Source organism: Lactuca saligna, chromosome 7 (genome assembly GCF_052625555.1).
Source record: "Lactuca saligna cultivar CGN05327 chromosome 7, ASM5262555v1, whole genome shotgun sequence".
Lineage (NCBI taxonomy): Eukaryota > Viridiplantae > Streptophyta > Magnoliopsida > Asterales > Asteraceae > Lactuca > Lactuca saligna.
The window spans coordinates 167,570,953-167,643,041 of record NC_136423.1 but is presented as its reverse complement, the minus strand read 5'-3'; the positions used below and the strand labels follow the sequence as shown (position 1 = coordinate 167,643,041).

Sequence of the window (72,089 nt, the reverse complement as noted above, 5' to 3'; positions counted from 1 at the left end):
GGAAAATGGTGGTCGCGGTTGCGCAATGAGGGTACAAGTCTATGGAGGGAGTCTATTATGGGTATCCATAATCTCAAGAATAAAGCTGCTGACTGTATCTCAAAAAAGTCCATTCCGGGTGTTTGGAACAATATAGCAGGTGTAAAAAGCGAGTTCTTAAAAGTTGGAATCAATTTTGATGAAGTAATAAAAAAACAGGTGGGTAATGGTGACTGCACGTTGTTTTGGTTAGATAAATGGCTGGACAACGAAAATTTAAAGTCAATGTTCCCAGAATTGTACAAGCTAGAGAAAACTAAAAAGTGCAAAATAAGGGACAGGATAAACACCGGGGGAATAACATGAGAATGGAAATCGAGTCCATCCTCTAGTTCTCAAGCATGTGAATTTGCTGAATTGGCTCTCAAAGTGGAATCATTCCTACCAAACTCCCAACCAGACAGGTGGGTATGTAGCATCTCGGGGGATGGGGTTTACCATGTCAATGTGGTAAGGGAACTGATAGATACGGTGGGCTCGAGTAATGAAGGAGGGAATATCGATTGGATTCCAGAGGTCCCAACTAAGGTACGGTGTTTCATTTGGAGGGCGGTCTTAAATGGTATCCCAACTGCGTGTGCTCTCCAAAAGAGAGGAATCAACTTCAACTCAGTTATGTGCAGCTATTGTGATCTGGAAAGAGAAGATACTGATCATGCTTTGATCAAGTGCCCGATGGCAGCAAAGGTGTGGGAGGAGATGTTAAGGTGGTTTGGCATTCCTCATCCTTAATTTGGGAATATAAGTGACGTGGTGAGGTTCTGCTCTACATGGGGAAGATGCTTAAAGAAGAGGAGGAACCTAATTAGCATTTGCTATGGTACTGCATGGCTAATCTGGAGAGCAAGGTGCAATTTTGTCTTTAATAAGATTCGGGTATCACCCAACCAACTGGCAGGGAACATTCAATCCATGGTGTTTTCATGGATTAAACATAGGAGAGTTAATTGTTCTTATAAATGGATTGACTGGTGCTCTAGTCCTTCCTATTGTATGTAAATATTTCTTATCTGCAGTTTGTACTTTTGGCCTATAGTTTCTTGCTATTTTGGCCTCTTTTCTAATATATTATTTGCCGGTTCCAAAAAAAAAAAAAATAATCAATTCTGACTTTTTTTGTTGATAGGGTTAAATTTTAAGGATTTTTCTAAAATTTTTTAATAAGTATAAAATTAATTTGAAAAAACCTCATATTTATTTATTAAAAAACGCAAATGAAAGATACCACACACCCATTTCCCTAAAAAAACAAATTTTTATGTATTAAAAAACATAATGATAATATATATATATATATATATATATATATATATATATATATATCATTTTTGGGTTTGTTTTTGTGATTTCATTTCAATGAATATCAAAACTATATAAGATTTTTAGCATGTGTTTTTATAACCATTATAGCTCTTATAACGTTTGTGTAACTATTTAACCATGTTGACATATAAGTTATATGGTTTAAATCAACTTGAATTTAATTTGGTCACTTCTACAAAAATAAAAACTCATTCCATTGCTATTCTTTACAACTAAGTCACATCTTTTTTACACCTAAGACTTGGATATTTAGCATGTGGCTTAGAAACACGTTCCATATGACAAATCAACAAAGTTTTCTTATATTATGTATGATAACTACAATTGTAAAGATGTCCTTTATATCATATATAATTTAAGAGGACTTTGTTGATTTTATCGTATGGTGCACATTTCTAGGCCACATGCTATCTTTATTGTTAAATTTCTAGGTATTAGGTGTACAAAAAGTGACTTAAATGTAAAGAATAACAATGAAGAGAGTTTCCACTTTTTTAAAAGTGACCAAATTAAATTTAGAGTAAATTACACGAATGGTCCCTATGGTTTGGGGTAATTTGCATGTTTGGTCCCTAACTTATTTTTTTAACTCGGAAGGTCCCTATGGTTTGTTTTTGTTACGCGTTTGATCCCTACTGTTTATTTTTGTTACGCGTTTGGTCCCTATCTTATCTAAAAAGACTATTATTTAAAGAGGAAAAAATAATGGGGTAGGTGAGGTAATGTGAGGGGGTGGGATTAAGGGAGTGTTTATTTAAATGAATTAAAAAAATCAAGGGTATAATAGTCTTTTTAGGTAAGATAGGGACCAAACGCGTAACAAAAACAAATAGTAGGGACCTTCCGAGTTAAAAAAATAAGTTAGGGACCAAACATGCAAATTACCCCAAACCATAGGGACCATTCGTGTAATTTACTCTTAAATTTAAGTTGTTCTACAATAGTTATAAAAATATACGATAAATACAATTAATCGAACATTTGTTGATTTTTTGTAAAAAACACATTTCTAGGCTATATAGTATGTATAATGGAGCTCTATTTGGGAATAACAACCTTTAGTAAGCCTTTATCTTATGAAGTGTCGTTCGATTGTGAGAGACTTTTTGGTAGGCTTCAGTTTTATGGTAAAAGTTTTACACTTAAAACCTGGAAATTCAACAATGAAGTAGTATGTGGCTTAGAAATGTGTTTTTTGCAACAAATCTACAAAATCCTCTTAAGTTTTATAGGATATAATGGCATCTTTATGATTTTAAATATGATATTTGCTAAAGAGAATCACAAAAAAAACCCTAATATGATATATAAATTATCATCATTGTGTTTTTTAATAAATAAATATGATTTTTCTTCAAATTAATTTAGTATATATAAAAAGAAAAATAATGAGAAAAGTCCTTAAACTTTAATCTTATTAATGAAAAAGCTAGAGATGTCAACAAAGGCAAACGAAGTTCATGTTCGAACTACCTTATTTGGGCTAAACAAAGTTCATGTTTGGGCTGAAAAAAATTATTTTTGGGAATTTTGGTATGTAAAAATCATTCTATTGCTTTTAATATTTATATAATTAATATAGGTAAATGTATATAATTTATTATACGGGACCCCCATGAGAGTTTCGGGACGGGACTGTCAACCCCCACCCCCACCCCCAAAAATAAAACGGGGGTTTACCATGCCTCGCCCCCGCTCCCATCCCCGATGTTTTTCAACAAACACCTTTATACGGGACGGGGCCCCCATGGAATCGGGGTCCAATGAAACTCTTTGACATCCCTAGAAAAAGTCATACCCGATTGTCTATTTACAATTTGGCTCGGAAAAAACCGGCATTAACTGGGTAGAAGTCTTATTTTGCAAGTGTTTACTGATTTTTTAGGCTTAATTGCAAAAAAAGGAAGACTTTTGCGTTAATAGAGTTAAACTTTAGTGATTTTTTTTCCATATTTCCCTATGAAGACAATATAGCTTTTATGACATGTATCCAAATTTAAAATTTCATATGTACTTACCTCAAGAAGTTAGATCGTCTAACTTATATTTCTTCATCTTGTCTTCGTTCTTTGATTTCTTTCACTCCCCTTCAATTCCGATAGAATTGATACAATACATATATTTAGAACTTCATAAGTTCATTCTAATATTTAGTTCTCTTGTTTCAATATATTTTTCTAATCCTTGTCCTTTTATTTCATAAAAGTTTTACACCTAAGACCTGTGATATTGCTATATTTACACATATATTGGTGCATTATTTAACTACATTTTAGCTACATTTTGATTAATTATAAAGATATTTGGTGCTTATAAAGTATATATTCTATTTTGTAGTAAAAAAGGACATTATCAAGGAAAATGACCACAATTGGACAAAGTTGGAAACTTGGAGGTTGGAGCATGCATTAAGAGGGAAAGAAGAGAAGAAAGTGTGCATAAAGAGAACTGCACGTTGTGGCCACATACATGTCACGACGTGGCGAAATGTCTTGCATAAGAACCTTCCCGATGATCTGCACGAAGATTTGGGGCATACATATTAAAACTGTCTTTCACGTCGTGGCGAGCATTGTGCCACAACGTTGGGACTAATTTTTTGGAAACTATAAATACCGATTTTTAGGTCAAATCTAGAGAGATTTTAAGAGAGCTGCTAATTCCTGCGACTTAAAGACTAAAAACCTCGGAGAAACCCTTGGAAGGCCAAATTTTGATTGAAGAATAAGAATTAGAGAGATTAGAGTGAAGATTGTGACATCCCCAATTACACGGCCAGAAAAGACCGATTTGTTCATGCTTTATTTTTAAAATCAGAGTAATCGTTTAAAGAAAACTGTTGCGGAATTTGTTCCCCAAAACAAAAATACGATAACCATTTATCAAAACATTTCTCAAAGAGAATGTATTTTCATTAAATAATAAAACCTCGGGATGTCATGTTCGATACAGACCAAAAGTATAAACAATATAAAATAAACCTTACAACAGTTATTTATAACTACTAATCTATAATCCAAAATCTCTCGTCAAGTCCACCAACTTATACTTTTGTGTCATTATCTGTAATGCAAAGAGAACTGAGTGGGTCAGGCTTGAGAGCCTGGTGAGCATATAAGGTTTTCAACCCACAATAATTAATTTAATTTCATCAACCAATAATAACTCAATTACCCATTCCCGTTATTCTCACATTACGTCCCTAAGACAACTAACACAAGGGACCTAGTCTAAGAATATTTCATCGGGGCGACAACACATGCTTCGGGGGTTCCTCAGCAATATAAGTCAAATAAGGCAACCATGAGGGGGATGGAATACAATGAATGAACACCCAAGTTCATTAACACCTACATGTTATGAGCCTGTTAGCGTTCCACTGGACTGTCTAGAAAAGTCCGTGGTCGTCATCTAATTTCCGCTAGATGACTGGATTACAATGACATTGAGGCCTCTCATCTGTTTATCACACAACTATCTACCCATTCTCTACCTGACATATTAGTAGATAAAAATATATATTTTTTATACATAGTTTAAAACCTGTATAACATTCTCATTCAATACATATTCCAAAACAACAGATGAGACACATACACATAACACATATTTCATAGAGAATAAATCGTATCTATGAGATAGAAGAACGTGAATATACATCCACACATATAACACAAAATATACATATAACACGTATTTCGTATAAAATACTTCATAGTTATGCGTTAGAAGAAACTAACCACACACTCACTTGATCAGAAGATGATCGGACAACACTACGACTTGTAGAAGTAGTATTCTTCGGTAGATCTGGAAGATTTTCACAAAAATCGGCTTCTCGCAGGCAGAGCTTCGGCTCGGGAATCGCATTTATCGGGATCTTCGGGGCCTCGGGACTTGCTTCGAGGCTCGGGAATGATACCGGGGCTTCGGGATATTTCTTGCACGAAAAACGATGTAAAAACGCGAGAAAAGGGGAAGAAATGAGCAAAGAAGTCGGTTGCCCTCGACACCCTTTTATAGGGGCTGGAAGCCCATTTACGCTGGGCGTAAATCTACATTACGCTGGGCGTAATGGGGATAAGAACGCTGACTCCCCCCCTTGGATAATATCGGATATTTTTAATTAAATTTAAATACCGAAATTATTAAATAAACTTCAAAAATTCATATCTTCTTCATATGAACTCCGTTTTTGACGTTCTTTATATCCCTGTGTAGGTGAGACTACGCTCTACAACTTTCGTTTAGATTTCGTTGGCTAATTTTGACTTTATTTTTTATTATTTATTTTTTTAGTAGGCCGGGACAGGAAAACTTCGTTATAAATTCATAACTTCTTCATCCGACGTCCGTTTTTGCCTATCTTTTTATCGTTTTACTACTATTAATGAGACCTTCGATTCTCATTTAGATTGTTTCGGCTAAAAACCGCTCGATCTCAAATCGAGTATTCGAGCTGCATACTGCTAAGTCGAAACTTCGAAAAATCATAACTTCCTCATACGAAGTCAGATTTGGACGTTCTTTTTATGTACACTCACGGTTTAATGTATTCTACAACTTTCATTTAGATTGCTAAGGCTAAATATCACTCTAACGTAAATTCACTTTTTACGTCGCGCTGTGTCGTGCCGGTTTTGTCGCGAAACTTCGACAGGTCATAACTTCTTCGTTATAACTCGGATTTCGGCGTTCTTTATATGTACGGAATCCTTGTAACATATACTACAACGGCGTTCTTTATATGTACGGAATCCTTGTAACATATACTACAACTTAGTTAAGATTATTCATTCTAAATAATCTTCTATTAAAAAGTAATTTTTGATGCTTATCGTCTCTAAATTGACTAGCCCTGATCTATTTATTTACAAACATGGATCTCACTGGATCCTCTCCTCAACTTCTGATGCATATTATCTCTATTATTCTTAGCTTTGAGTTTGCTATGACGGATCTTGGAGATTTATTATTTTCTGGGTATATGTGATACTTGTAATGTTGATGGTCTTTTCATATCCCAACAAAATATGCTAATGAAATTCCTGATCGTGCATCTACGCTAAATTGCAAGTCGATATCCATTCCTGTTAATCTATGTGCCAAGTTTGACGCCTCTGATCCTCCTGTTTTGTATTATATCATAGTCTTACGGGTACTTTACAATACATAACCTTTACGAGACTCGACATCACTTATGTTGTTCTACAAGTTTGTCTTTATATGTATGATCCTCGATAGCCTCACTTCGCCGCTCTCAAGAGGATTCTTCGATATGTTCGGGGTATTACTGCCATGGTCTTCAACTTTACAGTTCTCCTAATCGAGATATCATTGCCTATTCTGACGTTGATTAGGCTGGTTGTTAGTGCTTGCCATTCCACATTTGGATATTGCGCCTTTTTAGGACACAACCTGTTATCTTGGTCCTCTAAACGTCATAACACTATTTCTCATTCTAGTGTCGAAGCAGAATACCGGTGAGTTGCTAATGTGGTTGTTCAGACTTATTGGATACAAAATTTTCTTCTCGAGCTACACTATTCTGCTCATCGATCTACCCTTGTGTATTGTGATAATGTCGGTGCGGTTTTTATGTCTTCAAATTTGATTCAACATCAACGCACGAAGCATACTGAGATTGATCTTCATTTTGTTCAAGACAAGGTTGCCACTGTCATGTTCGTGTTCTACATGTTCCCTCATCATCTCAATATGTTGACATCTTCACGAAGAGTCTTCACTCGCCTTTATTTCTGGATTTTCGGTCCAGTTTAAATGTCTGTCGTTTTACTCTCGTTCCAACTATGTTGGTTGTTAGTAGATCTTTTATGTATTTGTATATTCAGTTAGTATAGCTCATATGTTTTGTTTACAAAGGTTATCAGCCCATCTCATGTAATTTTTGTATATATGTTGATTAATGAAAGTCAAGTAATTCACGGGAAAATATTTCAATAACATATACCCCTTAGCCTTAGATTACATGAACAAACCAAACTCAAGTGATGCGACCTCTTGGGTCCGAACTTCTTATATGCGTCCTTGCTCGCAAGTTTCCCCATCGCAATGGACAAGTCACTAATAGCCTTCGAGATGTTACAAATTTGCCTCGAGTTCTCCTTGTTTTTTTCTTTTGTGTCCTATTTGACTTACGCTTTAAGAAATTGTTTAATTAACATGGAAGCTTTTTTTTTATATAATCCTTGGTTTATAATGAAATTATTATATGAACTCAAAATGTGATAAACTCTTGAATTACATTTGAATAAGTATAGAACACCAACGAATAAACGGGTCTAAAAACAAAGTTTTTTTTTTTTTGGTAAAAAATCATTTATACTTCAAAACGTAATAGTGTTTTTACAAGACCAATTATTGATTCCTACAATAAAGAATTACAATTAAAAGAATAATAACTACGAAAAATGACATTTGGATGAATGACTAAAACACAAAAAGCAACAAAAGATAAAAAAATCAAACTTCAATAAATAAATAAATAAAGGAAATCTTCTACAGCTTCAAACTGAGATCAACATGTTCACCTTCTTCACCATTGTTGTTTCCATGGTTCTTTGCTGCTGGAAAGAAACTATAAAATGGCTGCTCGTTTGACCTTTCACTTCCGGATACATCTTTTGTTTGACCCTAAGCAAAAAGTCAAACCATAAAGTCAACTCCAAAGTCAAACAAAATGGAAAACTGTTCAAAAAGAACTCACTTGATGCTGTGGTAAAGTTGATGATTGAATTTGAGGAGGAGCCAATGTGAGAAAATCTTTGGCAACTAAATTCGAACTCTTCTTCTCTCTGTGAAAGCATTCAAAAACATTAAAAAACAATGATAAGAGATTGAGGAGATGAAATTTGAATCAAAATGAAACGTTTTTTTGTTACCTGAATTCATTGCTGTAAGAAGAAGAGAAGGGGAATTTGAAGTTGAAAGAAGGAATTGGCATATTTTCCTTTGAAAAAGGGTATGGTCTCTTCATGCCGATCATCTGTTCATACCAAATGAACAACAAAAAAAAAATGTGTATCATGCTCATGAATAATTATGACCAATGTTCACTCTGCGTGTATTGATTTTGAGGATTGAAAATGGCGAATTCAGGATAACATGAACCTTCTCTTCATGTGGCTTCAATGGTGGGTAGTAGTTGTTGCTATAGTTGCTTTGGTTTGAAGGGAGCTCGATCTGAAAATTCATGACAGATGATGATAATGATGATGATGTTGTCGTTCTTAATAACTTGTAATGTTAATTGACAATATATAATACCATTAATGAAGAACATGGTTGCTGAAAAAGGTGTGATCTTTGTAAATCACTCCGATTTGTTGACATGCTCGGATTCAGATTCGGATTCTCCAGTACAAATCGGTAATCGCCACCAATCCATAATCTACCACCATTAATGATCGAATGCATTGGCTTAGAAACTAAAACAGGATTCGTCGCATCGGTAATTTGGATCAAACGGTGGTGGTGATTAGGCGGCAATGGAGGTGGTAAAGGAATCGACATCGACGGCGGCGGCGTGAAATTGTTTGAATTAGGAGCCAAAATAGCGATATCATTCTTCTGATGTTCTTCTGATATGATCTTCTCAAGCTGAGCAACTCCCATTCCTCTCTGTGGTACTTTCTTATTCTTCAGCTTTTTCGACAATCTACCATTGCTACACATCGAAGTATGTTCTTCATGAGCCATTGAACACAGCCATGTAAATCACATTGAATTTTACGTATTTATATGGAGACAGAAGTTAAATTGGAGAAGAGATTCAGTTCAACAGATACGATCGAAGGTCCACGTAATCTAGACGATGGAAATCTATCAAAATTTTAAGAATATAGATATAGAGAATCTGAAACGTTCGTGTAATTGCATAGATCATACAAGATCTACATAACTTAAATAGAATGTAAATTGAGAAGAAATCCACAAAATTGAAAGCTAACTTTCTGAAAATCAGCTGGTGCCAGCTTTGAGCTGTCCGATAGTCGGATCAAATCAAGCAAAAAAACAAGGCATCTGTATCGGCGAAATCTGCATCAAATTCGAAATTCAAAATCTAAAGTTGCTTTTGTTACCCGGAATCAAATTTGTCGCCAATATCCTCGCTCAACAACTGTTTTCATTGCTAGACCAGCTCTTCCATATCTTTCTCTCTCACACACACAATTCCACACGAAAACAATCATTCCTCGATCGTCTATGTCTATAGTTTTCATTCTTCCAAAATGACGTTCAAAATTCACCAACAATTGGAATAATAGTTTTGTGAGTAAATTACAGTTTTGGTCTTGTGGTTTACATTCATCTTCGGTTTTAGTCCAATTTTCGAATTTTCGTCATTATGTTAATCGGGTTTCAGGTTAATCGGGTCGGTTAGTCGGGTTTTTTATTTTTAAAAATTGACCCTAAACCCGACCCTATTAAGGTTCGGGTTAGTCGGGTCTCGGGTTACGGGTTAATCACATTAAATATGAAATAAAATAATCATTGTTCATTTTAGCAAATAACTTATAGGTATAGCCGTATAGGGATCGAAAGTGTAGAGTAGTAAAAAGTTAGCTTTGTAGTTTGTACAGTACATTTACAAAATGGTTGAATACTTGGATCGACTTAAATTACATTTGGTCAATTTTGCATGGTTTCTGTTAACAGTGGCTTTTGACAAATATGTTCAAATAAAAATTCATTGCTTTAAGCCTTTAACTTGTAATTAGTTATTTTGTGGACATTTTTGACACAATAAAAGGCCCTATAATTACGACATGGTAAAATTTTTAATATCAAATACTTATTCAAACACTCCCAAAAGTTTAATATTTTAACGACAAAATAAAATGAGTTTGAAGTCAAATGTTTACATCCAAAATAAGTATATTAATTGTCAAAACAATCTTCCATTCTTTTTAATCTTCTATCATTAAGCTATAAACTTGCAACTTCTTGTTCACTCAAAGCCACATAAATAAAAATAACTAGTAGGATATAATATAAGTAAATTTGGAGAAAAAAAATCTTAAACGGGTTAAGCTAAATTATGTAAACCCGAAACCTAACACTATATATATATATATATATATATATATATATATATATATATATATATATATATATATATATATATATATATATATATATATATATATATATATATAATATGTGGCTGGTATGTATGTAATATTAGGTATAGAACCATCTAAATTAACTTCATTTTGATTAAAAACACAATTTTCTTTCATTGTTAGCTTATTCCTATTGATTTTGAACTCATATTATTTTTAGGGTTTTGCTATAAATGCCCTCAATTTTACTCAAAATAGTTGGTTATCTGTAACGACCCAAAAATCAAGGGTAAAAGTTTCATTTTTAATATAACTAAAACATTGGTACCATTTATTTCAAACATTTCAAATCATCATTAAGTAAAACATTTATCAGAGTTCATCTCAAAATCATTCATTGTGGAAATCATAGGTGTGTGTGCATTGCAATCAATCTGAGACCTTCTTTTCCAAATCAATGATACCTGAAATCAAAACTGTAAACCATAAGCACAAAGCTTAGTGAGTTTCGCAGATCATACCCCACACAAAATCCACACAACACGTCTCATATCAGCTATAAAAGTTATCTCTACCACATGCCACATATCATATTAGCTATACAAGCTATCTCTACCACATACCACATATCATATTAGCTATACAAGTTATCTCTACCCCATACCATATATCATATTAGCTATAAAAGTTATCTCTACCACATATAAGGATGTCGTGGGCTCCTCCCAAGGTCCTACTCCAGGATGACATAGGCTCCCCCACATGGTCTTACACCTAAGTACCACGGGCTCTCACCATGGTCTTGAGCTGGAAAACCATGGGCTCCCCCACATGGTCTCACATCCAAGTGTCATGGGCTCCTACAATGGTCTTTCATGCAAGTATCACAAAGACAATTAGCATATCACACATCACATAAACAACTAATATACCACATATCACATAAACAATGCCTATAAACATATAAGGATGTCATGGGCTCCTCCCAAGGTCTTACTCCAGGATGTCATGGGCTCCCCCACATAGTCTTACACCTAAGTGTCACAGGCTCCCCCATGGTATTTAGCTTAAAAGCCATGTGCTCCCCCACATGGTCTTACATCCGAGTGTCATGGGCTCCCCCATGGTCTTTACCTGAAAAGCTATGGGCTCCCTCACATGTTCTTACATCCAAGTATCATGGGCTCCCCCTATGGTCTTTCATGTAAATATCATAAAAACAAATAACATAGGATATATCATATAACCAACTGACATACCACACATCACTACATCAACTAGTGTACCACATAATGCAAAATGGGTTGGCCTTGGTATCTTTGACCCATTGGTATGGTGAGGAGACTCACCTCGCACTACTGAAGTCTCGCGGGTAAAACCCTAGCTATTGGTTGACAGGTTCCCGAACTGTCAACATCAAAACGACACCCAATTAATAATAAGGTTCCAATACGTAACTATAATTCTATGCTTGGGGTAAAATACTACTTTACCCATGACTTAGCATTATTCAAGTCCAAGGTGTAACGCCCATGTTTCTGGGCTTGTCATTAATAGCGATGTAAATGTCTAGGTTAACCTTTCTAACCCGTATTGAAATAATAAAGATGTATTATTTGAGTATTATGTGTTTTGTGCTTAGTTGTGTGACTTAATTAAATTAAGAATGAAAATAAGCATCAAAATAAAATGTTAGATAAAGCTAATATATATAGATAATGTTGTAGTAGTTTCGGAACTTGACATCCCGAGTCTTGATTTTATAATGAAAATACATTTCTTTATGAAATGTTTTGGTAAATATTATTTTATCATACTTTGTTTTTGGAAACATGTTCCGCAACTCTTTCAAATCAAAAGGATTTACTCTGAAATTATTTTAAAAACATAAATGAAATCGGTCTTTTCTGGCCGAGATTTTAGGGATGTCACAGTTGGTATCAGAGCATTAGTTTAAGCGAACTAGAAATTTGTAGGGTTTCTAGATTTAAACTTAGAATGCTAAGTGGAAATTGTGAGATGTGTGTATGTTATATTATAGACACGAGCACTAGTTTATTTTAGGAAAGTTGCCTAAAATGCTTTTATGTGCTAAATGTTATATGTTGCCATATATGATATTATTTGTTCGGATCTATGGTCTGTTGCCGACCGGATCTGTAAACCTTATGTGTGTAGGATTCTAAGCGTACGTCTATGGTATTAGAACTAACATGTAAACGTTTTGGAGTGACAAGGATGATTTAGTTATCTATCATGGATGTGGATCTAATTTCACTTTATTCGATGTATAGATCAAAAATGGTGAGAACAAGGAGTAATGAAAACAGGAATCAACCACCGGTGATTGAGAAAATACCTATCGTAGCAGCAACACCTGAGCCAATAACAATGGCCAGAGTGCAATTAATGATTCAGACGATGTTGGATCGTAAGATGGAGGAAACTAGACGTCTGCTTAGGCAGAATCACGAAAAATTGTCAATTCACGTTAAAGAGCCCGAAGTAAATGGAGGGCAGTCTGAAGGAGGAAACTTTAGTGGTATCATTGGTCAAGACGACCCACCGATTGTTAGACAGAATAACCAGGATAGAGGAAATGATGTGCGTGGGTGCAAGTATAAGGATTTCATGGCATCCAAACCACCATGTATATCCGGAAGCCCGGCGCCAGTGGAAGTGATTAATTGGATCTCCGAAATTGAGACTATGTTTGAAAGTTGCAAGTGCAACAACTGACAGAAGACCGCTCTTGCGATTCCACTGTTAAAATCTAGGGTATTAAGCTGGTGGAAGTTACTAGCTGACTCGATGCCCAAGGGAGAAGCTAGCAAGATGTCTTAAGAGGACTTTGTGGAACAGCTGAAATTACAATACTGCTCAGAGCAGGTCCTTCTGGAAATCAATAACGATTTTCAGAATTTGAAGAAGGGAAAGATGAGCGTTATTGAATACGCTGCAAGTTTCACAGAGAAGATGAAACTTGTTCCGTACCTAGTTCCAACTCAACTAGCAAAGGTCAACAAATTTGCTCGCGGTTTACCAGCGGACTTTGGTCCAATGGTTAAGCAAGCAACAACCTTGAAAGCTGCCATCTGGGCTGCTAGGAATATTGAGACCCAGATCAGGGAGAAAGGTCTGGAGAGGTTAGAGGTTGGTGAAAAGAGGAAGTTCGATGGACCTTTAGGGTCCAACAAGAAAAACAAGTTCTCAAAGTCAGGTTCGAGGGGAGGTGGAGGCGAAGCCAAATGGTGTGACAAATGTAAGAAGAAGCATCATGGGAAATGTGAAGCGGTAGCCACATGTTTTAAATGTGGAAAACCAGGGCACTATGCCAACGAATGCACCCTCACCAAGAAATTCTGCTATGGTTGCGGTGAGGAGGGGCACATCTTGAGAGATTATCCGAAGAAGAAGGAGGCAGCAAAACCCAACATTCCGCCAAAGCCGAAGGCGAGAGCCTTCCAGATGATGCTGGAAGCTGCTAAAGATGAAGCTGATGTTGCTTCAGGTACCTTTCTCGTAAACAAATTGTCTGCCCAAATTTTATTTGATTCTGGAGCCAACTACTCCTTTATATCGCATGAATTTGGTAGAAAACTAGCTTTGCCTGTTGATAGACTAGATAATGCTTTATTAGTCGAAGTTACTAGTGGAAAGTTTATACCTATTAGCCATCGTATGAAAAACATCTTAATTGATTTGAGTGGGAATAAGTTTCACGAGGAATTATTGTCTATCGAACTTAACGGTTTCGACATCGTGCTTGGAATGGATTGGCTTAGCGCCAATGACGCCGAGATATTGTGCAAGAAGAAGATAGTCAAAGTAAACCCGCCAGAGAAAGAGTCATTTATGGTGTATGGGGACAAACGCAGAGTTAATTCTTGAATCATTTCTCTAATGAAAGCCAGAAAGTGCTGGCTAAAGGATGTACATCGTGTCTAACATTCGTGATCAATGCTAAGAAGGAGAAAAAGGAGATGCGGAGCATTCCTGTCGTATGTGATTATCCAGAAGTATTTCCCGAAGATCTTCCCATATTACCACCTGATAGACAAGTGGAGTTTAGAATATACTTGTTACCAGGGATGAGGCCAATAGCAAAAGCACCTTACCGATTAGCACCGATGGAGATGAAGGAACTGATGATGCAACTTCAGGAGTTATTGGATAAAGGTTTCATTAGACCTAGTTCATCACCCTAGGGAGCTCCGATGTTATTCATAAAGAAGAAAGATGGAAGCATGAGAATGTGCATCGATTACAAAGAGCTAAATAAGGCAACAATAAAGAATAGATATCCGTTGCCAAGGATTGATGACCTGTTCGATCAACTACAAGGTTCAAGTTATTTTTCAAAGATAGACCTAAGGTCATGATATCATCAGCTGAAGGTGAAAGAGCACGATATCGAGAAGACTGCATTCAGAACACGATATGGACACTACTAGTTTTTGGTTATGTCATTTGGACTAACCAATGCTCCAGCAGCATTCATGGATTTAATGAACAGGGTTTGAAATCCGTTCCTAGATAAATCTGTGATAGTGTTCATAGATGACATTCTGATTTACTCGAAAAAGCCAAGAGGAGCATGGCAGACACTTGCGAGAAGTGTTGGAAGTGTTGAAGAAGGAGAAGTTGTATGCTAAGTTCTCCAAATGTGATTTTTGGATTCGAGAAGTCCAATTCTTGGGTCACATGGTCAACCAAGAAGGGATAATGGTTGATCCAGCAAAGATTGAAGCTGTGATGAAGGGGGAACAACCGAAAAGTCCCACGGAGATTCGAAGCTTTTTAGGATTAGCCGGATATTACCGAAGGTTTATCCAAGGCTTTTCTTTGATCGCTACTCCATTAATAGCTTTGACCCACAAAGTAGCTACTTATGGTTGGAATGATAAGTATAAAGAGGCATTCGAGAAGCTAAAGAAGAAACTATGTGAGACACCGATACTTTCTTTGCCCGATGGAATTGAAGACTTCGTTGTTTATAGCGATATGTATGGGGTTGGATTGGGTTGTGTATTGACCTAAAGAGATAAGGTGATCGCATATGCATCTCAACAATTGAAAGATCATGAAAGGAACTACCCGGCTCATGATTTGGAGTTGGCAGCCGTAGTTTTCGCTCTAAAGATATGGAGGCATTACCTCTATGGCACGAAGTGCAAACTTTTCACTGATCATAAAAGTCTCCAATATCTCTTTAATCAGAAAGAATTGAATATGAGACAACGACGTTGGCTAGAGTTACTTAAGCACTACGACTGTGAGATACTTTACCACCCTGGTAAAGCAAATGTTGTTGCTGATGCTCTCAGTCGGAAAGTCAATCTTGATAGGAAGAGGCCAAGATCGTTGAGAATAGAAGTTGTCTAGACAATTGTGGAGAGAATAAAGAAAGCTCAAGAGGAAGCTTCTGAGAAGAATGACCGAAAGGAGGAACATTTGGGAAAAACGTTGGTGTTCGGTATAAACAGTCATGGACTGAAGGTGTTCCAAGATCGGATTTGGATACCTAAGATAGGGGGAGTCAGAGATCTTCTGATGGAAGAAGCTCACAATACCATGTACTCGATTCCTCCCGGTAGCACTAAAATGTATAGGGACCTGAAATCCTACTACTGGTGGCCGATGATGAAGCTTGATGTTGCAAAGTATATGGCCGAGTGTGTGACTTGTGCGAGAGTAAAGACACAACATTAGAAACCGTACGAGAGTTTAGAACATTTTTCTGTGCCTATGGGTAAGTGGGAAGACATTGATATGGATTTTGTCACTAAACTACCCAGAATGAAAAGTGGTCATGACATGATTTAGGTGGTCGTTGATCGATTCACTAAGAGTGCGCATTTCATAGCAGCCAATGAGAAATGGTCTATGGAAAAGCTCGTTGATATGGGAGTTATAAAAATCATGCATGATCTTAATACTCTATGTTAATTTTATCTCAAATAATGAACCAAAGGTGCTTAACTAGCTTGAATATTTCATTTTCAGTAACAAAGATATGCTCGGATGGAAAAGGAAGCGGAACTAGCTATTGGAAGCTTGGATCTTGGATTTTGAAGAAAGAAGGATGTTGCTGGATAGTTTGACCCCTCATCAGTGTTTTGGCCATATCTCATGAACCGTAACTCCGATTGACGAGATTCAAAATGTTCTGAAAACTAGACACAATTTCGGATGACTTTCGTGTTTTGAGAAAATGCTGATTCCAAACGTACTCGGCGAGTAGGGTCGATTACTCTCCGAGTTGGTCTGAAGTTTCGCGATTTTGGACGCGCTGACTTGCCGTACACGGGTTTTAAGTGATGGACTCGCCGAGTAGGTCAATAGACTCGCCGAGTAGCCCCTGTTTTGTGAAAATCTATATAAAGGGACTTTCAGATCGATACCCTAGCATATGGATGAACCCTTGGAGGCCAATTGTCGACTAAAGGTGCTGTTGGAGCGTGGGAAGCAAGGGAATCAACCCTACATTCAATTTTAAGGAGAATCAAGTCAAAATCAAGTTTACTCTTACCTAATCTCTTGTTTGAACTATGTTTTTACCAATTTATTTCGTTTTTGTGCTTGTTTCTGCTGTAATCATGAGCTAAAAACTCATAACTTCTGTTTGGGTAGACAATTTTGTGAACATGGATTAATTATTTGAGTAGGATTAATTTTAATTGGTGATTATGTTTTATTAAGCTTGTTAAAGAACCTTATGTGTTAACAATAACTATTCTTCTGTTAATAAATTAGTAATTAAGTTGTATGAACATCTCTTAGTTATTAATTTCATATGATTTATTGTGACCACATAGTTGTATGTTTAGGAATAACGAATGTGAAACTAGAATTAACTAGAAGATAGGTAAGTTAATGTGTGAGATTGTTTGATGAACATCAGCAAGAGGTTAATTGAAGGGCCAATTTAATTAACCATTACAAGTCTTATTTAACCCGAATCAATAACTAGGAAATTCGTTAATTTAGACAACTGGCCACTGCTTGAGTTAATTTGTTTCCTAAGGATTAGTAATAGCAAACGTGAAACTAATCATCTTAGTCGGTAGCCAATGAAGAATTAATCCGATACATTGAAATCATCCATGGGAACAAATGAGTCGAACCTAAACAGAAGTCCTCTTTATTATTGAATTTAGTTGATTTTTATTTGCTTAGCTCTTAGTTTCTTAGTTTAAGTTTTAGTTAATTGATTAAGTTTCTAGTCTTGCAAAACTAGAGAAAACCCCTTTCTATTACTTGTTTTATTTAGATAATATTAGCATCTATTTTAATTGTTTACCGTTCCCTGTGTTCGATACCCTACTTACCTGAACTAAATTGCTAATCGATAGGTACACTGCCTTTCGTGTGTTTGTCTTTGCGTTTAAGTTAGTAGGATTAAAACTAGTTTGTTTCACACACATCAAGTTTTTGGCGCCGTTGCCGGGGAACGGTTCTAAATAGTTAATTTTATTTGTTAATTTTTATCATTTTTTTATTTTATTTGTTGATTAATTTTTTTTATTTAGTTTAATTTTTTATTTTTATTTTTATTTATTATGTATTTTCCAAATCTCGATGCTTTTGATGCTTTTCTTGAGGAAGTAGTACAGGAAATTGAGCAAGGAGATGAGGAGTATGACTCAGATGAAGATTTGCAGAAATTTGGAAGATGGTTAGATAACATCTTGCCCAACACAGAAGGGACATCTGAGTTACAAGATGAAGAATTTAATCCAGAAAGAGACTTGGAGGAGCTGGAAAGATTGCTAGCAGGAGGGTCAGATGAAGAACAAGAACAAGCTGAATTGCAGGAACCAAGCTGTGGTTTGACCATTACCACGACATGGCCCCCTGTATTTTTGGTTTGTGTTTCGAAGCATGGGGTGACGATTCCAACTTTGGAGAAAGTTCTGAGGCACGATCCATTTTTGATTAGTATCCAACCGGTTCCAACCCTTGTCAATATTCTTGGGTTTTATGAATTCAAGCTCGTTTGGCCAATTTTAGAAGAAAAGAGCCAAATTTTACAAATTGGTCCAAAGAAAATATTTAATGCAACGGATGGATTGGCATTGAGTTTATTGGAAGTTTATTAGGTTGGGAGTCCAGCTAAAGACTCGCACAAAAAAAGCGCTTGTGGGAGGCAACCCGTCATTAGAGTTTGCTTTTCTTTTTCTTTCTAAACTTCTAGTATTTAGGGATAATTTAGGATTTTTATTTTGATTTATTTTTATTATTACTTGGTATTTGTTTTAGATCTTTTCAGTTTGAGTGTAAGGATGCATGTGAGGGTCTAGAGTCAAGGTTGATGAAGTGAGAAATCGAGTCTAGGCGAGAGAGGAAACGAAGTTTTGAGTCAAGCTATGAGTCCAATTGATAGAAGGGTTATATAGTGTTTATTACCTAAAGAAAAATGAGGGAAATTATTAGTTTATATAACCCCCCATACATCATAAACGGACTTGGGCAGAATAAAAGTTTTGTCACCCAACGGTCTACTCGCCGAGTCCATGTGAAAATTCACGATTCTTCTGCCATTTACGCTTCAACCCGGCGAGTCTACATGCTTACTCGATGAGTCGCTCATTCTTCTTACTTTTGAGCTGAAGATTTGATGACATTTGATATGGGCATTGGTTCTATTCTGTGAAGATCATTTTCCGAGCATTTCCAAGAGTTTTTCCCTTATGTTTGGAGCTTTTATAAGGACTGTACCACACGAGATTTTGACACCCAAGACATGGATGAGCTGTTCCCATGTCTAAAGTCAATTTGAGATGGAGTTGAATAGATAGATATCAACCTCACCACTACTATCTCAGGAAAGTTTGTTCCAATTATCTCCTTATTTTTATTGTTCTGTATCATGCATGATATGCAATGGGGACATTGCATAAATTAAGTGTGGGGTAGGGGGTTGGTTAAATTAGTTAAAATTTTAGTTAAAATTCGAAAATCTTGAAATTTTAGTTAAATTTTGAAATTTTTGCGTAAAATGTGCTAGGATTAATTTAGAAAATTTTGGTAAAGCAATTAGGGATTATGCTAGTATCATATTTGATGATTGCATGAAGACCCAAATGTTTAGTTGAGCTTATATACGTTCTAGTGCATTTGTGGCTTCCTTATTCTAGTGAAATCATGGAACAAAAACACAACCTCGCTTAGTTTGAAGGATGCAATATGTTTAGCATCGTGTACCAGAAATGTATCCAGGAAAATTATTATCGTTAACCAATAAAGATTGAAGTTGAGCACCCCTGCTTAAGCATGTAGGGTTTTGAGTGAAAAAAAAGTAAGTTACATGTTAAAAAGAGAGAGAGAATTACAAAAAAAGTTTGAAGAATTTTTGGAGCATCAAAGTTAAGTATGAAATTAAAAGATTGAAAATTCCGAAGAAATTCAAAAAGTTGAAGATACCAAAAATCAAACAACAAAGGTGGTGAATTCAAAGAAATTAAAGATCGAATGTCAAAGAAATGAAGAATTCCAAAGAGCTCCATAGTGGTATCATAAATTGTAATTTTCTAGATTATGTATGCTTGGGTTGCTCAACTAAAAATACCTTGAGGTTAAGAGGTTTTCTGAGGATGGATTCGGAGGGATGCATAAAATGAGCATTGTTCGGAAAAAGTGGGCGAATGTTTATGAGGATTGTGAGTATTTGGAGTATGGGGGGTTATTAGGAAAATTTTAGACACAAATGCATGCGTTGCGGTCTTGGCATAATGGCTGGGTTTGATTGGGATTGTCTTATGTAATATTAGTATACTAAAATTTAGTTTTGCTTGGGGGCAAGCAAAAGTCAAGTGTGGGGTATTTTGATATGAGCATATTTAGTTATAAAAATCATGCATGATCTTAATACTCTATGTTAATTTTATCTCAAATAATGAACCAAAGGTGCTTAACTAGCTTGAATATTTCATTTTCAGTAACAAAGACATGCTCGGATGGAAAAGGAAGCGGAACTAGCTATTGGAAGCTTGGATCTTGGATTTTGAAGAAAGAAGGATGTTGCTGGACAGTTTGACCCCTCATTAGTGTTTTGGCCATATCTCATGAACCATAACTCCGATTGACGAGATTCAAAATGTTCTGAAAACTAGACACAATTTCAGATGACTTTCGTGTTTTGAGAAAATGCTGATTCCAAACGTACTTGGCGAGTAGGGTCGATTACTCGCCGAGTTGGTCTGAAGTTTCGCGATTTTGGACGCGCTGACTTGCCGTACACGGGTTTTAAGTGATGGACTCGCCGAGTAGGTCAATAGACTCGCCGAGTAGCCCCTGTTTTGTGAAAATCTATATAAAGGGACTTTCAGATCGATACCCTAGCATATGGATGAACCCTTGGAGGTCAATTGTCGACTAAAGGTGCTGTTGGAGCGTGGGAAGCAAGGGAATCAACCCTACATTCAATTTTAAGGAGAATCAAGTCAAAATCAAGTTTACTCTTACCTAATCTCTTGTTTGAACTATGTTTTTACCAATTTATTTCGTTTTTGTGCTTGTTTCTGCTGTAATCATGAGCTAAAAACTCATAACTTCTGTTTGGGTAGACAATTTTGTGAACATGGATTAATTATTTGAGTAGGATTAATTTTAATTGGTGATTATGTTTTATTAAGCTTGTTAAAGAACCTTATGTGTTAACAATAACTATTCTTCTGTTAATAAATTAGTAATTAAGTTGTATGAACATCTCTTAGTTATTAATTTCATATGATTTATTGTGACCACATAGTTGTATGTCTAGGAATAACGAATGTGAAACTAGAATTAACTAGAAGATAGGTAAGTTAATGTGTGAGATTGTTTGATGAACATCAGCAAGAGGTTAATTGAAGGGCCAATTTAATTAACCATTACAAGTCTTATTTAACCCGAATCAATAACTAGGAAATTCGTTAATTTAGACAACTGGCCACTGCTTGAGTTAATTTGTTTCCTAAGGATTAGTAATAGCAAACGTGAAACTAATCATCTTAGTCGGTAGCCAATGAAGAATTAATCCGATACATTGAAATCATCCATGGGAACAAATGAGTCGAACCTAAACAGAAGTCCTCTTTATTATTGAATTTAGTTGATTTTTATTTGCTTAGCTCTTAGTTTCTTAGTTTAAGTTTTAGTTAATTGTTTAAGTTTCTAGTCTTGCAAAACTAGAGAAAACCCCTTTCTATTACTTGTTTTATTTAGATAATATTAGCATCTATTTTAATTGTTTACCGTTCCCTGTGTTCGATACCCTACTTACCTGAACTAAACTGCTAATCGATAGGTACACTGCCTTTCGTGTGTTTGTCTTTGCGTTTAAGTTAGTAGGATTAAAACTAGTTTGTTTCACACACATCACTCGTGAATTTTTATGTGAAGGAAATTGTGAGCTTCACGGTGTTCCATTAACAATTGTGTCAGATCGTGATAGCCGTTTCACCTCGCGATTTTGGAAAAGTCTACAAGAGGGATTTGGTACCAAGTTGTGTTTGAGCACAACTTACCATCCATAGACTGATGGTCAGATCGAACGAACAATACAGACGCTTAAAGATATGCTGAGAGCATGTACTCTGGAATTCCAAGGTAATTGGGATGAACATTTACCTTTGGTGGAATTTTCCTACAATAATAGTTTCCAATCGAGCATAAAGATGACACCTTATCAAGATTTTGTATGGACAGAAGTGTCGTACGCCGTCTTGTTGGCTTGAGGCTGGGGAAAAGCAGTTTATGGGACCAGAGATAGTCCATCAAACTGCTGAAAAGTTGAAAATAATTAGGGAGAGAATGTTAGCAACTCAAGATCGTCAAAAGACCTATGCTGACAACAAGCGAAGACCGATAACTTTTGAAGTTGGAGATTTGGTTTTGCTTAAAGTCTCGTCGTGGAAGGGACTTATAAGATTTGGTAAAAGGGGAAAACTAAGTCCAAGGTTTATTTGACCGTCTAAAGTTCTTCAGAGGATTGGGAACCAAGCTTACAAGCTTGAACTACCAGAAGAACTAAATGGAAATCATAACACTTTCCCTGTGTGTTATTTGAGGAAGTTCACGGGAGAAGTTCCCGACATGATTCCACTTTCAGAGTTAAGAATTGATGAAAACAAGAGGTTGATTGAAGAACCAGAGGCAATCGTTGACCGAAAGACTAAGAAGTTGTGACGCAAGATGGTCGAGTTAGTGCTTGTCTGATGGAAACACACGAATGAGCCAAATCTCACCTGGGAGACAGAGAGTGACATGATGAGTCGCTACCCATATTTGTTTGTTGATGTGTGATTCTGGTGACGGAATCATTCTAAGGTGGAGAGAATTGTAACGCCCGTGTTTCTGGGCTTCTCATTAATAGTGATGTAAATGCCTAGGTTAACCTTTGTAACCCGTCTTGAAATAATAAAGATGTATTATTTGAGTATTATGTGTTTTGTGCTTAGTTTTGTGACTTAATTAAATTAAGAATGAAAATAAGCATCAAAATAAAATGTTAGATAAAGCTGATATATATATATATATAATATATATATAATATATATATATATATATATATATATATATATATATATATAATGTTGTAATAGTTGAAACGAGGTTTCCGAATATATAAAGAATGCCGAAATCCGAATTATAACGAAGAAGTTATGACCTGTCGAAATTTCGCGACAGAACCGACAATGCTAAATGACGTAAAAAGTGAAATTTATGTTAGAGCTGTTTTAGCCAAAACAATCTAAACGAGAATCGAAGATCTCGTCAAGGGTAGTGCAACGGTAAAAAGACAGACGAAAACGGACGTCGGATGAAGAAGTTATGAATTTATAACGGAGTTTTCCTAGACCAGCCTACTAAAAATAAATAATAAAAATAAATTCACGATTAGCCGACGGAATCTAAACGAAAGTTGTAGAGCGTAGTCTCACCTACACGTGGATATAAAGAACGTCAAAAACGGAGTTTGTATGAAGAAGATATGAATTTCTAAAGTTTTTAAATAATTAATATTTATTTATTTAATCTTTAATTCAGATAATATCCGAAGGAGTCATTGATCTGAACCGAACAACGCCCATCGTAGTTGAGAAAGCCCAACGTACCCCGGTGCATGAACCGTCTCGGACTTAAGTGCCTCGCATACGTAAGCGGTGACGTTTTTGGTCGCGTACACCCCGTGTAGCTGAGCATTACGCCTAGCGTACGTGCGAGGCTCAGCCTCTATAAAAGGTATGCGAGGGCAGCCGAGATCTTTTGCTCCATTCTTTCTTTCTCTCTCATTTTTGCCCCGTTTTACGTGCTAGAAATATCCCGAACCCCTGGTATCATTCCCAAGCCCCGGAGCAAGTCCCGAAGCCCCGAAGATCCTGAGAAGTGCAATTCCCAAGCCGAAGCTCTGCCCGCGAGAAGCTCGATTTTTGTGAAGATCTTCCAGATCTACTAAAGAATACTACTTCTACAAGTCGTAGTGCTGTCCGATCATCTTCTAATCAAGTGAGTGTGTAGTTACTTTCTTCTAACGCATAATTATGAAGTATTTTATATAAAATACGTATTATGTATATATGTTGTTGTTATATGTGTGAATGTATATTCACTTTCTTCTATCTTATAGATATGATTTGTTCTCTATAAAATACGTGTTATGTGTATTTGTCTCATCTGTTGTTTGGAAAATGTATTGAATAAGAATGCTATAAAGGTTTTAAACTATGTATAAAAATATATATTTTTATCTACTAATATGTTGGGTAGAACATAGGTAGATAGTTGATGTGTGATAAACAGATGAGAGACCTCGATGATGTTGTTGACCTAGTCATCTAGCGCAGTATGGATGACGACCACAGACTCTTTCTAGACAGTCCAGTGGAACGCTAGCAGGTTCATAACATGTAGGTGTTGTGAACGATGTGTTCACCGGTGTACTCTATCCCTCTCATGGTTGCCTTTAGGACATCTATTGTTGAGGAAACCCCTTAGCAGTAATGCCCGCCCCGATGAAAATCCTAGATTAGGTCCCTGGTAATAGATGTTGTTTTAGGGACGTAAAGTGAGGATAACGGGAATGGGTAATCGGGTTATTGTTGGTTGGTGAAATTAAATTTAATTATTTATTGTGGGTTGAAAACCCTGTATGCTCACCAGACTCCCAAGCCTGACCCACTCAGTTTTAATTGTATTACAGGAAGTGGCGCGAGGGCATAAGATGGATGAATCATCAAGTTGTTTTGTTTACAAGTCTGTATATGTATATATTCGTTGAATGACTTGTAATGTTATCATTATGCTTTATGGTCTGTATCGGAACATGACATCCCGAGTCTTAATTTTATAATGAAAATACATTTCTTTATGAAATGCTTTGGTAAATATTATTTTATCATACTTTGATTTTGGGAACAAGTTCCGCAACTCTTTCAAATCAAAAGGATTTACTCTGAAATTATTTTAAAAGCATAAATGAAATCGGTCTTTTCTGGCCGAGATTTTGGGGATGTCACACAAGGCCCAATCCAAAAGCCTAAAAGTCAACTATGAGTCAAATCCCAACATATGGCCCCATTTTCCAAATTGGGCCCAAACCTTTACATGGTCTTATTCTAAGGCCCAACCATTTAGTCCAGTCCAAATATTTGGCATTTCTAATGGTCCAATATCTTATATTCGTAAAGGCCCACTTATGGCCTATTTATGGCCTAATTTTACAAATTGGGTCCAAACCCCTTACATGGGTCTTACCCTAAAGCCCATTAAATTATTCTAGTCCATATGCTTGTTTTTGGATGGCCTAATATTAGCCCAATCACCAAAGCCCACTAGAAAGGCGCAAGTAAGATTAGGGTTTTCATATAAAAAGACGATTAGGGTTAAGCGTTTCTTACTTAACCCGTTAAGGAATTAATCCATTAAGTCCATCAATCTACTGGGTCAATCATGTAGTGTGGCTGGGCTTAATATAGAATCTCCATCCGGTCATCCAAATTGCAGGTCCCGACAATCCAAAACCCATATATCCAGTATTTGGGTTTTCTAAACCCTAATTAGGGTTCGTAACCCAATCATAGCCCAATAGGCCCAAAACTAAGTCATTGGATCAATTAGGGCTTCATTAGGCCCACTAGGGGTCTCATAAGGCTCATTAGGGTTACATACGGTGGGCACCACCCATTACCACCTCGGGTAGTGGTGGTCAACGGTGGCTCACGGTGGTGGTTACGAGTTTCTTTTATTATTCTAGCATCGATTACAATATTACAAAGCAAAAACCCAAATAACTCACACACACACTAATACAAGACACACACATCCACCCTAGTGGTGGTCGGCGGTGGTACATGGCGGCAGCCACCACCTTACGGTGGTGACGGTGGCTTTCTTAGTTTTCCAGTTAACACATATATACACTATCACACCCTTGGATGCATTCATACACACCAGAACACACACAACCACCACTACATGGTGGTTAGTGGTGGTGGAACAGTTCTACTAGGTGGCAGCCACCCTGGTTGGCTACCATGGTGGTTCCCTCACATTTTCGGTCAAACGAAATGCTCAAAATACGATAAGCAACATCAACACTCGACTTCTTACACCAAAACGAATGTAGCTACCCACATGGTGGTGCACGGTGACGATAACGGCGACACTAGTAGCCATAGCGACAATTGACGACGATTTACAGCAGCAACTGGAGTCTAGTGCCCGACGGCATCTTTGTCATCGACGAAGATAGGCAATGGCAACGCCAACAGAGCTGAGACGCAACACTGACGAAGAGACACCGACAGAAGAAGGATGGCGGTAACATGGCGACGAAGGCATCTCTGATCTCCAATCGGTGCAACATCATTCAACCAATCTCAGCGGCTTTTCCCCGGCCACACACACGATGTCTGGTAGTGTCGATGGAATTCCGGTACCGAAGAAGTAAGTGGTGTGGCAGTGGGGGCTGGAGGAGGGGAGTAGTGAGGGTAACGGCGGATGTTTTGCTTTAGGGTTAGGGTTCACATGGTGAAATAAGGTGACAGGTTTAATACCCGTATCCCATCCAAACTCCATATGATTTTTACACATTCGGTCCTTCCTACTCTAAATCTTTTCAAAACAGATCCCTAAGTTACCATTCAACTCTCATCATTTCAAAATCCTTTCGTTCTAAGTCCCAGTCTTACCAAACAGCCCCTGACTTCTGAAAATCTTTAAAAATAAATCCTGGAAATTACATTTTAACCCCCAAAAATCCAATTTAATACATTTGACTCCCCAATACCAACATCCCGCTAAATATTATTGATTTTAGGGCCATTATAATATAATATAAATTATATTTACATCTTGGGGTTCCGGGTTTATTATTTTATTATTTAATTACTCTATTTCAAACATGATGTTACATTATATCTAAGAACTTAAAGCATTAATAGTCATGATATTTTAATCAACTCTACTAAATTATAAATGAAAACTAATAGAATATAAGTTAAAAGAAGAACATACAATAACTCATTCAAGCTTTTCATAAATCATTTGATATAGTTTTTCAATTGAAGGACAAAACGTTTGAGTTATATTCGTTAAAATATTGATTTTATACTTTCCCTATAAACTTCAATGATGTTTTGCAATAAAAAGATATATATTTGATCTTTTTCATTCCATAATTTAACTCAATTCAATTGTATTCTATTAAAACAAAATTAAGAGAAAATAAAATTGCATTTGTTTTGTTTAAAACTATGTCATTTAAAAGGTTTTATACCTAAGCTTATGTACATAACAACCATATATATATATATATATATATATATATATATATATATATATATATATATATATATATATATATATATATATATATATATATATAGACACACACACACACACACACAAGGATGTAAAACTCGCTAATCGGCATCTGTTCGGTCAATTGCCGAGTAGCGAGTACTCGAGAGTATTTTGAGAGTACTTGGATTCAGAAATTCATGTAGAAATATTTGTAGGAAAATTATATATATCAAAATAATAAGTTAAAATGATAAGTTGGTTGAAATATGTAACAAAATCAGATACACGAGAATACACAAAAACTGCAAAACACACAATGGTATCATTTCGTGATAATTACTGAAAACTTAAGATATATATATATATATATATATATATATATATATATATATATATATATATATATATATATATATAAGGATATGGAATATACATTACAGCCCCACCAAAACTTAGGTACTAAACCTCTAAAATATGTCGTTTAACTTAGTAATTATACTCGATTTGGTTTTCACGTGGTAAACATATCGTCCTCAATAACATTTATTCCCTACATTATCGTTTTATCATCCTTGCTTTCTTTCTGTCATTATCGTTTATTACTCACCCTACTAAACAATATTGTTTTCCATCATCATGAAAGTAGAAGATAATCAATGTTCTTGCCTTCTTATCAAAACAATTGTGTACATCATGGATCTATATCTTCAACTGTTAATCGTGAATCCTCTAATCACGATCTTTATATAGTAAAACAACGTATATTCATGAGGTTTAGTACCTAAATTTAGATAAAGCTGTAATATATATTCACTTTTCCATATATATATATATATATATATATATATATATATATATATATATATATATATATATATATATATATATATATATATATATATATGTTCAGGTTCATTTGAGATCATTTTAATTTTGTGAGACCGTAAAACTAAATCTAAAAATAATTTTAAAATGCAAAATAAATGGAAAAATCCAAAAATTCTTTTTTTAAATATTATTTTCGGAACTTGAATTAACTAAAAAAAATAAAAAAAAAATCTCGTTTTTTTTTAAAAATACGTGAAATATTTTAAATAGAAGATTACACTGACATATTCTAAAAAATAATTTTAAAATGCAAAATAAATGAAAAAATCTAAAAATTCTTTTTTTAAATATTATTTTCGGAACTTGAATTAACTAAAAAAAAATAAAAATAAATAAAAAAAATCATATTTTTTTTTTAAAAATACGTGAAATATATATATATATATATATATATATATATATATATATATATATATATATATATATATATATATATATATATATATATATATATATATATATATATATATACATACAAACAAAATCTCAAACATAATGTTTCCCTTTCCAGGTTCTGTCACGTCTAAACAAAAATCCTTGAGTTTTAAGCAAAGACAACCCCACCAATATCTCTAATAAATTGAACCAATGAACAAAGCAAAAAAATGAGAGCATCACCAATATCTTTCCCCAACTAATGAATCTGGATTTTCCCTTTTTCAGAAGATCCTATCTTTTCAAATCTAACTTTGGAAAAGAAAAAAATAAAACTAAGTTTGTGTTTATAAAGCACCTACTACAATATGATTTAAAGAGGTTTCTTAAGGGATCATGTTACATTTTCTTTCCTTGTGATGTACTTGTGGCCTTGTGGGACAATACTTGTCTTTTAAAGCACGCCCTCGAAGATATCTCAAAGAATCCAAGATACTCGATAACCTCACAAAAGCAATTTTGTAAAACAAATGTCCAGTTAGTTAATTTTAATTCCCAAACTTTTAGTTATTTTAGTTCTAGTTTTATTAATTTAGTTCTTTCATATGTTTGGTATTTTTTAACCTTTTAATCTGACAAAGCTTTTGATCGTTTAGAAAATATTGTAAGATCCTCTCTTAGTAAGCTTTCATTTTCATTGGTGCAAAGAAGAAGCGGACTTGGATTAAAAAAATCTAATCCGATCCAAAAATTATATTTAATCAAAAACGGAATTACACAAAACCGGTTCAAGTTAGTCTGAACTACCGAATTTAAAAAATTCATGTCATGAGCTATAAATCGGATCAGATTAGTCTGATACACAACAAGGTGATTCCAACATTTTTTTTGTTGGGGTGCTTGTTAAATTTCTTTCAAAAACATTAAGGATTTCAAGAAAACGTTAAAATAACTAGATTATTTATATGTAATTTTTTTAGCCAATAGGGGCATGTGCCCCCACTCACAAAGCATTAGATCCGCCAGTGCTACATCATATTTATCCGGATTCATATGCTGAGCAATGACTTGGATTAGATCTCGGATAAGAAACCCGGACTTGCCTAAATCTGGATTCAATTTGGATCCAAATTAAGAACATTATTTAAAGCTACTCTTTTATTTTTTTATATTATTTTAATAGTCATTAAATATTATTGGTTTTTTTAACCAATTTGCCCTTCTAAACAAAGATAATAGGTGTTAGATGTTAGTAATTTGCCATTTCATTATTGCATTCGAGTCAACGTTGTTGTGCAAGTTATATCAACCCCTCGGGTAAATGATGTTTGGGAACATTTTGATTTGTGTGAAATAATGAGACCACCAACGACTTTTCTAGCCATGAATTCTGGAAAAATGCCAATAAGAAGCGGTTGAGGGGAATGATGCCAAACTATTTATCTAGGATGTCAGAATTTAGAAAGATATTTCACATGTGTGCAAAAAAGATCAACGTAAAAGATGCAATGGTTTTCTTTGGCAAAAACCACAAGACTACCTTGCAAAACCATGTGAATCACACTTGTCCCATGTTAAATTGAACTTTTCGAAATTTCTCAATGGCACTATACTAATAAGTGATCCGAAAAATAGCTTAAATAGGATACATGAAATATTTTAAAACTGGGTTTTTTAGTTGATCTGATGTGACGAACGGATCACATGTCGACATGTTCATTCATTGGGTCACGTAACCCAATTTTTTAGAACATGAATGACTATTTTATAGCTACATTGCATAATGGTGTATTTCAATGGACCTTCACATATTATTGCAAAATTTTGAAATACAAGTTATTCTATTGTTCTTCAACCAAAAAAAATGGAAGTATTAGTTAAAAAAGTAAAAGACTTGTCCGTTTCTAATGTTAAAGATGTTTTGCAATATACATGGGAATATTATATGTTGATTCCACCTTACACTTTAAATTCAAATATCTAACACTTTGAATCCATCTAATCTCCAATGTTTACTGAAATATATAAATTTAATAAAGTGTTTACTTAACATGAAAGGATTGATGTTTCACAAAATAACGAAACAAAATAAAAACAATTGTATTTTACGTCAAAATCGTTTGAAGTTCATAACATTTTTTTTTTCTAAAATATAAGTTATGTATCTATCTAATCCTATTGAAAATGATATAAGATAAATATAAATATGTAATGTCGTGATATTATCTTTTTTATTAGGTTTAAACTTGGTTTTTGTAATGGTCCGAGTCAACGGTTCAATCGGTTTTATGGTAAAACCATCCGGTTCAATCTCATTCTATAAACAGACAAAAATATGTTTTTATTTAACCAGATCCCTTACCAGTCACACTTAGAGTCCAACCAAATTCGACAAACCGAGTCATCCAACTTTAAAAACATTGGATACACCAATAGTAATGCTTCAAATGATTTTTTTCTTATTTTTTAAAAACTTTTATTTGAAAGAATTCATGTTCCTATCAAGACTTTTTCACACAAATGCTTGCTGCAAAAGTATACTTTCTTATTTTTGTGACGTAGGTTTACAAAAAGATCATGAACATAAAGAGTGTTTAATATGTAGACCCGTGTAAGAACTTATGGAATCAATTGATCCACTTGAACTTTTTTTTAATTAATTAATTAATTTATTATTTATTTATTTTTTACTTTTTATAATTGTAGTTCTATAATTTGTAGTTTTCTTCACAAATGTTGTTTTTAGAGTACAATTTTATTTTTTTTAATTGAAATTTCAACCTTTAAAATAACATTTTCACATCATATTTAAAAAAAAATATATCATTAGACAGATAAAACTATTTAAAGAAATACAACCGTATATCCAAAGTAGAAGACATTCATTATGTAAAGAGATTGGAAGATACGATGAATAATCTATTAATTAACGTTTAAATCCTGATATTACTCGATCCTATGATTACACCTTTTATAAATTCTATTTCTAACTTCTCTTTATATATTTGCTTTTATGAATATAAAGTTGTAAACATGAAAACCTTATTTTATATATATATATATATATATATATATATATATATATATATATATATATATATATATATATATATATATATATATATATATATTCTATTTCTAACTTCTTTATATATTTTTTTTATGAATATAAAGTTGTAAACGTGTAAAACCTTATTTTTCTGCATGCTCTTTTTTATAAATTTGTAAAAAAAAATGTAAAAAACTCTATAAAAAAAGTTTAAAAAAAGATTGAAAGAGATTGTCAAAAAGGTAATCTAACATACAATTAAACATTAAGAGACAATAAAATAAAACAAAATAACAATTGATTAACATACAATTAAATGAAACTAAGTTAAAAATAGAAAATTAAAAGTTGTTGTTTAATTACATTCCAAAATTGATTCCTAAATAAGTTTACTTTTCACAAGAAAATAGTCAACGTTAGTTGTTAAAAAATTGAATATATATCTAGTCATTATTTTTAATTGTTGGTCGATTGCCACGAGGTTAAGATAATCATTAAAACAAAATCATATTACAAAAAGTAAAAGATCATTATCTAACACTATCAACCATTTCCAAACAAAAGTTATAAGTTGCTAGATCATAAATATAAAATAGCAGTGAACAACCGACAACACTTCAACTTACACACAGTCAAAAAAATGTATGAAAGTCCAAAACTTGAATAAAAATAAAATAAAGGAAGTAGGAAACTATAACTTACAACAACTATAAAGTACATTGTTATATCTTACAATTAGCTAAAAAACAAAACAAAACAAAAAAAATGGTTATTTTAAAAGTAAAATGCTGTAATAAAATACTGAATGAAAGTATGTTGTTATTTTTTGCTTTAATAACCTTATTACTTCTCGATAAAGATTGTTTATTATATTTGTTGTGAATAAAAACATGGTGAGTTTATGTGGTTGTGATGTAAAGTTGACATATCCAAAGGCTGAAAATGAGGGAGCGGTTTTTGACGCCTTTGCCGTTAGTAATAATAATAATTATATATTTAAATGTATTTTTATGTCATTTTATATTTTGTTATTTAATTTATCAATTTGTTTTTACTAAATTATATTACTTTACCAGTTGACTTATTAGAAAAAGAAGTAAAAAAAGTTTCATAAAAAAACTAAAGTTACGTTTAGTTGTGGAAAAATAAATCGTTTTCCGTAAAAAAAATTACAAGAAAAATGAGAATTTTGAAAACGCGTTTAATTCATCTATTTTTTTTTTAAAAATTTTCAAAGAAAATGAAAATGTTTCGTTTTCTAAAATTACAACGATTTGGAAATTTTTGGAAAACCTATAATCATTGTTTTCCACAATTTCCTAATTCCAACATTTTTCTAAAATATAAATATACACCCACTCCTACCCTACCCACCCCTACCTACCCCCACCTTAACACCCTCAACCCACCATACACTTACATACCTATTCACATCCACCCACTCCCAAACTCAGCCGAACACCACTACCACAATCATCTACGTACTATCATCATCATCACCACCACTACCCTATCACCAACACCACCAATATTGCTGCCACCATCACACCTGCTGACACAATTGTCGCCGCCATCACCACCGTCGCCACCCCGTTGCCGCCGCCACCACCTTTTCAACAATCTTTGGAGTTGCGGGGTCTAACAACAACATTAACGTTCTTGGTCAGTCTCCCCTTTTCAATGATCTTTGGACTGACAAATCACATGATATGACATTAACGATGAACAAACATTCGTAGAAATACAATTACCACATTGGTGATGTGATATACCCAGATTATTCTACACTTGAAGGCATATTCGGTTCCTCGAAATGAAAAGGAAAAGTTGTTCATAAAAAGGCAGGAATCAACAATGAAGGATATCGACAGAGCATTTGGAGTATTCAAGCAGACATGACATGTAGTGAAATACGCTACACGACATGGGATAAAGAAAAAATTAAAAAATGGTGTTAACATATATTATAATGCATAATATGATCATTGAAGATCAAGGTCGAACGACTTGCACGTATGATCTGGACGATGTCGTCATCCCGCTTGAAGAGTTCATATCCGGAACGAGTGATTTTTTATCACAAGTTGTTGAAATTCATAACAGCGAAACATGTTTCAATCTTCAAGAAGATGTCGCAGAGCATTTGTACCAACTCAACATGAACGAAGATTAGTGTTTTTTTTTTTAAGTTCTAGGTTAATTAAGTAATGTATTTTGAAGGTGTATTTTCATTTTTATAATTAATGAAAAACTAGTTAAAAAATTTATTGTTTTTTTTACTTTCAAAAAATGTAATTTTATTGGATTTTTTAATAAAAAGTAATAAAAAAATAATATGGAGTGGAGTGGTTACTGGTGCGGATCCTATAGGTTTGGTGGTAGTTAATGGTGATGATGTGACACTCACCATTGGGCTATACGGAGTGGTCACACCCACCCCACCGAAAAAGTGTTGCCACATGTGTGTCATATCAGTTTCACACCCAACTCACCACCAACCCACTAAAGATTGGAAATGGTTACCACTTCAATTTTTTTTTGAACATTATATTAATTTAAAAGCATAATTTATAACATACATTAATTTTTTAAAACATAAAAAAATAAAAGCACATTTCATTTATTAAAACATAAAAATTTAAAACTTAAATTAGTAAAGTTAAACATTACACACTCTAAATAAAATAAAAATTAAAAAAACATAGAAAAATTCTAATCGTCGTCGTTGTCGTCACCAGTATCATCCGCCTCGTCGCCACCATCGTCATCCTCCACCTCGTCACCATCCTCACCATCGTCATCATCATCGTCTTCATCATCATTTTGCCCTTGAAATTGTCGTTCCCATATGTATTCGGTCAAATCATGTCGTAGATTGTGATGTGTTTCACGGTTTTGTATTTCCAAAACCCTTGAGAAGTATGTCGGACTACCAACTTGTATTACTGCGGATGAGTTAAGTATATCGTTTGTGGTATATGAGCAAATAGCCCTACCCTCTTCTTCTATTATCATGTTATGTAAAATAATACAAGCAGTCAACACCGTCCTCAATTTTTCTCTATCTCATGTTTGTGCCGGATGTTTAATTATGTGTCACTTTTTTTTGGGACACCAAACGCCCGGTCTACATCCTTCCTTGCAGATTCTTGTGCTAACTTGAATATTTTCCGTTTATCGTCGGCCGGAAATGTGTATGACTTGACAAATGTAGCGTATTCTGGATATATCCCATCAGCTAGGTAATACCCATATTTGTATTCATTTCCATTGACAATATATGACATTTATGGTGCTTTACCCTATAAAATATCGTTAAATATCGGAGATGCTTGGAGCACATTCAAGTCATTGTTTGACCCAACCATACTAAATAATGCATGCCAAAACCATAGGTCATTATTAGCCTAGCTTATATTTATGTAAACTATTAGATTTATTGTATACTTGAGGGGTGTATACTGTATCATTTTTCTAGTATTTATATAAGATAACTCCCATGCCTATTGGGGTCGCATTCCATTCATTACATGGTATCAAGAGCCCTTCAACCCCTCCCTTCCTCTCCCTCCTCATAACTGACTCCTCCATTGTTTCCGGCGATCTCACCATGGCCGGCTCCTCTAATGACTCCACCCTCCTGATGAACACCCTCATTCATCTCATCACCATTCGTCTCTCTTCTTCCAATTATCTTTTGTGGGTAAATCAAATGGTTCCCCTCCTAAATTATCAACATCTCCTTGTACATGTCGATGGCTCTTCGGAAGCTCCACCCACTCATCATACCGTGGACGCCAAGCAAGTTGAGAATTCGGCCTTTGCAGAATGGCAAGCCGCCGATCAACGCACGGTTCTTCTCCTCTAAGCCTCCCTCACGGAGGAAGCTTTTTCTGAAATCGTGGGTCTTTCCTCCGCCCGCGCCATCTTGACTGCTCTCGAATCCGCCTATGGAAACTCCTCCATGGAACGGGTTCAAAATCTACGTGACCAACTTCGGCTTCTCTCCAAGGGTGACTCTCCCGTTTCTAATTATGGTCGCAAGTTCAAGGCCATTTATGACCAACTAGCGGCTCTTGGTCAAGCCGTTGATGAATCCTGACAAATGTCATTGATTTTTATGTGGCCTCGGCGGCAGTTTTGAAGCTTTTTCCATTGGGGTTCGCACCTCGCGTATCAGTCACTCATTCCGGGATCTCCTTGCGCAAACCGAAAGCCATGAATTGTTCATCAAATCGATCCATGGGCAGCCCACCCCTGCTGTCGCCTTTTCCGCTGTTTCAGTGCCTAGCGGGGCTGCTCCCGCGTTTTCTGTTGGCCGGAGTCGCGGTGGTGGCTTCGGTGGTCGTGGTGCTTTTCGTGGCGGTCGTGGTCGCGGCCGTCGACCTCCTCTTTGCCAACTATGTAGACTAAATGGGCATTTTGCTTATGCTTGCCCTCGACTTTCCACTTTTGCATCTAACTCTATTTCAAATGAAAGGGACTTGATGAAGACGTTTTTAGTGAGTTGTCGCGTCACTCCACCCGCTCCGGATTGGTATGTTGACTTTGGGGCCTCGGACCATATGGTCTCCTCCTCGGGCTCGGTCACTCAATCCGAGCCTTTCCATGGCGACGGTTCGGTTCATTTTGGTAATGGTACAACTCTTCCAATTACCTCTATTGGGACTTATACTCTCACAAATCGTATTAAATTGCGAGATGTTTTAGTTGTCCCAAAACTTACTAAAAAATTATTATCTGTTAGCAAGTTGACTTTTGATAATGATGTCGATGTCCTTTTCTCGAAAAATTCATGTTCTATTCAGGATCCGATCACGAAGAAAATTCTAGCACAAAGAAGGCATGACCGCGGGCTCTATGTTCTCCCCAATAAACCGGTGGCTTGTTCGTTGTTTGCTACTAAACGTCCCACCGCATCTTTTGAATTATGGCACTCCCGTTTAGGGTACGTGAATTTTGATGTTATTTCTAAATTGAATAAAGATGGTCATATAATGGTTTCTTCTATTTTACCAAAACCCGTTGTATGTTCTCCTTGTCAACTTGCCAAGTCTCATCGTATGCCCTTTGAGATTAATGACCAACGTGCCTCAAAGGTCTTGGATTTAATTCATTGTGACCTTTGGGGTCCATCTCCTGTTGTTTCGGTTGCCTCTTATCGATATTATGTTGCATTTGTGGATGATTTTTCGCGTTTCACATGGTTCTATCCACTTAAAAATAAATCTGATTTTTATGGAGTTTTTGCGACATTTATGGCCTTTGTTGAGACACAATTTTCTACAAAAATCAAGACTTTTCAAACTGATGGGGGTACGGAATTTTTAAACAATAAAGTAAAGGCTTTGTTACAAAGCCATGGCATTTTTCACCGTATCTCTTGCCCTTACATGCCTCAACAAAACGGGCGGGTCGAACGTAAACACCGCCATATTGTGGAAACGGGCCTTGCTATGATGTTTCATGCCTATCTTCCGGTCTCTTATTGGATGCATGCTTTTAGTACCGCCGTGCACATAATTAATCGTCTTCCCACTAAGGTGTTGTCCATGCGCTCTCCATTTGAGGTTTTATTTGATCGCGCCCCCATTTATGCCAATTTTCGTATTCTAGGTTGTCGGGTTTATCCATATTTGCGGGACTATGCAGATCATAAACTATCACCACGGAGCATTCCGTGTGTTTTTATTGGGTATCACTCACAATACAAGGGGTTTCTTTGTCTCGATCCGGTTTCTAATCATGTGTTTGTCACCCGCCATGCCCGGTTTGATGAATCCTGTTTTCCGTTTCGAGACACACATACTACCGCCCACATTGGGTCTCTTCCGTTGCAGTCCTTTGTCGCTGGTTCCGAGCCCGTTGACCCTGTGGTTCCTCCTGCCGCTGTTCCTGCTCCTCCTCCCAAGGTCTCCAGCCCGACTACTTCGTGCCCCTACGCCGTGTGCACTGATCCAGTACCGCCCCAGACGCCGACAACTTTCCCGTCTGATTCCGAATCGTCGCAGGGTGCCGCCTCTGATGCTTCGTCGTCCGGGTCTGACTCCGATCCTGATACTGGTGCTGAATCGGGCCCTGATTCCGAGTCGGATTCTCCTCCGTCGCCTCGCATGCCACCTCCCTCTCATCCGATGACCACACGGGTGAAATCTGGGATCTTCAAGCCGCATTACTGGGTTGATTTGGCACACTTACATTCTCACTCTTTGTTTACACAGGTTTTTTCTGCCCCGGTGCCTTCGTCTTATGCGGATGCCTTGTGTATTTCTCATTGGCGTGATGTCATGCATGATGAGGTTGCGGCTCTTCATCAAAATAAGACGTAGACTCTCGTTCCTCGTCCGTCTCATGCCAATATTGTCGGTTGCCGGTGGTTGTTTCACACCAAGTATCGTGCGGATGGGACGGTTGAGCGCCACAAAGCTCGCCTTGTTGTGCAAGGATTTAGTCAAGTTTCGGGTCTTGATTTCTCTCATACGTTTAGTCCGGCGGTCAAGGAGGCTACCGTTCGTGTTGTTATCACTCTTGCCGTTGTTAATGGTTGGTGGTTGCGCCAACTCGATGTGAACAATGCCTTCCTTCACTGCACATTGGATGACACGGTGTTCATGCACCAACCCCCGGGCTTTGCGGATGCTCGCCATCCCGACTATGTGTGCAAACTTAATAAATCTATTTATGGTCTAAAACAGGCACCGCGTGCCTGGTTTCATTGTCTCAGTTCGTTTTTAGTTTAACATGGTTTTACTTGTAGCCGTGCTGATCCGTCTCTATTTGTGTTTCGCCGAGACTCCTGCATTATTTATTTGTTGGTCTATGTTGATGACTTGATTGTCACCAGCTCCGATGATGCTATCATATCCTCGTTTATTTCTTGTCTTCATGCTGAGTTTCGTATTAAAGATCTTGGGCGGCTAAATTACTTTCTTGGCCTCGAAGCTGTGCATCATTCTAGTGGCCTATTTCTGTGTCAGGCCAAGTATGCTCATGACATTATCTCATGTGCCGGTCTTCTTCATGCCAAACCGGTGCCTACTCCTCTTGTTGCCAATACCGTTTTGGTTCGTGACGGTCCTGCATTTGCTGATCCCACCCTCTTCCGCTCGTTGGTTGGCGCTCTACAATATTTGACCATTACTCGCCCCGACATTTCCTATGCGGTTAACCAACTTAGCCAGTTTCTTGCTGCTCCGACCGAGGCTCATTTTCATGCGGTCAAACGCCTTATTCGCTATGTCAACGGTACTCTTTCGTTTGGCCTCACCTTCACACGCCCTCGGTCTGTTGCCATTGTTGGTTATTCTGATGCCAATTGGGCCCGGTGTCTTGAAACTCGCCGCTCTACTTATGGGTACTCGATATTCCTGGGGGGGTAATCTTGTATCATGGAGTGCTAAGAAACAACCCACAGTTTCCCACTCCAGTTGTGAGTTTGAATATCGAGCCATGGCGAACACGGCAGCTGAAATTATTTGGATTACTCATCTGTTACAAGAGTTATATGCTTTGCCCACCGGCCGTCCTACACTTCTTTGTGATAATTAGAGTGCATTATTTCTCACTCAAAATCCAGTCGCTCACAAACGTGCTAAACACATTGACCTTGACTATCATTTTGTTCGCGAGCTAGTTGCATCTGGAAAACTGGTCACCATGTTTGTTCCTACCAAGCTTCAAGTCGCTGACATCTTCACCAAGAGTCTTCCTCGACCGCAGTTTGAGCAGTTTCGTCGCATGTTGCGCCTTGGGTCACCGCCTCTTGCTTGAGGGGGGATATTAGCCTAACTTATATTTATGTAAACTATTAGATTTATTTTATACTTGAGGGGTGTATACTGTATCATTTTTCTAGTATTTATATAAGATAACTCCCATGCCTATTGGGGTCGTATTCCATTCATTACAGTCATTTGAAACCACCGCCTCCAAAATAAGAGTCGGCACCTGTGACATCCCCATTTTCACGGCCAGAAAAGACCGATTTTGTTTATGCTTTATAAAAGTCAGAGTACTTCTTTTCATAAAAATGTTGCGGAATTTGTTCCCAAAAAAACACGATAAATACGTTATTAAAACATTTTCGAAGAGACGTATTTTATTCATTTTAAAACATTTGAGATGTCATTATCAATACAGAAACATAAACATAAACAGAACTTACATTTATTTACACTAGTGATCTACATCTCTTTAATCTCTTAGTGTAATGTGACTTCATATCAACACCTGTGATATAAATAAATTGAGTGGGTCAGGTTGGGAAACCTGGTGAGTACATAGGGTTTTTAACCCACAATAATATAATTATTATGTTTAAACAATCAAGCAATTAAACCCAATTACCCATCCCCATTATCTTCTTTTCTCTTAAGGATCTACCCTAAGAATAAGCTATTTCTCGTTCATTCATTCCTAAGGATTATCCTAAGGAATCGGCACGAAGTCCATCGTTACCAAAGCTTATAGATTACAACTGGTGAACACGTAGTCCAAAACATCTGATAAACACTTAGTTCAAAAGTAACTAGTGAACACACTTAGTTCAAAATACCTAGTGAACACACTCAGTTCAAAGATACGTAGTGAACACACTAGATGACTGGATCACTGACAACATTGATGTCTCCCATCGTGTTATCACAAAACAACTATTTCACCTACCCATGTTTTATCCAACACATTTTGTAGATATAAAATACATATATAGTTTAAATCATTTAAAACATGTATAAAAATCTTTCACCCAACATAGACAACAAGTATTCAGATAATATGCACACACAGCACGTAATTTATATTAAAATACTTCATATCTATGTGTAAAATGAAAGGGACTATGCACTCACCTGAGAAGGTGGTGACTCGGTACTCGGACAATGCTTCGTTTACTTTAAAATAATTTCCTTCGACGAAACCTAGTATTATTACCACTAGATTTTAGTCTAATATTTACCATGACTAATTATTAGTCTTATTATTATTATTATTATATAAGTGTTTAAACAATACTTTCCAATCACTATGTACAGACAGAGGCCAGACATAAAACACCGGAGGGCAGGACCATTTTGGCATATAGCACTTCTGAAATCCAACAACCCTATGCGGCCCTTTAAACCAGATTCCCCGTACCGCGAGTAGTTAAAAATATATTATAACGACACTTATATAAGTCATAATAATAGCTCAAATATTTATTATAAATTTATAATAACAATACTAATTTTAAATATAAACTATATTTAAAATAGGGTAAGCATAACTTACTTACAAGGGGATTTTAGCTAGGTGTCGGGCTCTGTAGAGGCAGAACTTCGTCGCTGAATCTTTCTAAGAAAGATTTGTGCAACGCTTCAACGCTCACCTTACTATACTAAAACTACAGAAAGAGAAGTCGAATCACGAGGGACCGAAATGCTCGGGGGATAAGGAGAGAAAGACTCTTAAATCAAGAGAATGGTGCAAGAAATATGAGAGCCCAAACCTCTTATTTATAGTAATTGAATTTACAAAAACTACCCTCCATAATTACTTAATGGCGTTTTAGTTATATAAACAACTAAACACCCCTTTATAATACTATTTTAAATAGATTTAACGATATTTGTACTAAACTAATGTCGAAAGAACTCAACAATAGTCTTATAATGACCGCATCGTCGATACCTTTCTAATGATATATACATATGTATATATATATATATATATATATATATATATATATATATATATGTCTACGTATATATGATTTATACTTTATTTTAATACGTAAATATGTTATTATAATTTGTAACTCGTTCATACGAACTCCGTTTTTGATGTTATTTATATCCACGTGTAGGTGGAGACGTACTCGACAACTTTCGTTTAGACTCCGTCGGCTAATTGTGACTTTATTTTTAAAGTTATATTTTTAACAGGCCGGGACATGATTGGTCCGTTAAAATCTCATAACTTCTTCATCCGATGTCCATTTTCGTCTGTCTTTTTATCGTTATGCTACTAATAATGAGATCTTCGATTCTTGTTTAGGTCGTTTTGGCTAAAAATCGCTCGATCTAATATTCGAGTTTTGGACTGTACACTGTTAAGCCGAATCTTAGAAAAATTATAATTTCTTCATACGAAGTCAGATTTGGGCGTTCTTTTTATGGATTTTCTCGGTTTAACATATTCTATGACTTTCGTTTAGATCACTAAGGCTAAATCTCGCTCTATCGTAAATTCACTTTTTACGCTTCCCGGTGTTGTGTCGGTTCCGTCGCGAAACTTCGACGAGTCATAACTTCTTCGTTATAACTCGGATTTCGGCGTTCTTTATATGTACGGACACCTTGTGACATATACTACAACTTGGTTCAAATTATTTATTCTAAATAATATTTTGTCGAAAAATCATTTTCGACCCCTATTATCTCTAAATTGACTAGCCCGGATCTACGGACGTTACAACACCGCATGATCACCTCGCGTGAACTGGCCACGCCACACATTGGGACAATTTTTCCACTCCCAATGTGTACAATCAATGCTACCAAGCATCCCTGAAAAACCATGTTTCGCTTGATGTGCGGCATACAACTCTTCGACATCGCTTTAGTCGGATGTCACGAGTATATGTCACGATAAAGCTCTATGACATACTCACAAAATAAATATGTACACTCTCGACCCGTCCTTTTAGACATTTTCAGATACTCATCTGATGCGTCTGCAGTGATGTCGTATGCCAATTGTCTAAGAGCGTCCGTACATTTTTGTATCGTAGTAAAACCGCGTTTACCTCTAGCATCCCATCATAATTGAAAAAATTCATAATTACGTGCCAAATGTCTAGCTATACGTAAAAATAAATTTCTACTAATACGAAAATGTTCTTCAAATTTTGATAGATCATATAAATTATCAACGGCAAAATAATCACATACCAAAAGTTCATGTGCCGCCTCTCGATCCCGGTTGATACATTTTCTATGCTTCTTCTCCACATTTGAACTTTCGTCTCTCTCACGTACCACGTCTCGTGCCGCGGATAACAATGTATACAAAATAAAATCGTCATCGAAATCGTTATCATCGGAAGACAAAAAAATTGGAGGTGGAAAATTATCCAATTTTTGGTTTGATGTGTGTGTTTGTTTTGAAAAATGTGGGTGTGGTTTATTGGATGTATATATAGAGAATTTGAATATATATATATATATATATATATATATATATATATATATATATATATATATATATATATATATATATATATATTAATGGATATAACGGTCGATTGTAACGTTCGGAAATTTATTGTCCAATCAAATAGCTCGTCTTCGTCCGTCTTCCGCCTCACGCCACACGCAACCCACCGGACTTGGGGGCGGTGTTCACGTGTGAGAGAGGGTGCCACCTCAGCCCAAGACGTGTGAAGAAACCTTCATACCGAATAGCCTTTATAGTGATTAGTGATAAATATAACGGATGATTTTACTTTTTGCAAATTCAATATCACAATACTTTACAAGACTTTAATCAATAAAATTGAAAGAAACAAGACAAAATGGCATGATAACATCATCATGCTTTGTTTTTTTTTTTATTCTACGATTATATGTTCGGACAGTATATTCATAATTATATCAATAATTTGATTTATTTTTCCAATTCAAAGTATCTAGTATAAATAATAAATATTAAAATTAAGATAATTAACAATCATTTAACACATGGTCTTTACTTTATAGTATTAAACATCGCTAAAGATATAAAAATATGTAAATGTAACTATCATTTACTTCTTCTAAAGAAAATAATGGAACACACTTTTCGTCTTATTTTATCAATACGTACAACGTTTTTCTATTTTAACATTTAATTTAGATACTATAATACTTTTACTATTTTATGTACGCTAAAAAGGAAAATAATGTATTGTTAAATTGGTAAACTCTAATGAATAGGCACGAAGGTCCCGTAGCTCAGTTGGTTAGAGCGTTGGTCTTATGAGCCGAAGGTCGCGGGTTCGAGCCCCGCCGGGACCATAATCTGTCACTTTGTTTTAAATTTTGTCAGTCTACCGTTACGACGTCGTTACCTTGTTTTACTTTCACCATTTTTGCGCTTTAGAGAAGCAGTTAGGGTTTCATTTTCTAATGTAAGTTTGAACGTATAATTCAGGGTTTGAAGATGAAACCCTTCCATCTGTAATCTTGTTGGTGTGTCATCTCCTAAAGCTGCCTCTCACCTAAGCTAACCCCATTCATCCCTGTCAATATTATCAACAAATCCGCCATTGCCATGGCCCACGATACCTCTCTCTTGGATTCTTATCTTGCTACCTCTACAATTATCCTTTCTGCGCATATGCTCTTTCCATACCCTCTTCAGCTTCTTGTTCCTCGACTCTGGTTAGTATGCAAAACCAAACCCTCTTCGAATTATCTGTTCTTAATTGTTTCATCGTGATCTTCGTCACTGTTTCTATGTTTGATTGTTCGAACTCAAAATCCTCGTCGTATGATGTCTCTTTTGTTAATACAAATTGATTACTTTTGCGAATTGTGAGGTTTTGATCTTAGATTCATTGTCGATCAAGCAAGTAACATGATTGTTTAATTGATTTAGCATTTCATAGAAAGAATTTATCTTTATGCCAATAATCGTTTTAAATGCTTTTCTACCAGGTGTTTGATATAAATGGGTCCTTGCGGGTGGTTCAAGAGATTAATCGGCATGAAAAGAAAGAAAGAAACCAGACCCAAGAAGAAAACAGAGGTAATTGTTTATAATTCCCTCTTTGACTTTGAAGGTCAAACTAAACACTCCCTAAATTAAAAATGAACACAATTTACATCAATATTTCTACAGCTCTACTTATCTAACTTGAAAAAATTCATCACCAATTTATGAACTTTTATCCAATTTACCATAAATTTTAGAAGATTTCATAAGCATTTTGAAGTTGAACATCGTATGTTTGACCTTATAAAATCAAAACAGGATACGAAAATTACAAATAGCTTAAAGAACCGGGATTCTTTTCGGGTTATTGGTCGAAGCACAGGAACAAAAGAATTTGCTGCAACTCGAATCCAAACAGCTTATCGGGCACATCGGGTATAATATAAATATAAATTTTTTTTTCTCATACAATTTTATACTAATAATATTATATATTTTCATGTTCTAAAATTCCATTTTTTGAAACAAAAAAGGCAAGAAAAGCTTTACGTTGCTTAAAAGGAACATCAAGATTCCGTTCATTGGTTGAGCCTATTGCTCTAACAAAGCAATCTTTTTCCGCTCTTGACAAAATACATTTTTGGAGCAAAATACAATCCGAAATTAGAACCCGACGCCATTGGATGGTGGCAGAAGGAAGAATAAAGCAAAAAAAACTTGAAAATCAAGTCAAAATTGATTCAAAGCTTCATGAACTTGAGGTCGAGTGGTGTGGTGGGCCCGAGACAATGGATGAGATTGTATCTAGGATTCAACAACGTGAAGAAGCTACTAATAAACGGGAACGTGCTATGGCCTATGCTTTCTATCACCAAGTATGTTATTTTGTGCTTTTATTACATTCCCATTATTATAATATATGTCTATCTATGTATGTGTATTATTCAATTTTGTATTGTGTTTTTAAATTATTAAATAGTATTAAGGTTACGTTTGACGGACTAACTGAAAAGCTAACTGTTAGCTAATAGTTGAAAAATTGTTATTCTGTGCTATTGGATAATATTTAATAATACTGATAGATTTTATTTATTTATTTATTTTTAAGTGGAGGGCGAATTCGAATCGATATTTTGGTCAAGCTTACTTTGACTTAAGCAAAGAGAGTTGGGGATGGAGTTGGAAGGAGCGGTGGATTGCGGTGTGCCCATGGGAGGCTCGGGTGGTTGCACGGGCTAAGCAACAAAACAAACCGTCAGGTAAAACAATGAGACATGGTGCACCCAAGATAATTGTTTCGGTTAAACCACAAATGTGTAGTGGAAAAGGTACAATCAAAGCAGCACATGGTACTACTACTGCTACTACTACTTGACATGTCGCGGATGTGTATTTTGTTTCATGAGTGAGAGCGAGAGTATATTTGTTTTTTAAAATTTTATTTCGTGTGATTATTGATGTATAGTTTTTTTATTTAATTAAGTTGATTTTGAAAGTATGTTTCTTGAAATAAAAATTAACCGAAACAACATTTTTTTTTTTTTTTTTTTTTGCGCCAAGCCTCTCTAAAATTGTTATATTATGTTGAGGATTGTCATCTCTATGTAAATCGGATTAGCATCTTAAGATGAGAAACTCATAAAAACACCATTGTTAAATCTAGAATCAACCATTGCTTAGAATTTGATGTACATTCAATGCGATCATGTTTCATGTTTAACACTTGCCCTAACAATAATGTGATTGAATATGTAGAATTTGGTAACTTCATGTATGATGTATTTTGTTGTTTCTTGGAAATTCTTGACTATCCCATGTTTTTCTTTCTTTTGATTCAATGTACATGTAATGAAAAAGTTTTACTCTTAATCAAAAGAAGACGTTACATCAACAAGAGGTAAGGCGATTCCAAAATCGGGGAAAGATATTTAAACAAAGAAATTTATGACTATACCCAATTTGGGGCCTCTTCAATTTATGATAAGCTCCCTCAGATCCATTCACTTCACTTCATGTATTTCCTCAATTTATGTGGGATACTGATCAAAATAAATACTCAACTTATTCCCTCAGCTCTCTCAGCTCCATTCACTTCGTGTCAATCCGTTTATATAAACGTATCGAAATCTGTGATCCTAACCCGTTAATTTTGTGTCGGGTTTCGTGTCGTGTATGTTAACTATAATCACTCAGGTCTAACTATAATCAATTGAAAAGTGCTTATACACCCTCTAAATAAAAAGATTGGTTATCAAAAAGAACAAAATGAAAACTTAAGGGGACAATAAGTAACTTCCGCAGGAAGATATTAGATATCAGAACTTCATTCGACCAAGCAAAATAGAGCACAAGAACACACGCTGATTTTGCCGCCAAAATCCGAATATGCTCTGTGTACCTCTCCGTTATATCTCTCCTCACCCCAAAATCCTACTTGGATCGCAAACCAAACTGTTAAGATTCTTGCCAACAACCCGTTTTATTCATTTTCATCATCGTCGTAAAGATTTGAACAAAATTATTCACAGGAGTAATGGATATAGTCATCTTCCTTGTCCTTGTTCGAATTCTGATACGGGGGTTTTCAGTTCGAGCGAAGAAGAGTTCGATATGGAATTGGGACGCCTGTTGAGGCTGTTGCCGGAGGAGATGCGGCGAAGAGTTAACGAACATCAAGAACTTCACCAATTGATCGAGGTCGTTATGGATTTAGGTCGGAAACCCCTGGCTCGATTTCCTTCTGGGGATTTTGTCTTATCGGAGCATTTGATCACAGTGGATGATCTCGAACACGCTACTTCATTGGTAAACATAATTCTAAGCTTCTTGTCCACCAGGTGTTCGATCTTTTGCCTTTCATTTGTAATTTATGTCTATATCTTTCTCACCTATGATAGGTAGGCGATTTCGCCATTGATAATCGAGCTGGCATTAGCAGAACATTGCACCGAATTAGTGCCATTAGAAACCGCAAAGGTGCAATTATCGGGCTAACCTGTCGTGTTGGTCGAGCTATATCAGGAAGCGCCAAATTACTTCAAGATCTAGTTAAAGACGGAGCTTCTTTACTCCTTATCGGACCTCCAGGAGTCGGAAAAACTACAATCATCAGGTATGTTATTTCATACGCTGCAGTCTTCTTCTCCTTTCTTCTGTTTGATTCATTCTATTACAGGGATGTCGCTCGAATGCTTGCAAATGAATACGAAAAACGCGTCATGATTGTAGACACCTCAAATGAAATCGGTGGCGATGGTGATATACCTCATGCAGGTATAGGTAATGCTCGAAGGATGCAAGTTCCTGATTCTGATATGCAACATAAGGTGTTAATCGAAGCAGTTGAAAATCACATGCCTCAAGTGATTGTAATCGATGAAATTGGGACAAAACTTGAAGCAGCAGCTGCAAGCACTATCGCACAACGTGGGATTCAGTTAGTTGCAACTGCTCATGGAATCACAATAGAGAATCTAGTCATGAATCCTTCTTTAGAAATGCTTGTTGGAGGAATTCAAAGCGTGACTTTAGGAGATGATGAAGCAAATCGAAGAGGTGTTCAGAAATCAGTTTTGGAAAGAAAAGGTCCTTCTACTTTCGATTGTGCTGTTGAAATCATTTCTAGGGTTGAATTGAGAGTTCATACTAGTCTTGAAGCTACAGTCGATGCTATTCTCTCTGGTTTGTTCTTCTCCCTTTGGAAGTAAGGGTAAAATAGTCATTTTAGTGTTTATTAATTTTTTTTATTTGTTTTATGTTACAAAAGGTCGTTCCCCAAAATATCAAATTTGCAAGCTAGATGGAGTTTTGGATTCTACTTTACAAAGTGATCAAATTGTTCCCGATTCGTTTGTCAAGAAGAGTGTCACTACAATTGAAATGACAAATGACCATCTTACCCCTGACAAACACATATCCAAAGAATCTCAAAGCGAAAAAGACAAGTCTTATGATAAACATAAACCACCCTTGTGTTTATTTCTGTATGGGGTATGATATTACTATTAGTAACTAATTCTATTTTCTTTAGGTTTAAATATATATATGGTTTATATTGTAGGTTTCAGAAACAAGTGTGATGCAAGTTTTTAAACACTTAAAGATCGAATCTACTATTGATTTTACAGAAAATATTAGTGAAGCTGATGCAATAATTGCATTACTTTCAAAAATCAAGAAAAATTCTCGGATTCAAGCTGCTGCTCATTCTAGTGATGTACCTATTTATGTCACGAAAGTAAGTATTATTATAAAATTTTAAAAAAAAATTATGAATAGATTTTTGTTAATTGGTTTATTGATAATTTTGTGTTTGTAGACAAGTGCATTGATGCAGCTAACGAAGGCTATAGAGGCATTAGTGAGTGATTATGATAATGAATTTGAAGATATTGAAGATGAGTCTACAATTAATGAATCAGAGAAGATAGATGCTTTGGAGGTATTTCTTCTTTCTCTTCACATTTATCGAGTAACCCTAACTCATTTAACGTAGATTTTTATGATTATTATTATGTTATAGGAGGCAAGGATTGCAATTGAACAAGTTGTAATCCCGAAAGGGGAATCTGTGGAATTACTTCCTAGATCATCTAATATAATGTTACTTCAAAAAGATCTTATTCGTAAATACAAATTACAATCACAACAAATTGGCTCTGAGACAACAACAGATGTAAGAATTCGTATCTTACCTTTTCAAGCTAAAAAACACGATACAAATCCTGAAAGAAACGATGAGGATTATGATAATGATAATGATGATGATGATGATGATGAGAATGATGATGATGACGATGAAATCAGTGAGTTTGACTTGTCAAACACAAATGGCTCCCCCTACCCGATGGACAGATTGCCACTCTTGCCTGATTAGATAATAACCTTATGTAATTAATTAATTTTTTTTTTGATAAATACGACTTTTATAGTAAATGTATTTTGTGGGAAAAATTAATAAAGAATTGGTAAAAAGATAAGGGCGTGTTTTGTTTATGAATTTCAAAGAAATTTGAAGGAATTGGAATTGGATTCCTTGATATATATTCTAACGATTTTATCATTCATGAAGTTCCATTTGCAATTTTTTTTTCATGGATCGTTAACAAGTATATGTATTTCTTGAATCTTGCAAAAATCTTTTGAATACCACATCTAGTTTATGTTGTTGGATATCGATATTAAATATTTATTCTATTATCATAAAATCATATAATCTTTGTTATGTTATTTATTAGGTGTTTGTATAATTAGGTACGCTATGTTTGATGTTCATATACTTACAGTCTAAAAGTAAGCTTCATATATTTTTTTTAGTAAATAGTAAATCAATAAAGGGTGTACAAGTCATTTAACATAACTCGTATTCCAATCGAATTCTTTTGAGAAATTTTGTGAACCAAACACAATTACACAAACAACAAATTAATGGAACTGAATTAGTGAATTTCATTTCCTCATAACCAAACATGTAAGCAATGTAATATATTGTTAAAATCCTAGTGTGAAGCAAATGCCCCATAATTAAGTTTATCATTTTGAAATGGAGAACATAATTAGCTTAAAATTTAAAGACCTCGAAAGGCCGGTTTATAGATAAGGTGATAGGTGTATTAAAACCCATTTGAAACAGATTAGTTGCCCTTTTTCCTAATTAGAAATGTTGGTAAATGGTTTTGGTTGGCTTTTTCCTATTATTGGCCGGTGCCATTGACTTTGTCCATTGATCATTCAAATTAATTATTGATATTAGTTGTCTTTGCATGCACACTTTTTCTCTTTACATCGTGTCAAATACCTACTTGATATGGTCAAATGTAGAGAGAAACTAAGTCAATTATATATGGTCAAATGTGAGTTGAACACTTGGATGATGGAGAATGGCCACAATCACTTTAGTTAGTAATATATCATTCATTGGTAATTTGGTATGATATAGAATCTATATAAGCTTTGGAAGTATTTGATAACCGAAGAAATGTCACAAATACTTTTTAATGATAATGAAACCAAGAATATTGTAATTGTAGATAGACATAGCAACAACAAGAGATTCAAAATCTCATTAAAATGAGGTGGAAAGAAGGTAGAAGTAGATACTCAAGTCTTCATAGGAGAAAAAATGACTCACTTAAATGACATCCATGACGTGGACAACAAAAACCACTTGGAATCACCAAATTATTTTTTGACACGAGTGCATCACTTAGAATCTTGTAGTAGAAAATAGTATCTTCTATTTTATTTTATGTTTGAATGGAAAACAATAAAGGATAGCTAATCTTTGGTTAGAAGTTGTCACAAGAAAGAAATGAAAAGAAAGGGTGCCAAATTTCCAATTCTCTTGAAAAATAAAGAAGATTATCCTGAAAATGTAATGCTTCGCATTTCTGACTTCTAGGGGTGGGGGATGTATCATGGGAAATAGGAGCTATTATGTAAAGGAATGTGACGTAAGCAAATGAGTTTTCATGCTAACCACAACCAATCATTTACTAATATGCTTAATGCTATATAATTATTGGTTACTTACTTTTTTCGGTCATTTAGCTTTTATAGTTTCTAAATTGGAGAAGGGGAAAAAAGAAAAAGAATTTGTCACTTTACCCAAAATCCAAAGACACTTTTGAGTATGTTACATAAAAGGTCACTTTACATTTGTTGAAGCCACTAATAGTACCCCAAACTTTGGGTTTGTGTAGGTAGTCCATACATAGGAATTTTTTTCATCACAACATCCCTCATTCCGGTTCTTTGGTCCATCAATGATGATCAAACAATCATACATGAGTGTTTCCTATTGAAGAATTCCAGTTTCATAGATGTTTACTTCAAGGTGACCCGTTTTCCTACTACTACTATTATTATTATTATTATTATTATTATTATATTTTGGTCATGAAGAGTCTTCATGTTGTTTTGCATAAGGCTACAAAGGCATGTTTATTTTATTTTATTTTATTTTAAGGATATTTATACTTCTTCAAAGCCTTCTATGGTTGTTTTTCATATGTGTTATGTTGATGATATTATTTTTATTAGGGAGTAGAAGAATTCAAACTTTGACAATCTAATTCGAATTCTACATTGTTTTCATCTCACTTTAGGGATTAAAATCAATATTCTCTAAAGTAAGCTTCTTGGTATTAGTGTTTCTGATTTGGTGGTTGAGGAGATTGCTAATTCTATTGATTGTAATTAGGAATGTCCAAACCTCCCGTGCAACCCCGGTTCGATACGGGATAAAATTTTAAGAAAAATCGGGGGCGGGGGCGAGCTTAACTCCCGTTTTATTTTCAGGATCGGGGTCGGAAGTGACTATTTTCGTCCCGTAATCCTGCGGGGGCCCCGTTTGAAATTATCAATAATGCCTTTATTTCTTAATCGTGGTTTCCAAGAGTTATATATATATATATATATATATATATATATATATATATATATATATATATATATATATATATATATATATATATATATATATATTCTCTTAACTCTTGATTAAGATGTTTGACAGTTTGTGTTATCATTTTTACTGGTATTGCTAAACTTGGATACAAGTATGTAAATATATGTATGTAACTACATTATTATTGGTCATAATTTCTCTATCTTTATATTGGTCGTTGTTTCGATCATGTCTTAGAATTAAGAAGCTAATTTGGAAATCAATTTCTTTATCTAATTGTAAATAATTGTCAGTCTAAATCAAGTCGTGATTACTCATCAATATGTTTACATATTTTTTTAGCGTTTCTAAACGATCTTTGCACAAGTTAGCTTGATTTATTTTCTTTTTGCAAAAATTGGGTTGAAAAAAACTGATGAATATAACAACAATTTCTATTAATCTCACCAAATTACCGTGTAATTAAATACTTACAAATCACAAAGTTATTAAAAAAATACAATATTACAATTCATAAGTTTTCTAAATTAACTATATATTATTTTATTACATAATTTAATTTTTTATTTCTAGGTAAAGTATAGTGAAAAGACTCAACTCATATACTCTCTAGTACTCACGTGCTCTGTATCCTTGAACCTCGTAACAATGACCTAGCCCCGCCTAAACACATAAGCAATCATCTCAAATCAATAACGACTCTCCAGGATAGACTAGTTCGTTCCAATGTTCTCTCGGAAGGCTAAAAGACCATTTTACCCTTCTAATGGTCCAAAAGTCCAAGTGTTGACCCAACCCTAAAAGTCAACAGTCAAACTTTGACCAGACTCGTCGAGTGCACATTGGTGATTCGGGGAGTCCAAGTGTGTCCTATGGATCTTTCTAAACCCCACTTAACTCGTCGAGTGAACCTTCCACTCGACGGGCTACTACTAGTCACGAGTCGCGGGGCAACCCGACTTGACTTGTCGAGTCCCCTTATGGACTCGGTGAGTTCCTTGCATGGCAATCACCCAAACGACCTTTTAAGGTCGGATCTACTTCTCTAACCTATAAATCTGACTTCCCCAAGTCCAATAATCATGTAAAGGTCAAATCTTGACATTCATGCAACACACCCAAGGCTTCTTTTGGTGAAATGACTTCTAAAATGGCATCCTAGGTTCATTTCCTCCATGGAACAACATAAAGCAGGGTATACAATGCTCTTTGGACCTTTAAAGGTCCAGATCTAGAGTCTAACACTCAAAGGGACAACATATGCATCAATTCAAGCCAATAAAGGGGTAGATAAAACCCTAGATTCAAGGATCTTGTACAAAACATAAGAAGGTATCGATTTACTACCTCAAAAATGAAGAACCAAGCTTGAAAACCACATAATTAGAATCCCCTTGGCCTTATCTTGATGGAAATACCTTCTTCATTGCAAAGGCAAAACAAAAGGATCAAAATAGCTCTCTCTATCTTTCTCTCACACACACAACTCGCTCAAGATCTCTAGGTTTTCTCTCTCTGGACTAGTAGCCGCAAATGAGGGCTATAAGGTCCCTTAAATAGGGCATATGCCCGAAGATTTAGGGTTTCTGACCTCGGCGAGGACTCGTCGAGTCCACCCATCGACTCGTCGAGTTCGTTCATTAATCCAGTCATCAAAATGCGATCCTACTCGATGAGTCTAAGCGTCAACTCGTCGAGTCCCTTCTTATAACTCAAAATAAACAATTAAAATCTGATACATGGAAATCTGGATGTTACAACGTTTCTATTATGTTATAAAACTCCATAAATATGAATGTAAGTGCTTTATTTTATAGTTGTTAATAAAGATAATCCAATAAATATGCTAGGACCAAAATATATTTACGTAGAGATTATAGAAAGGGCTATATGTGAAAGAGGCACCAACACAGAATAATTAATATCAAAGAAAGGGATTAAAGCACAGGACTCAATATGCCACATTGTTTCACTAAATTCACCAATTTCAATATCCAAAAATGTAGATGTCATACCAGCTAGGCCTATCCTCAATAGTTTCAAGTTAAATATAAACCTAAAAATAAGTAAATATTATTGATCTTATGGGTAGCTCTTCCTTTATTTCAAATTTCAACAAGTTTTGTTCTTTGATCTGTAGGCTTAATAATCATACTTACAAATATTTAACTAACAAAAATAATCACAAAATACCTAAGAAAGAGAAACATTTTCACCACAAATCCCAAATTCAAGACAAACTTTAACCAAAAAAAATAGAAATAGAAAAAGAAAGCAAAAAGATGCAATAGATTTAAACAAAAAAATTAAACATGTTCATAGTTTAAATACTCAAAATCACACAAAGCATCCACCACAAAACTACTTACCGGAACAAATATAAGTCATAGTTTTACTCGTCTTCTTGAATACTCAACCTCTCAAACTTATTAGTAACCACAATATCCAACTGTGTTGCTTTTCCCACTATATCCTTCCTTTTTCTTGTAGATACATTGTATGCAATTTCAGCACAATATGTCCTAAATCAAATCCATATACTTACATATATCATTAATAAGGGTATCACAAGGACTTCTAATTTTTTTGCATTTGAACAATAAACTTTTATTCCAAGACGAAGATCCTTGCTCTTTTTGTAGATCATTTGCTTCAATTACTCATGTTAGATTCACATAATTAAACAACAAAATATAGATGAAAATAACCAATCAATACCTGTGGTTCTTCAATTGGTCATCTAAAGTTCAAAATCGTTAAAGGCGATTTAAAAACATAATCAGTTTCAACAAAAATAAGAAAACATAAATACAAAAAATCGAAATCGAACTCCGATAAATGGAAAATAAAATTTTTCAATAGGAAAAGGTTGATGCATTTACCTTGTATTTTCATAAAGTTACTTTCTTCAAAGAAACCCTAAATCATGTGGATGAGCAGGTAATCAGAGAAGAGGGATTGCAATGCAAAGACTAAATAGATTGTCGGGGTGGTGGAGGCATCACGAATGGGTTAAAAGAAACAACTGATTCCAATGAAGGATATCCATATCATTTTATGCGATTTCAAAGAGGGAATCCATACCTTTATCCCTAATTTTCTACAAAAATAGAGAGAATGAAGAATAAAATAGGAAATGATTACCTACATGATTTCGTGGATTTATCTGAATATTACTAATTAACACACAAAGTTGGGTGATTGAAGAGCGAATTTCTTGGATTAAAGTTGGAAACTTTGATTTGTTTCCAGCTTTGTGTGTGAAACCACTCATACACTTTCTGATTTTTCATAACTACCATCGTTTTCGTCCCTATTTTCTGCAATGCTCGACTGAATCGGATCTCAAGTTTGTAATCAATTAAGAGATTAATTCTCAGCTCCTGCTCAATGTACAACAAAAAAATTAGTGTTAAAATCAATGGGTATGAAATTGTAAGTGTATAAATAAAGAGATTGATAAATAACTTGGAAACGATTCACAACAATCCCTAGAATTTAGGAGCTGATTTATCGCAAAGAAGTTGAAAACTTTTAATTGTTTCCAACATCTGAGTGAGACGGATGTGGTTTTGAGAGGAAGAAAGGGGCATTTTTGGAACTTCACATAGAAATTATGAGCAGGAAAATTCGCTGGAGGGGGGCTCATTGACTGCCACGTGGCGAAAATGGTTTTATTTATAAAATTAGGGGATATATATATATATATATATATATATATATATATATATATATATATATATATATATATATATATATATATTATAGTAAACTTTTAGGGTTTTGCAACTTCACTCCACTTCCCAAATGGCCGCCAACTCCCAATTTCCTCCCTTCATTCTTTGACTTCGTCTTCACGATCGTAGATTCACAGTTCAATAACTTCACAAATCACACCTCCTCTCTAGCCTCTAGCAATTGAACTATGACAATAGTCTAAGATGCAAGACCACGAACGAAACAACGACCAAAGAGTACAACTTGATTTCGCCTGCCTTCGTCTGTCTAGACCATCTGCTCCCCTTCTGCCAGTCGCCGACGACATACCTTCTTCCACCAGCACTTGTCAACTGTTCATCCTGCCTCCAACGGTAACCACTCAATTTTTTTTATTGAAATCATATAGGTTAAGATTAAAAAAAAAAAAAATAGATTGGTCATCTCTTTGTGTTGATTATCCATGTAGTATAGATTCATCTTAAATGCCAATGGTAATACAAATGTTCACATTACATTTATTAAATCAATGTTCTTGTTAATAATGAAGAAACCTTGATTATGTTGAGAAGCACATCGAATTCAGATCCCGATATGTTGTAGCTAAAACGAATATCACTTTCTAATTTGTGTAATTCAATTGTTAACATGTTTAATAAAGTTCTTTCACTGCTCTCCATTCTAATGATGTTTGATCCAACTTTTAAGCTTTTATCTGTTTCTTATTTGTTAAATCTCATAGGAAGTAAACCATCTTCTAGCTTATGTACAACTGTAGATGTCAAATAATGAAGAATTGAAGACAATTGATGGATATTGATGATGTAGTGAAGTGGATATTTGTAATGTTGGATTTGTTGTATTTTATATTTGTAATTTTGTTAGACTTGTCGATTTTATATTGTTAGATTTTTTGTTTTTGTAATGTTTGATTTGTTGTTTTTTGTCATGTTGGATTTGAAGTTTTTGAATTGCTAAAAAACTAGATTTTAAGTTTTTTAAAGTTATGAAAAATAGTTTTTTAGTATAAAATATAGCATTTTTAGCATAAATATCAATTTTATGTGCATGAAACAGGGGAACGGGGGCGGGACTGGGGGCGATGGAGGTAACCGGGGGCGGGATCGGGGGCTGTGTAAATAGGGGATCCAGGGGCGTGACTGGGGGCGGGGGGCAACAAGTAATTTTAGTGGTGGGGTGGGGCAGCTATTTCCGCTCCTATTTGGTCCCGTTGACATCCCTAGTTGTAATACTATGAATATCTTATCTCTTATTTTGGTTTGAGTGTGAGTTGTAACATAAATAGACTTGTCACTTGGAAGGAGGTGATTCAAAAAGTGGTTTGTAAAATGTCTAATTAGAAAGTCAAGACGCTATGCTCAGGGGATGTTGAATTTATTGAAATCGGTTTTGGGTGCCTTACCTACCTATTTATATCTATTTATAAGGCTCTAATGGGCATTCTTTCCAAACTTGAATCCTTACACTATTTTTTTTGGGGGTTGATTTGGAAAAAGAAAAAATGATTTGGGGTAGCTAGAATAAAGTCATGGCATAAAAGGAGTTTGATGGTCTTGGAGTTAGCAACTTGTTTTCTCTTAACTGTGTTTTGTTGTTTAAATGGATTTGGTGTTTTCACACTAATATGGATGCTCTTTGGGTTAAGGTGGTGAATGTTGTCCATTATCCTACACAAGTTTTTTTGCATAACATTTATTTTGTTTCTCGGAGTTCTCTTGGCTTAATGTTGTAAAAGTTATGGCTAGTCTAAAGGAGAATGGTGTGGATCTTTATGTTTTTTGTAAAAAAAAAGTGGGGGACGGGTCCTTTATGTTTTTTGGGATGATATTTGTGTTAGCCTAATACGATTTTGGGCTTTATCTTGTATTGGGTTTTATGATTGGACCTTTTAGCTTGGAAACCCTAATTAACTAGTCTATATATTATGTCTTTTCCTTTCATTGTATTTGTACTTCTATTTGATAATAATACAAAACCCTAACTTTTATATGTCTTTCACTTGTTAGTTTACATGGTATCAGAGCTCGGTTGATCATCTGTATTTTCGTTTTAGGGGCGAGTTGTAGCAAGCACGACACTATTTAATGAAGGTACTATCCATGGAAATCACTATTCATGAAGTTACTATTCATCGAGGTTACTATTCATCAACACTATTCACGTTTTTTTTCCCAATTTTGGGTATAGTTTTCTTGCTCGTTTTTGTATTCATTTTGATTTGATTTGTTTGTTTCAATGACTTTGAGGGTTTCATTTCATCTGTTGGTTTTGTTGATTTTGAGATCTTGATTGTTGTTGTTACTATTCGTAGTTGCTTTTGTTTTGGTTATTCTCATTTGCCTGATATTAGAATATGGCCCCGAGAGATGATTATCTTCAGTCCATTATTATCCAACTCGATGGCAAGAACTATGCATATTGGAGTTATGTTATGAAGAATTTCTTGCGAGGCAAGACTACGTGGGGGATTATTATAAGTGACAGGAAGAAACCAATAGACGAGAAGGCTGCTAATTATGCAACCTTACTAGGTTCATGGGAGACAGATAACTCCAAGATCATTACTTAGATTAATAATTATGTTATATAGTCTATTGGTACTTAGTTGGCGAAGTATATAGGCTATATAATCAGTCTAACTTTGCAAATCAGTATCAGTTAGAGTTTGATATTCGAGCCCTCCAACAGAACAATCTCATTGTTCAGGAATTTTATGCAGCTATGTCAGATTTGTGGGATCAGTTAGCTCTTACAGAACTTGATGTGTTGAAGGCTTTTAAGCCTTATATTGATAGAAAGGAAGATAAGCATTTGGTTCAGTTCTTGATGACATTACGTTTCGATTTTAAAGGTCTATGGGGATCAATCTTGCATCACACACCTCTTTCCACTGTTGATTCGGTTGTTCACGAGTTGATTACCAAAGAAACTTGTATCAAGTCACATGCTGACAAAGCTCCCAAGACATCCACTCCTGCTGTCTTTGCTGTTCCATAATGGCCTCAGTCTTCGAACCAAAATCGTCCTAGAGTTGCATTTGATGAGTGTGCTTTTAGTAAGAAGAAGAACCATTGGAATGAAAATTGTCCTTTGCTGACAAGCAAGGAAAATCAGCAACAACAACAAACAAGATCACCAACACAATCTCAGTCTTCATAATAGAACAAGTCTTTTGGACAGTCACGTCCCTTGTGTCCATCTTTTCGGGCACCACAATATGTTACTGCTACACCTTCAGTTGAGAATGAAACATATTTTACATCACCATCAGCCTTAAATCCTTAGATTGTTGTGCAGTTTAGATAGTTCTTAGCTGCTAATCTACCCGCCATGTCAGCTTCCATGTCTCATTCAGGTCTCTATTCATCCAACACGTCACGTATTCCTTCATCATTATGGATATTGAATTTTGGTGCATCTCATCACATATCACCACATTTGTCATCTTTTGCTTCATTATCTTCTCGTACATCTGTCTATGTTATGTCTGCTTGTGCTACACCCATGTCGGTAGAGGGTGTTAATTCTATTGTCACTCCTTATGTATCTTTAACATATGTGTACTACATTCCCACACTTGCTTTGAATCTTGCATCGATCAGTCAGTTGTGTAAATATGGTTGTTGGGTCTTCTTTTTCTATTTCATTCTGTCGTGTACAAGATATTCGGTCTCAGAGGGTGATTAGGATAGGCCGTAGACTTGGGGAGCTCTAAGTTTTGGAGCATATACATGTTGCTGATACTGCTGTATCTGGTGTCGATTTGTCATCTTTTCATTTAAACCCATTGTCGTCTGTTTTTATCTTTGGCATTCTCGTTTGGAACATGTGTTAATGTCTTGTTTACAGTTTTTGGTTTCCACTGGTGTGTAAGGGTCTTTGAAATTTGATGACATTTCTGATTGTTGTGGTTGTAAACTAGGAAAAATTTCTTCTTTTGTAACACATGGTTCCTGGTACACATTTAATTATAATTTATTCACGCTACTTGACGAGTTAGGAGCCCCAAACTCGTCAAGTAGAAACCAAAATGGATGCGGGATTTTAAGACACATACTCGACGAGTTGAGAGCCTCAACTCAATGAGTAGGGTTACCAGAATTAAACCCTAATTTTAGGGTTTTGCACCCTATTTAAGCATCTTAATTCCTACTTGCTGGCCTCATTTCAAGCCTTAAAGTCCTAAAACCTAATCCATAGAACCCTAGTGTGTTATATGAGCTTGTGAGTTGTTTTTGAGTGATTATTGTGTGTTTTGAAGCTTGTTGAAGAAGGAGGATCTTGGGGATTCAAAAGGAAGCTAGTTGACCCTGAAACAACATCTCATCCTCTTCATTTTCTGGTAAGCAAGTCTCAAACTTGCTTAGTAGCTTGTTAGATCTCCTTGTTATCATTTTATGGGGTTTTTGGTCCAAGAAACATGATCTTTGAGACATGGAAGTCCCAAGTGTGTTTACCTTAAGATGTATGATCTTGAGGGGCTCAAATGACATAAAGGTGCAAACTTTATGTCCATGGAACCACCATTCAAGCTATAAGTTGTCATTTTAGCCTTTTAAACCCCAAAAGGCCATGCATGGAGGAACAGGTGGAAGCTTTACATGTTCAGTTGATGCCTAAGGACTAGATCTCTATTTATATGCTTTAGTTTGGAGTAAGGATGACTTATGGACCAAGATCTAAGTTCTAGGTAGCTAGGGTTTGAGCCAAACCCGTTAAATGACGGCATTAATGGGAAAAGTTAGAAACTTTACCCTTAAATGGATGTTTTCAATGTGTATGAGAAACAAGAAGCTTAGATCGAAGTGTAGGGGCTTAATCTGTTACGATGGCCCAAGCAGATAGAGGAACTCGTCGAGTTCACAGAGAAACTCGACGAGTTGAGGCAATTTGTCCCGATGCTGAATATGGTAGAACTTGATGAGTCTGAGGATAACTTGACGATTTGACTCACTAAATCGTGGCTATAAGTAGTTAGGAAACTCGGCGATTCAGGGGATGACTCGATGAGTTGGATCGCGTTTTCAGGGTTAGGATTAATAGAACTCGGTGAGTTGATGGATCAACTTGGCGAGTTGAGTCAACCCAAAACGTTGACTTTGACCAAAATGTTGACTTTAACCAGGGGTAATTGGGCATTTTACCCTAAGAATGACTATCAGTTTTTGACTAAGTGTTATTGTGATAATGATATCCGGGGAGTCGTTGGAGCTGCCGTCAAAGATTCCTCACACGAGACTTCAGCAACCAGCTTGTGAGGTGAGTTTTCCTCCAGTAGGAACGGGTCGATGGCACCAATGCCGGCCCATTTATGTATGGTAGTGTATGCCGGACGTAGGTCTGATGTCGGGGTTAGCCCGATGTAGATTATATGTTTCCGGGCTTCGGTCCGATGTCGGGGCAAACCCGAGGAATGTTTGTATGCTTGATGTCTTCGTGATTCTGGCATGTGTATGTTTATATGTTCCGGGCTTCGGTCCAATACCGGGGGAAGCCTAAGGAATGTTTAGCTTATATGTTATGTGTTATATGTTCTGGGCTTCGGTACGATGTCGGGGCAATCCCGAGGAAGGTTTAGCTTATATGTTATGCTATGTGTTTATGTTATATGCTTGTTGATATTTTATATGTATATCGGACTTCGGTCCGATGCCGGGAGGGGCCCGATGCCAGACTTCGGTCCGACGCCGAGCGGGGCCTGATGTTGGATTCATCTGATGTCGGGCGGGTCCGATGCAATGGGCAAGGCCGTTGTATGGTATTATGTGATTATGTGTATGGTATGTGGTAGTTATGGGAGACTCACTAAGCTTTGTGCTTACAATTTTCAGTTTTGGTTTTAGGTACTTCCGCTTGCAAGGGGAAGAGCTCGGGATGACTTCATGGCTCACACCACATCTTTTAGCCTGGGATGATTTACTCTGATGTTTTGTCACATGATTTTGATATATTGACATTTGTTTATGATATTTTGAGATATACGACTTATGATTTTATATGATGAATGACAATTATGGTTTTTAATTATATTATTAAACGAAATTTTTTGACCGTATTTTTGGGATGTTTTAAGTTGGTATCAGAGCCTTGGTTTGAGTGATTCAGGAACACTCACGGGTGTGTTTGAACTCAAACTAAGGACTTAGTATGAAAATTTTTAGAGGAAAAATCATTTTTATAAAAAGAACTTTGAAAAAGGAATTTTTTTTTTGAAAAGAGAAAAGAACTTTGAAAAGAGAAAAGGGTGTGGTGCATGCTATCAGTCGAGCTCAACTAAGTACTCCCAAATTACCCATACAAGTATATGTTATGATATGTTTATGAGAACTGCATGCTAGATTAGGGCTAAGGATCTAGGAAGGATGACTTATGTGGCTATTATATATATGTAAGCTTATTAACTGCATGTTAGTATAGAATAGTCAATGATATGATGGCCTAATTAGGATATGCTTGATTATGTTTACTCAATGCTCGGATGCTGCTTGCTTTGTGCTTTTAGGAGTTCTAGTTATCTTTTACTAACTAGTAAATGAATATTTTAAGTTACATATTGTAAGGACTAAATAATTTTAGGAGGTTAGGTCTAGCTCTATTTTGCAGCTCTTGTTTGAGTCCAATCATTCAAAGAATTATATAGTCTTAGTGATACGTAATGGTATTCACGAGCTAGTTAGGGAGAGATAGCAAAGACTTCTAATGCAGCTGATGGCGGAGAGTAGGATGGTGATTACCCTAGGGAAAGCCTAGGATGAGTTTAGGGCGTGAAGTAGTAGTAGTAGAAGGGACTTGGTGAAGTCAAGGCAGTTCTTGAGGAATGTACTGAAAGATGTGGAATGTAGTATGGGTCCGTACTACTGAAAGTAGAGGATCCGTACTCGAATCAATCAGGGATGACATGAATCTACGGAACTTGTAGTGTATGGAATCCCTCAAGATATGATGAGTATTCTGACGTTTGTTATGATATGATTTTTTTCTAGTATGGTGGTACTATGCGCTAGACCAATTAGCAGTTCTGGTGCCGGTGAGGGATCAGGCTCGGGCTTGGGGGTCGGGCAGCTCGATGACCAGATCAGGGAGTTAATCTCATCTGAGATCACATGAAGTATCCTGGATCAGACTCCTGTGATCTTCGGCATGATCAAGGAGGGTATTTTGGAGCTTTTGGATGAGAGACTGAGTGCTTTCCGCACCGAGGTGGCGGCCATGATGGGGTCGCATACACTGACATTCGGGGAGTTTAGATCTTGTGGAGCTCTCGATTACCATGGGTCTCGGGACCCCTATTACGGGCACCAGATGGTTGTCTAATTTCGCTAATGCATTCCACACCAACAGATGTCCCGAGGGGGATAAATCCCGACTTGCGTCCTGTCTTCTGAAGGACAGAGTACACAACTGGTGGGAGGAGGTTGGGCATGATGTGGGTGATGGTGTCCTTTGCACTATGACCTGGAGTGATTTCTTGGTTAGGTTCAGAGCTGAGTTTGCACCAGTGATAGAGGTATAACAACTTACTAGGGAGTTCCATGATCTCCAACAGACGACCAAGATGGTGACTGAGATCAATGCTATGTTTGGGGAGAGGGCGCTTCTCGTTCCGTAGTACGTGGCAGACAAGGAGATGAAGAATTCCCGATACCATGAGATGTTTTGGAGTGATATCTACCAGTTTGTGAGCTGATCCAGTTGCAAGACGCTGGAAGATATGATGTCTAGGATGAGAGAGAGAGAGAGAGAGAGAGAGAGAGATTTGGATTTAGAGATGGAGAGATAGAGGAAACCATAGGGGCTTCAGTCAGGGATTATGGGCAAGAAGCCCAAGGTGTCAGATCATAGACCTAGGAGCTAGCAGGGCCGCAACCGTTGTGGTAAATGCGACAAGTTGCATGAGGGGACGCGCAAGGCAGGGAGTTCAAGCTACTTTAAGTGCGGCCGAACTAGACATGTGAGCAGAGATTGCACAAATACTACCATCACCACAATAGTATTAGACCTGATTTGCTTTTAGTACAATCAGAGGAGACACAAGCGGTTCCAGTGTCCGAGTTTAGCAGTAGCAAGGAAATTGACAGTTCCCGCTCCTGCTACATTGCCGATTATAGACGGACGTCAGGGCAGGGGAGAGGCACATGTGGTGAAGATCAGGTCCTTTTAGTTGACAACAGAGGAGGCATGAGCAGCTCCTGATGTGGTGATGGGTATGTATCTTCGCCTTATCTTTTTATTTATTATGATTATTGCTTATGTTTACGTGTTTTGTTATAGGATCGTTCATAGTGAATGATATATCAACTTTGGTACTGTTTTATTCGGGGGCTACCCGATCTTTTGTGTCGATCGCGATCAACTAGCGATTCCTAGGGGATCCAGGGGAGCTGGATTGCCCACTTGACGTAGAGATAGCAGATGAGAGGTCTGTTCGAGTCGCGAGAGTTCACCGAGGATGTACACTGCAATTGTTTGATGAGTAGTTTTCTGTGGATCTAGTCCCTATTCCCATGCGAGGGAATAAAGTTATAGTTGGTATGGATTGGTTGAGCCCCAATCGGGCAGTGATCAACTGCGAGCAGCAACTAGTAAGAGTTTGGACTCCTAGTGACAGAGGGTTAGTGATTCAGGGGAAGAGGCCGCAGGGTGGACTGGCCCTATGTTCAGCAGCGAGAGCGAGGCGCTACTTTCACCAGGGTTGTGCAGGTTACGTCGCCTAGGTTATGGATACATGGGATAAGGGTAAGGCGACAACAGATGATGTACCGATCGTACGAGATGTATTCCTAGAGATTTTCCTGGGATACCTATGGAGAAACAGGTTGAGTTCAGGATTGACCTAGTCCCTAGTGCGGCTCTGATAGCCAAGGCACCATATCGGTTGGATCCTCTCGAGATGCAGGAGGTGTCTACGCAACTGTAGGAGATACTAGACAAATGGATTTATCAGGTCGAGCAGTTCTCCACAGGGAATCCTGATCCAATTTGTGAAAAAGAAGGACGGGTCACATCGCATGTGTATAGACTACCAGGAGCTGAATAAGGTAACGGTGAAAAACTATTATCCTTTGCCAAGGACTGATGATTGTTTGACCAACTACAGGGTGCATCTCGGTTCTCCAAGATTGATCTACAATCCGGTTATCACCATATGCGAGTCAGATACGATGATGTTCATAAGACATCTTTTAGGACTCGCTATGGACACTATGAGTTCATGGTGATGCTGTTTGGGCTCACCAAGGCTCCTGCCGCATTTATGGATCTCATGAACCGCGTGTGTAGACCGATGTTGGATCGGTCTGTGGTAGTCTTCATCGATAACATATTGGTTTACTTCAAGACTCAGGAGCAGCATGAGGAGCACTTGAGGGAGGTGTTGAGACACTGAGGAGGGAGAGACTTATCGCAAAGTTCTCCAAGTATGAGTTATGGTTGTGCGAGGTGCTATTTCTTGGGCACCTTGTCAACTAGAAGGGTATAGCGAGTTATTACCGGAGATTCATCCAGGATTTCTCCAAGATCGTTGTTCCTTTGACCCGACTGACCAAGTAGTTAGTGACATTCCGCTGGGGGTTTAAGCAGCAAGCAACCTTCGACACTCTCATACAGTGGTTATGCGAGGAACTGATTCTGACTTTGCTAGAGGGTGTCGATGACTTCGTGGTTACTGTGACACTACGATCACGAGCATGGGCACGGTTTTGATGTAGCGAGGTCGTGTGACAGATTACGCTTTGAAGCAGTTGAAGCCTCACAAGGTGAACTATTCTACGCATGATTTAGAGCTGGGGGTTGTGGTTTTTGCCTTCAAGATTTGGCGGCATTACCTCTACAGTGTTTGTTGTACCATTTACACGGACCACAAGAGCTTGAGGTACCTCATGGATCATTCGGATGTGAACATGAGGCAACGTTGGTGGTTAGATGTGGTGAAGGACTATGACTGTGAGATCCTTTAACACCCGGGTAAGGCCAATGTGGTGGCCGATGCCCTGAGTCGCAAGGCAGTAACGACCCCGATTCGAGATATATGTCCGGGAGGCACAGGTCGAGGGCCTGAAGGAGGAGTGCCGAAAGTGCGAGTGGATCATAGGCTAGGTGGCCTCTTTTGATAATGACAGTCATAGGTTGTTGACCCTGCATGGGAGGGTCTGGGTTCCGTAATGGGACAGTGTACGAAAGATTCTGATGGATGAGGCCCACAAGTTGAGGTTCTCCATCCATCCCGGGGCGACAAATATGTTTTGGGATCTTCGCCCTGATTACTGGTGGCCCTGCATGAAGCGGGATGTAGCATGGTACGTAGAGCGGTGCTTGACTTGTAAGAAAGTCAAGGCCGAACACTAGTGCCCACACGACAAGATGCACCCGTTAAACATTCCTGTGTGTAAGTGGGAAGATATCACTATGTACTTCTTCACAAAGCTTCCCATGACCGCACGTAGAGTAGATTCGATAAAGGTCATCGTGGATCGGTTGACCCAAAGTTCTCACTTCCTCCTGATTCAGGAGAGTATATCGGCCGAGAAGTTGGCCTAGATCTACATACGTGAGGTAGTGGCACGTCTTGGAGTGCTTGCTTTAGTTATGTTAGACCGGGATGTTCGTTTCACTTCTAGATTTTGGAAGTGGTTTCATGATGAGATGGGTACTTGTCTCCACTTCAGCATTGATTTCCACCCTCAGAAAGAAGGGCAGAGTGAGAGGACGATTCAAACTCTCGAGGACATGCTACACGCATATGTTTTGGATTTCGGTGGTAATTGGGATACGTATCTTCCGTTAGCGGAATTTTCTTATAACAACAGTTACCATGCAAACATAGACCTATATCCGTTTGAGATGCTCTAGGGGAGGAAATGTATGACCCCAATCTGTTGGGGAGAGGTAGGTCAGAGAGTCATCGGGAGTACTGAAGTAGTACTTAAGACTAACGAGAGGATCCAGTAGGTACGGAGCAGGCTCTAGACTATCAGAGTCGGCAAAAGATCTATTCCGAAAAGCGGCATTCAGACTTGGAGTTTCAAGTGGGTGACAAGTAGTACTCAATACTACTGAAAGGTGTCATTTAGTTCAGGAAGCAAGGTAAGTTGGGCCCTAGATACTTTGATCCATTTAGGGTATTGGCCTGGGTAGGCCGAGTTGCTTACCATTTGGATCTTCCAACAGAGCTCAACCAGATCCACAATACTTTCCACGTTTCTCAGCTACGGAAGTGCTTATTGGATGAATCAGCGGTTGTGCCCCTAGAGGATATTTAGGATGATGACAACTTGAATTACACTGAGAGACCAGTAGCTATTCTCGACAAGAAGACGAAGGAGCTAAAGAATAAGAGGGTTGAGCTAGTAAAGGTGCAGTGGCAGCACTGCAATGGCTTGGTGTAGACTTGGGAGCCCGAGAAGGAGATTAGGGAGCACTACCCATAGTTGTTTCCCGACGTAGCAGACTTCGAGGACGAAGTCTAAGACAAATGAGGGAGAATTTTAATGTTTGGTTCATGGTACGCATTTAATTATAATTTATTCACTTTTGTAGAGCTACTCAATGAGTTGGGAGACCCAAACTCATCGAGTATAAACCAGAATGGACACGGGAGTTTAAGTCACCTAATCGACGAGTTGAGAGCCTCGACTCGACGAGTAGGGCTGCCAGAATGAAACCCTAATTTTGGGGTTTTGCACCCTATTTAAGCATCTTAATTCCCACTTGCTGGCCTCATTTCCAGCCTCCAAGTCCCAAACCCTAATCCACGGAACCCTAGTGCCTTATATGAGCTTATGAGTTGTTTTTGAGTGATTATTGTGTGTTTTGAAGCTTGTTGAAGAAGGAGGAGCTTGGGGATGCAAAAGGAAGCTAGTAGATCCTGAAACAACATCTCATCATCTTCTTTTTCTGGTAAGCAAGTCTCAAACTTGCTTAGTAGCTTGTTAGATCTCCTTGTTATCATTTTATGGGGGTTTTTGGTCCAAAAAACATGATCTTCAAGACATGGACGTCCTAAGTGTGTTTTCCTTAAGATGTATCATCTTGAGGGGATCACATGGCATAAAGGTGCAAACTTTATGTCCATGGAAGCCCCATTCAAGCTATAAGTTGTCATTTTTGCCTTTTAAACCCCAAAGGCCATGGATGGTGGAATAGGCAGAAGTTTTACGTGTTCAAATGATGCCTAAGGCCTAGATCTCTATATATATGTTTTAATTTGGAGTATGGATGACTTGTAGATGAAGATCTAAGTTCTAGGGAGCTAGTTTTGAGCCAAAGCCATTAAATGAGGGTATTAACGGATAAAGTCGGAAACTTTACCCTTAAAAGGACGTTAAAATGGTCCAAGCAGATAGACGAACTCGTCGAGTTCATAGAGAAACTTGAGGAGTTGAGGCGATTTGTTTCGATGCTGAATATTGTACAATCCGATGGGTCTAATGATGAATTGACGAGTTGACTCACTAAATCGAGAATATGAGTAGCTAGGAAACTCGGCGAGTCAGTGGGGTGACTCGACGAGTTGGATCACGATTTCAAGGTTCTGATTTATAGAACTCGGCGAGTGATTGATCAACTCAATGAGTTGAGTCAACCCAGAATATTGACTTTAACCAGGGGTAAATGGTCATTTTACCCTAAGAAGCTATCATTTTTTGACTAAGTGTTATTATGATAATGATAGTCGGTGAGTTGTTGGAGTAGCCATCAGAGATTCCTCACATGAGACTTCAGTAGCCAGCTTGTGAGGTGAGTTTTCCTCCAATAGGAACGAGTTGCAGGCACCAATGCCGACCCATTTATGTATCTTAGCATATGTCGGACTTAGGTTCGATGTCGGGGCAAGCCCGAGGAATGTTTGTATGCTTGATGTTTTTGTGATTCTTGCATGTGTATGTTTATATGTTATGGGCTTCAGTTTGATGCTGGGGAAAGACTGAGGAATGTTTAGCTTATATGTTATGTGTTATATATTCCGGGCTTCGGTCCGATGCCAGTGCAAGCTTGAGGAAGGTTTAGCTTATATGTTATGTTATACGTTTATGTTATATGGTTGTTGATATGTTATATGTATACCGAACTTCGGTCCGATGCTGGGAAAGGCCTGATGTAGTGGGCAAGGCCTAATGTATGATATTATCTGATTATGTGAATGGTATATGGTAGTTTGGGGAGACTCACTAAGTTTTTTGCTTACAGTTTTCAGTTTTGGTTTCAGGTACTTCCGCTAGCAAGGGGAGAAGCTCGAGATGACTGCATGGCACATACCACAAATTTTAGCATGGGATGTTTTACTCTAATGTTTTGTCACGTGATTTTGATATATTAACAGTTGTTTATGACCTTTTGAGATATATGACTTATGATTTAATGTGATGAATAACAATTATGGTTTTTAATTATATTATAAAACGGAAATTTGGACTGTATTTTTGGGATGTTTCAGCTTTACCATTTAATAAAAGTTTCACTTGTACTGTTGCTCCGTCTGATATCATGCATTCTGATGTGTGGGGTCCCTCTCCGATCACTTCTAAATTGGGAGCTAACTATTATGTTTCATTCATTGATGTTTACACTCGTTATACGTGGGTTTATTTTATGAAACACTGGTCTGATTTTTTCACCATATATAGTAAATTCAGAGCTCTTATCAAGAATCAACACTTTGCTATCATAAAATGTTTTTGGTGTGATTTGGGAGGAGAATTTACCTCCAATGATTTTAAACAATTATTGGCATCTGATGGCACTATACATCAATCATCTTTTACAGACACTCCTCAACAGAATGGTGTTGTAGAAAGAAAACATTGAAATCTCCTAGAAAATGTCAGATCGTTACTACTTTATGCTCAAGTTCCCAATATATTTTAGGGAGAAGCTGTTCATACCGCCACTTATGTTATTAATCGCATTCCTACTGCGTACACTTTGGGGAAGTCTCCTTATGAAATTTTATTTGGACAACTTCCATATTTTTCTCCATTAAGAGTGTTTGGGTGTACATGTTTTATCTTGAAGCTTCATGTATAAAGAGATAAGCTGTATTCAAAATCAGCTCTATATGTTTTTCTTGGATACGGTATTGATCAGAAAGGTTATCGGTGCTATTATCCTTCAAGTTAGAAACTGTATGTATCTCGCAATGTCACTTTTTTTTTAGCATATTCCATTCTATAGCATTCCTATTCATTCACATGATGCAACCGATGTGGAGATTCATACTATTGATCCATTTACCATTGACATTGATGATCCACCACATGTCACTGATCCACCAGCTGTCGCTTATCCTCTCCCTACAGATCATTAATACCCCCTCCATCGAGGCCTTATCGTAATAAAAAGTCCACAAAGGTTCCTGACTTTTTCTATTCCTCTTACTCATTGTTGTTTGCCTCCTTTATTGATAATGTGCATTGTCTCTATGAGCCAACATCATACAAAGAGTCCGTTTCTGATCCCCTTTGGTCGACCGCTATGGCTGAGGATCTTGTAGCTCTTTATCAAACTCATACATGGGATCTGGTTTCGCTTCCGCCTAAAAAACACACGATTGGTTGTCGTTGGGTATATAAAATCAAAACAAAGTATGATGGATTTGTAGAGCGTTATATAGCCATACTTGTTGCGAAAGGGTACGCACAAAAGTATGGTATGTATTATGATGAGAAGTTTGCTCCTGTTGCAAAAATGATGATTGTTCACACCTTGATTGCAGTTTCTTCTATTCGTCAATGGAAGATTTATCAAATGGATTTCCAGAATGATTTCTTGAATAGTTATCTTCATGAGGAAGTATACATGTCTCCTCCCCCATTGTATTTCTTACCAACCAGGTGAAGTTTGTCGACTTCAGAAGGCACTATATGGCCTCAAACAAGCCCTTCGTGCTTGGTAAGAGAAATTTTATACGGTGATTAAATTGCTTGGTTTTCAACCAAGTAACCATGACTTGGTCTATTTACTCGATGTATGAATGTAGGTTGAGTTATTCTTTCCTTATGTGTCAATGGCATGATTATTACTGGTGATGATCATGATAGTATAGAGACCTTGTAACGCCCTGTTCCGAATCAATTCGTATTTTGAGGCTGTAGCTTAAAGGTCAGTCATTATAAGGATTACAGCTTTTGAGAAGGTAAGATCTTGGCCCATTTGGTGCGAGTGATGTATAAGAAGTGATATGGGTGTTCGTTCATGTTTTGGAGCATAGGGGTATTTCGGTAAAGTGGTAGTTCAGGCATTTATGGGAAATGAATTTTCGTTTGGAATGTTTTAGGAAAGTTATGAGTTAATAGAAGTGTAGGGCTTCTCATTACCTTTCTGTGGATATAAAGTTTGTCGAAAATGGACTTAGGACGAGAAAGTTATAGTACTTTGAAGTTGTTGGTAATATTGGTCCTTGAATGGAAATGGTTGGTAAGTAAGTACCATGCATGCAAGGTGGTAGGCGTGAGGGTATGCCCAACATAAGCAGGGTTACGCCCAGCGTATAAGGGCAAATGGACGTAGGTGCAGAGAGGCGTACGCCCAACGTACACCACTATATAAAGAACATAATGCTTCAAGGATCAGCTTCCCTCTCATCCTAAGACAGTCACCACGAAACCCTAACCCCCCCCCCCCCCCCCCCCGGTTGAGTGTTATGGGGGCTTAGAAGGCCATTAGAGAGCATCATAGTGTTGTGAAGCCATTTTCCAAGAAAGAGAAGAGAATAGAATAGCAAGGTGCTGAATCAAAAGGGAAGCAATAAGTCCGAGTTTGGGGTTCCATTTCAAACCACCTGGTGGTATAAAGCTATAAACTTTCCTCAAGTGTCCTTAGATTTAATGAAGTTTGGTTTTGAAGTCATTATGGTCCCAAGGATGAAGCTTTATAGTCCAAACCTGATTTCTAGGCTAAGGGTTGCTACCCTTGGTGCTAAATGACTCCCTAGGATAGAAAGTGGTCATCTTGGTGGTCTTAATGGGTTTATGCAAGAGTTAAGACCACTTTCATGGAAGTAGAATAGCATTTTCGGAGTTCAGGCTTATTAGGGTCATGTAAAGTCACCAAGTCAGTGACTTTATGGATTAAGATGTTGAAAAGGACTTGGATCTGTGATTGTAGCTTCTGGATTAGAGTATTAAGCACTTAATGGGAAAGTGACTTAGCAGGGGAGTATGCTAAGCATACATACATGTACGCCCAACATACACACCATTCAGCTTATATGCTTAGCGTACATAGGAGTACGCCTATCGTAGTCATCAAATATAGGCTTGATGAGTTTTGGGCCTCAGGTTGGGCCAAGTAGTGGACTTTGGGTCTTTAGGCCTTAGTGGGCCATCAGAAGGCAGATGTGCTAGGCCAAGAATATGTTTGGGCTTAGGGTAAGGCCCATTAGAGGGGTTGGGCCTAATTTAGCAAATTGGGCCATTAGTAGGTCACTAGTGGGCTTGGAAAGTCTACCTAGTTTTGGGCTTTTTCTTTGGGTTTGGGCCTTAGTTTTGGATCATACTTGGACAGGGTAGAATGGTTATTTTACCCCATGCATGGATTAAGAATTATGTGTAACACCTGGTTGCTGGTATGTATTTTAATCTATGTATTTTTGGCATTTTAGCTGGGACTTGGTGAGTTGTAGGCCCGACTCGTCGAGTAGAGACGAGATTGTAAGCATGTTTAAGTTGGCAACTCGGCGAGTCCATACCCTGGAATCGGCAAGTCCGCCAGTCTGGAAGAAACC

General features: G+C 36.6%; 4 protein-coding genes and 1 non-coding gene across 6 annotated transcripts; 3 read left to right on the top strand and 2 right to left on the bottom strand.

The window, feature by feature from the left end:
• Nucleotides 1-7,741: 7,741 nt before the first annotated feature.
• LOC145005968 (uncharacterized) lies at nucleotides 7,742-9,613 on the bottom strand. Its single transcript, XM_078965066.1, has 6 exons — nucleotides 9,465-9,613; nucleotides 8,650-9,049; nucleotides 8,494-8,565; nucleotides 8,265-8,368; nucleotides 8,090-8,177; nucleotides 7,742-8,016 (listed from the first exon to the last, which is right to left on the bottom strand). Exons 2-6 carry the CDS (start codon nucleotides 8,995-8,997, stop codon nucleotides 7,882-7,884), a joined length of 747 nt encoding a protein of 248 aa, XP_078821192.1. The 5' UTR covers nucleotides 8,998-9,049; nucleotides 9,465-9,613; the 3' UTR covers nucleotides 7,742-7,881.
• A 24,647-nt stretch (nucleotides 9,614-34,260) lies between these two features.
• LOC145007430 (uncharacterized) lies at nucleotides 34,261-34,835 on the bottom strand. The gene is made up of 2 exons (XM_078966368.1): nucleotides 34,649-34,835; nucleotides 34,261-34,553 (listed from the first exon to the last, which is right to left on the bottom strand). The coding sequence occupies exons 1-2, from the start codon at nucleotides 34,833-34,835 to the stop codon at nucleotides 34,261-34,263; spliced, it is 480 nt and encodes a 159-aa protein (XP_078822494.1).
• An 8,674-nt stretch (nucleotides 34,836-43,509) lies between these two features.
• On the top strand, nucleotides 43,510-43,583 carry TRNAI-UAU (transfer RNA isoleucine (anticodon UAU)). The gene has a single exon. It is a non-coding gene; the product is annotated as a tRNA-Ile (tRNA).
• A 107-nt stretch (nucleotides 43,584-43,690) lies between these two features.
• Nucleotides 43,691-45,762, top strand: IQD10 (IQ-domain 10). Of its 2 annotated transcripts, none has more exons than XM_078966447.1 (5): nucleotides 43,691-43,949; nucleotides 44,226-44,316; nucleotides 44,542-44,658; nucleotides 44,757-45,098; nucleotides 45,332-45,762. In XM_078966447.1, the coding sequence occupies exons 2-5, from the start codon at nucleotides 44,239-44,241 to the stop codon at nucleotides 45,596-45,598; spliced, it is 804 nt and encodes a 267-aa protein (XP_078822573.1). In that variant the 5' UTR covers nucleotides 43,691-43,949; nucleotides 44,226-44,238; the 3' UTR covers nucleotides 45,599-45,762. The 2 variants fall into 2 exon arrangements, with proteins under 2 accessions (XP_078822573.1, XP_078822574.1); XM_078966448.1 differs by lacking the exon at nucleotides 43,691-43,949 and adding an exon at nucleotides 43,981-44,136.
• A 783-nt stretch (nucleotides 45,763-46,545) lies between these two features.
• Nucleotides 46,546-49,202, top strand: LOC145005417 (P-loop containing nucleoside triphosphate hydrolases superfamily protein). The gene is made up of 7 exons (XM_078964502.1): nucleotides 46,546-47,028; nucleotides 47,121-47,335; nucleotides 47,399-47,904; nucleotides 47,990-48,213; nucleotides 48,284-48,460; nucleotides 48,542-48,664; nucleotides 48,746-49,202. Exons 1-7 carry the CDS (start codon nucleotides 46,609-46,611, stop codon nucleotides 49,097-49,099), a joined length of 2,019 nt encoding a protein of 672 aa, XP_078820628.1. The 5' UTR covers nucleotides 46,546-46,608; the 3' UTR covers nucleotides 49,100-49,202.
• Nucleotides 49,203-72,089: the final 22,887 nt, after the last annotated feature.

Bases quoted from the DNA above. Each gene is read 5' to 3' on its own strand.
- LOC145005968 (XM_078965066.1), bottom strand. From the start codon at position 8,997: ATGGGAGTTGCTCAGCTTGAGAAGATCATATCAGAAGAACATCAGAAG. The intron at 8,369-8,493 runs GTTCATGTTATC...TGGTATGAACAG, and splicing joins TGAAGCCACATGAAGAGAAG to ATGATCGGCATGAAGAGACC. The intron at 8,017-8,089 runs GTGAGTTCTTTT...CTTTTTGCTTAG, and splicing joins CAACTTTACCACAGCATCAA to GGTCAAACAAAAGATGTATC.
- LOC145007430 (XM_078966368.1), bottom strand. From the start codon at position 34,835: ATGTCATATATTGTCAATGGAAATGAATACAAATATGGGTATTACCTA. The intron at 34,554-34,648 runs GTGACACATAAT...ACATGATAATAG, and splicing joins GTTTGGTGTCCCAAAAAAAA to AAGAAGAGGGTAGGGCTATT.
- LOC145005417 (XM_078964502.1), top strand. From the start codon at position 46,609: ATGCTCTGTGTACCTCTCCGTTATATCTCTCCTCACCCCAAAATCCTA. The intron at 47,905-47,989 runs GTTTGTTCTTCT...ATGTTACAAAAG, and splicing joins AGTCGATGCTATTCTCTCTG to GTCGTTCCCCAAAATATCAA. The intron at 48,665-48,745 runs GTATTTCTTCTT...ATTATGTTATAG, and splicing joins AGAAGATAGATGCTTTGGAG to GAGGCAAGGATTGCAATTGA.
- IQD10 (XM_078966447.1), top strand. From the start codon at position 44,239: ATGGGTCCTTGCGGGTGGTTCAAGAGATTAATCGGCATGAAAAGAAAG. The intron at 44,317-44,541 runs GTAATTGTTTAT...AAATCAAAACAG, and splicing joins GACCCAAGAAGAAAACAGAG to GATACGAAAATTACAAATAG. The intron at 44,659-44,756 runs GTATAATATAAA...GAAACAAAAAAG, and splicing joins CAGCTTATCGGGCACATCGG to GCAAGAAAAGCTTTACGTTG.